At 43.3% G+C, this 72,089-nt stretch overlaps 2 long non-coding RNA genes across 2 annotated transcripts in view; one reads left to right on the plus strand and one right to left on the minus strand.

Annotated features, from left to right (window-relative positions):
- Positions 1 to 11,509: 11,509 nt before the first annotated feature.
- LOC307208334 lies at positions 11,510 to 30,998 on the minus strand. Its single transcript, XR_013835103.1, has 6 exons — positions 30,685 to 30,998; positions 24,139 to 24,257; positions 23,030 to 23,162; positions 22,257 to 22,323; positions 17,527 to 17,614; positions 11,510 to 12,502 (listed from the first exon to the last, which is right to left on the minus strand). It is a non-coding gene; the product is annotated as an uncharacterized lncRNA (long non-coding RNA).
- A 27,714-nt stretch (positions 30,999 to 58,712) lies between these two features.
- The window catches only part of LOC307208346, a 364,268-nt gene continuing 350,891 nt past the window's right edge, over positions 58,713 to 72,089 (plus strand). Inside the window, exon 1 of the long non-coding RNA XR_013835115.1 lies at positions 58,713 to 58,778. This is a non-coding gene — a long non-coding RNA (uncharacterized lncRNA). The remainder of the gene's footprint in view (positions 58,779 to 72,089) is intronic.

Below are 72,089 nucleotides of genomic sequence, written 5' to 3' on the forward strand. Positions count from 1 at the left end.
GTGGCGCGCAGACAGTTAATGGCGTGTAAGCAAGGGAACCGATCTGTCCGTGAGTTCTGGACTGAGTTCACCATGTTGATCCATAAATTAAATTGGGATTTGTCTGCGGAACCGATACAAATGCTGTTCGAAGAAGGATTATCTTCGGCAGTAAAAGATGAACTTTCCCGGGCGCCCAGGGCAGAGTCTATGGACCATTTGACTAAATCCGCGCTGGCCATAGGAGCACGCCAGGAGGCCAGAGCCCTGGAGAAGCGGGAAGGGAAAGAGGAGCGTTGGAGGGATTTCCGCATTCCAGAGATTCCAGAGCAGCCTTCCCAGCCAGCAGAGCCGATGGAAATCGGAACAGCGCGCGCGCGCGCGCAGTTTCAAACCCCAGCGAAGGGCGGAAGAAGGAGGGGAAAGGCGCCAAGAAATGTTTTCTCTGCCAACAGCCAGGTCACTTTGCCAGGGTTTGTCCGCAGAGAAAGGGATGGCAAGGAATAGCGGGAGCTGTTGGGGAGGAGGCGGAGGGAGCTAAGGAGTCAGTAAAAGCCAACGCCTGGCTGGAACCATCAGGGCACAGCAGCCAGGCCAAGGATCAGTGAATGTGCCCACGCCGGAACCGCCAAGACCAGCGCTAGTAATAGAGGTGTTGTTAGAGCTGGCAAACGGACACCCTCTACAAGTTAAGGCGCTATTAGACTCAGGCAGCTCCTGCAACTTTATGAGTAAGGAGTTTGCAGCCGCACACCAGATACAAACCATCCCTTTAAAAAATCCCCTGCAGGTGACCACGATTGATGGGAGGGCGCTGTTGGGAGGAGAAGTTAACCAGCAGACTGTCCCCATGAGAATGAGGGTGGCAAGACACACGGAACTGATAGCGTTTAATATAGCCACTTTGGGAGGAGCGCCATCATTTTGGGGATGAGCTGGCTAGCGCTGCATGATCCGCTTGTGGAATGGCATCAGAGAGTGGTTTCCTTTGGGTCAGCACATTGTATGGGACACTGCACGGAAAAGGGGGGCCAAGTAGGTACCCAGGCCACGTTAGCAAAGATAGAAGCAACGGATCAAGGTAGGGTACCACGACAATATGCAGATTTTGCCAACGTCTTCAGCGAAAGGGAAGCAAATAAACTACCCCCGCACAGACCCTTTGACTGCCAAATCAACTTACTCCCAGGAGCACAATTGCCAGTGGGCAAGGTGTATGCAATGTCAGACAGGGAGACAGGTGAGAACACAGGGGGTTTTGAGGATAAGAACGGAAAACTATATTACAAAGGGGCACTCTACATACCAGATGGGGAACTAAGAGGGCGGGTGCTCAAACAGTTGCATGACAGCCCCACGGCGGGGCACTTCGGACAGCACAAGACCATGTGGTTGGTTACCAGGGAGTTTTGGTGGCCCAAGGTGAGGGAAGACGTGCGGGAGTATGTCAGGGGATGCGACAGGTGCCAAAGAGCAAAGGGAGAGAGGTTGGCGCCAGCAGGGTTATTAGAACCCTTACCCACCCCAGAAAGGCCATGGGAGATGGTATCCATAGATTTTATGACCGATCTACCGAGATCCAAAGGGAAAACCGCGGTCATGGTGGTAGTAGATCTACTAACTTAGATGTGCCATTTTATAGCTTGTTCACATGCAGTCACAGCGGAAGAAACCGCAAGGTTGTTTGTAAAGCATATTTTCAGGTTGCATGGCGCCCCCTTGAGGGTTTTGAGCGACAGAGGGAAACAATTTACTTCCAGGTTCTGGAGGAAACTAATGAGCTTGTTGCATGTGGAGGTAAGTTTTTCCACCGCCAGGCACCCAGAAACAAATGGGCAAGCAGAAAGGGCAAACGGGATTTTGCAACAATATCTGAGGTGTTATGTAAAAGACAGAGAAACTGATTGGGTAGATAAGTTACCTCTGGCAGAATTTGCCTACAACAACGCGGAAAACGTGTCCACAGGGATGAGTCCCTTTCTGGCCAATTATGGGTGTCACCCTCGAGCCTTCCCAGGAGAAGGAGGGGAGCACTGGAGTGTACCAGCGGCGGAACGCTTTGTGGAAGAAATGGAAGCAATCCACCGGCAGCTCCAACTCAACTTGGAGAAAGCCAAAGAAGCATATAAGAAACAAGCAGACAGAAATAGGAGGGAAGGTGAAACCATAAGGGTGGGAAACCGGGTGTGGCTATCCACCCAAGGACTGCCGTTTAAGGGAGGGTGTAAGAAATTGAGACCCAAACGGTTGGGACCCTTTGAGGTCATACAACAGATGAACCCAGTAGCCTTCAAACTCAGATTGCCCAGTCACATGAAATTGCACCCCATATTTCACAGATCATTACTGTCACCGTACCGAGAGGGACGGGAGTGGGGGGAACGTGAGAGGGGGGTCACCCAAACACCTGTCATTGAAGAGAGAGAACGCAACATGGAGTGGCAGGAATCATTGATTCCAGGTGGAAGGGGAATCGGGTGGAATACTTGGTAGAATGGGAGGGGGAGGAAGAGTCAGAAAACACGTGGGTACCGGCGGAAGAAGTCCACGACGAGGTTCTGATAGAAACGTTCCATCAGCGTTTCCCAAGAAAACCGCAGCCGATGGAGCGATTTAGGAGGGAATACTTCGTGACCACTGATGAGGAAGGGGTGTTTGAAGGGTTCCCAGAATCAGGGAGTGAGGAGGGGGCATACTCCGACGAAGAAGAGGAAGACGGGGAAGGAAATGGGAGGCAGTGGCTAGAAGTGTTTGAATTCTCTGAGGACGAGGAGAGTTCCTTCCGAGGCTTTCCAGCCTCACCGCCTGTAGAAGGGGAGGCGGGAGGGGATAGAGAGGGGCCTGGAGGGGAGGTGGATGTCAGGGAACTGCCATCGGAAGAACAGGTGGTGGGAGGGCTCCAGGAGGATAGAAGAGATTCAGCAGCAGAAGAGGGAACCAGTAGGGGGGGAGCAGGAGCTTCCAGGGACAGGAAGTCGGAGGGGAGGCTCTGGGACACTTCCAGTGAGAACAGTGAGGAGGTATCAAGGCCCCCTTTAGCGACCCCCACCCCTCGCCGGAAGCTGTCACGCAGGGAATCTAGGAGACGCGTTTCCGTCAAGCAGCTTTTATGCTGGAAACGTTTCCGCAAGCGCCCACTGTCGGATTCTACCAGTGACTGACGGAGCCATGTCCAAGGGCTCCGCTCAAGGCAGAGCTTTGCTACGTTGAGCAAACTCCGAGGGACTAATCCTTTTACGCACAAGTAGCTCATTGTCCCATCACAGCTCCATTTGGTCTATGACATTTGGATGATCATCTTCATCAGTTGATAGACTCCTACCTTCAGGAGCACTGTCTCCCTCCCCCACATTAGTCAGTTTAAAGCCCTCCTGATGAGGTTTCTGAGATTTTTTGCAAAAACATTCCTCCCAACCGTTGTGAGGTGCAGCCCATCGCTTGCCAGGAGTCCATCTTCAAGAAACTGCAGTCCGTGATCTAAGAATCCAAACCGTTCCTGTTTACACCATTTGCGAAGCCAGCTGTTCACTTCCACTATTTTTCCCTCTCTCCCTGGGCCACGTCGTTCAACTGGGAGGACAGATGAGATGACAATTTGTGCATTTAATTGCTTCAATTTCCTGCCCAGAGCCTTGTAGTCTCTTTTGATCTTCTGGAGGCTATTGCTTGCAGTGTCATTAGTTCCCACATGAACCAAGAGGAAGGGGTATTTGTCAGTGGGTTTTATGATTCCTTGCAGTCGTTCAGTTACATCTTGGATCTTAGCCCCAGGGAGACAGCACACTTCCCGAGACATCTTGTCAGGCCCACAGATCACTGCTTCTGTTCCCCTCAGTAGGGAATCCCCTATCACCACTACACGCCTCCTCTTAGGTTTGGTCGGGGTTCTTCCGTGAGCTGTCCGTTCCAAGGTCGCCTGCACATTCCCTGAGGTCTGACTTTGCTGCTCGTCTTCATATACCTGATTGACTGTAGTAAGTTCTGAATGTCAAAGATGAAAGCAAACCAATTCAGACCTGATTTAAAGTCTAATCATGTTTTGCTCATTCTAGATTATTCAGTTCTAAACCGAGCTGTGCTCACTCCTTTGCTTGTACTACAGGAAAACAGATATGTCTATAGGAATAGAAATGATACTGGGGGGATCCAGATGCTCTATAGCTGGGATGGGGTACCTATGCCTCTCCAGATGTTTCTGGACTCCAGCACCCAACATGGCTTGTGGTCAGGGATTATGGGAGTTGCAGTCCAACAATATATGGAGGGCCACAAGTTCCCTATCCCTGCTCTATAGGAAGAGATAATAAGCACCTTATCCAGCTTCATAAAACATGCCTATCAATATGACTAGAAAAGAGTGCAAATTTACTTTCTCCTACTAGGACTTTTATTTTATTATGCATTTAAGTATTGTTTTTTTAAAAGACTTATTGTTCTTATTATCAGCACAAGTGAAGACAAAAAGGCAAAGCAATTATTAAAGGATCTTCAAAAGCATTACAAGAAGGAATAACTGAATTAGAGTGACGCAATTAAGGGATGTCCACATGTCCACTTGAGTTCCATTAATGAAGAATCTGATGGAAACCTAAAAGCTTTGTTTACATTTTGCCTTTACTTAAAAGCTTACGTTCAATATGAAGAACTCTGATGCACAAAACATAATGATTAAGCTTATAAAAAGTTGGGATGGGAGGAAGTAAAATCTTGTCACATCATCTAACCAATGATTGCTTTTTGTTGTTATTTGCAAATATGTCATAAACTGATGAGGAAGCAACTGACTATATGATTATTCCAGAATCCATAAGGGGAGTGAAAGAGTGGCTTATTAAAAACTCCCACAAGTTTAGTTACATACTGCTAGGATAGAGGCAGGGGTGGAGGAAGGGGGGTGCTGTGGGTGCAGGCCGCCCCAGGTGTCACCACTGGGGTGTGTGTGACAAAATGCCAGATGTCACTCACCATGGGGCATGCAGTGCACCTGAGCCACGCGTCTCTCCTGGGAAAGACTTGGTGGCTTGGGCGCACACAGGCTTCACGCTGCCCAAACTGTCCACCCATTGCCTCCCCCCCTCCCCCAGCTATAGGGCGGCTGAGTAGGGGGAGGCAGGCAGACTCCAGAGGCCCTGTGGTGCGCCCTGCCCCTAAGGACAGCTCGTCCCGCCCTCACCCCATCCCAAGGAGTGGCTCGCCCTGCTCCTGGGTGCGCTGCCCCAGGCGCCCGAGTGGCTTCCTCCGCCGCTGGATAGAGGGAGACTGTAGACATTCCCCTGATGTCGTTGGACTTTAATTCCCATCAGCTACAGTCACAATGGGCAATTTTCAAGATTGATGGTGGGTGTTGTAGTTCAGCCACATCTGGAGGGTGACAGGATCCCCACCTAGGTGCTAGTTGAATGAAACCAAATTACTGAGAACAGTTCACAAAGCTATCATCATGCATGAAGTCAGGGAATCTTCCTTCAGCAAAGGCAGTGAAGGACCAACCTGGGGGTGCTCAAGGGTAACTAACCTCTTTAGGCCTATGGGCACACTTGGAGTTTTGAAAGCGTGTTGTGGTGGATGCCCCTCCCCACACAGAAAGACAAGAAGAGAGAAAGTGCACACACACACACACTTCACTTTTCAGAGTCAGTAGAACTTTACTCAGTGAGTGTCCATTGGGGCTGGTAGGGTGGGAGGCAGGGAGATCAATGACAAGCTGCAAATAAGACAGCAGGAAGATTGGGGCTGGCTGATGGCAGACGGGGATAGGTAGGGAATGGGGAAGTGCCCCATTCTCCTAATGGAGTAGCCTCCAGTGACTTTGCTGCAAAAAGCCCAAATTTAACTGCCTAATTCTTCAAAGCTATTACAACTAAATGTTCTAAGGAATTTGCATTTAATTTTGAAGTGTCAAAAGGAACCTCTGAAGTGGAACAGATAGAGAGTCATAAAATGTTCCAAAGTCATCCATAGATAGGAAAGTTCTAAGAGGCCCAAAGTATTCCCACACTTACATCTTTCTCTGTTTTGGAGAAATGTGATGAGACAGACATCCTGCTGCAGAAGAAATATTTGCAAAGGGAGATAATGGAGAGACAGTGAAGATTCACCTTTAGCTGACTGACTTCTTAAACAGACTGAACCTTGGCATAAGCACCTTAATTCAAACATTTGTCACCAAAGATGCACTTCGAAAGGAATGACCACTGCAGAATATCTAGCAATTGGAACCGAAGAGAATGCAAGTCAGAGCTTATTGTCAAGTTGATGCTGTATCATACATTGTAGACTGGAAATATATGAGTTCATCCTGAGAAATGTAAGAAGGCATTGTTTTCTTCTCAATCATGCCTTCAGCACATGCAACACTGTTTCTGTTCCACTACAGATCATCTTCCACCCAAAACTACATTATCCACTGTGGTGAAGTTTCATTACATTGTCATTATGTTATTCTACTCCATGCAAAGGAAACACAAGGCAATGGTAGATGGTGCATCATATGCAGAGTGAAAATAACAGCAATTAATACTGAATGTATTCACTAGATTATTTTCCATTCCGAATAGTGGGATGAATAAGCAAACACCACCAATTTATGATCTCGTTTTTGGTTTAATCCCTACTCACTCTCCACTTCCTCCTTTACTGCTATATGCTGGGGAACAATGATTTATTTCCCATGAAACACCCTGGCCATCTGGGGGGAAAGCAAGCTCAGAAGCAGTAAATCAATGTATATTTTTCACTATGGCTGCCATCTATATTGTATCACACATGTGGCAATGAAGCCTCTCAAATTGACTTATTGAGCTGCTGCAGGGGTAGCCAATAAGGTGCCCTCCAGATGTTGTGGACTCCAACTCCCATCAGACTTAGCCAGCATGGCCACTGGACAGAGATGATGGGAGTCAACATCTGGAAGCAGGGGCACAACGTACTGGGGTCCCAATGCTTTTGCCCCCCATTGTTTATCTGGGGAGGACCACCTCTATGTTCAAAAAGATCAGGTCCAAATACAGAGATGAGCATGGTGCAGCTTCAGTGGTGAGCTTATCCTTCTCCTGCTGTGGAAGCAGCCCCTGGCAGGGGGTGGTGGCAGGAGGAGGAGGAACCGCCAGCCACTGAACCCATGCTGCCACCATGTTCTCCTCTGCCCCCTGGCTCCTCCCAATGTCCTGATATGGCATTGACCCTCCCCCCCCATCTGCCTCACAGGTTGGCATTTCTGTCTGGAAGGAACCAAGCGTCATGAATTGGCTGGATGCAGAGAGTGGTGGGAGGCCCAAGCTGGGGGACTCCCACAGGAAGCCACAGGGGAAGAAGGCTCAGAGCCAGGAGATTGGTGGTGCATGGTCAGAAGGAGAAGAGGGAGCAGACCTGGAGGAGAAGGAGTTGGAAGCTGAAAAGACAACAGAGTTTAGTGAGCAGGAAGCTCCACCTCCCCTCCACCCCGATTTCCCAGAACATAGAGAGAAATGAAGATGGTGCAGCAATGAGAGACAAGACGACAGAGCCTTAGACTGCTGGGAAAGGAACCAGGAGGAGATACTTGGAGCAAAACCTACTGGGAAGAGTTGCTATGATCACTAGGGGTGTTCTGTTCAGGTTTCTTTGAATAAAGAGCTAATTTCACGGACACTGGTTGCTTTATTGCTTTATTGCTGACCTATGCCTGACTCTAGCTCCTGACATCAAGGTGGCTGTCCCTAAGCAGGGATCAGTACATCTGTTAATTTCATTTCTTTAGGTTTATCATTTTTCCAATTTTAAATTCAGTGCTCCACATTTCCACAGCAATTTCCCAGGTCCAATTAATTTAATTAATCAGCATTTTAGTGCAAATTTCTCCTAATAAACACATTTTATACACAGTTTTATGTAATATACACATTTCCCAAAAGCAATTTCCCCTAATAACATGAATTCCTGTATGCCTTTTTCACTAAAATATGCATTTTATCCACTTTCTCCCCTTAATATGTGCATTTACGTACATATTGTTTGGCTGCAGAAGGAGAGCTATGTGTCAGTCCACATTTGGTCTGAGAAGTACAGATAATGTAGATTCATATTAAAATTCTCCTTTCTATTCCTAAGATATTGAGATGTCATGGAATGCAACAATCCTGATAATCAAGAGGCAGTAAAATGAGATGATTTGATGAATTTCAGATATAAGATCTAAATAATGAGCCAGCTGGCTGCAGGCCTCTAGCTGTGCTTGCATTCAGAAATGAGCCTAGAATATTACCCAAAGTCTATGAGACCATGGAAGAGAAAATAACTTCAGTAGTGGGTGGAGGTAAGGATAGCTTCACCATGTCCCTCCAGAGGGCTCAGCTTCTTACCCAGCCCCAAAGCTCTACCCTCTTCACTAGTGGAGGAAGAGGAGTGTGGGGGGAGCGCACCGCCCCTGGCAGCACGATCCTGGTGGGGTGCCATCGCGGCTGCCCCCCTGCCCATGCTGGGCACCACGCCACCAGGACACATGCCACACCCCTTCAGGCGGCGAGCCACACCCCCGAGACACGCACCAGCCCTGCCTCCGCCTGCTCTCTGCCACCCCCCACCAGAGCATGAAGCTCTGCCACTGACCCTCTTCACTAGTGAACTGCACCCCAGGTCCTAGCTTCCTCCATACTGGCTTCCATGGTATGGCCATTGGTTCTTGGCCTGGTAGTCAGCTGCCATCTGCTCACATAGGCAAGACCAGTGAGGAGTGAAAGGGGCAAGTGTTTGCCTAAGAAATAGCAACCTTTCCTCCTGTTGGTGTAAATCTTGTGGAAATTATAACAGGCATAAACTGGAAATTTAAATAAGGTTTCAATAAGCATGCTCACTTGACCTATTTGAACTCTCCTATCTGATGATTCTGAAATGTTTTAAAATTCCATTAAAAAAAAATCAATAGGATTTGCTTGGGAGAAAATATGTCAAATAGACTAATATGAGCATAAAATATACAATCATTTATTTTTCAGACATTTAGCATGTGGGGTAAAGTTCACCACATCACTGTGATGCAGATTACCTCTTCAGTGGTCTCCCTTATGTTCCCAATGGCTACTCCACAAAACCATTAGATCAGGGAAATGCATTTGCTAAGGCAAGAAGTGTGTGTACAGGTATTCATGTGTGTGCATGAGAGAAAGCGTTATAGTTATAAAAACATGATATTTAAAGCTGGGGAGGAACATCAGATGTACACTAATCACTTTCACTTCGGATCTCTCAAAAGGAAGGATCTGCTGCAACAAGCTTTGAGAGTTTTTCCCTTGAAACACATCACAAGTCACTTGCACATCTTCCTTTGGCAATTTCACCAGATTTGGGTCATGTTTATGCATCCTTTCAAGTGTCTCGAGTAAAAAATTTTTGCTGCTGCTATTTTTCTTTGCTGCCTTAATTTGTTTACCTGTTACTAAACTCACTATTGATTTAAATTAACTTTGCCAAGGCTCATTAGCTCAGTTAACTTGCATGCACTTTAAACACACTCGCATATGTACAGAGGCTGATGTGCACACAGAAACACCTGAGTTGTTTCCCCACCTCTTTGAGTAAACAAAATACCAGCAGCTCTTTACTCTGCAGGGAAGGGGGGGGGAGCCCTCTTGTGAAATAAAAGGCAAGATATCGGGAAATGGGATTTGGAGTGTTTTGAAAACCAGAAGAAGAGTTTCAGTTTATAGAGACAGAGATAGAAAGAGATATGAAAACCTACCTGTGAAGGACTCTACATCTGAAGTGCATAATAACCTTGTGCAATGTCTGACCCCATATGATGCAAGAAGCCTCTGATTTGACGAGGATAATGGTGGCTTCATTTTCCAATCTTGCCCGATCAAATGGCTAGTGCCTTCATCTTACACGTGGAAAGGCTTGTTGCTATGTAAACTGCTGATATGTAAACTATTTTTATATATGCAAATTGTTTTATAATTTGTTAATTGCATGGTGAAATTGTTCTGAGGTGGTTTGTTGGAAGGTGGTTTGTTGTTGAAATGAAATACAATAAAGCAAAACAAAGCAACAAAAAGCTTCTGTAACAGAAGCTTGTGCAGATTACCAGGTGACTGAAGAACATTATAGGGCATGTGGAGATGCACTTTCAATTGCCAGGACTTACTACATCCATATTCCAATGGACACACCTGGGGCAGCATGGGGTAGTGTAGAATCAATCTGTATTAAGCTTTTTTTCCAAATGGAACTACAATACAATATGATACGATACGATACAATATGATAATCTTTATTGTCATTGTCCCATACAGAACAACAAAATCACTAGACTGTGAGAAGGCATTTTTTATAGACATAAAATATGCAAACAGTGTGCAGCCTAAGTCACATACCCTTCAACATTTCTCCAATGAAAATAGGAATGTCCTCTTCAACAACAACAACAACAACAACAACAACAACAACAACAACAACTTTACTATTTATATCTGGCCCATCTGGCTGGACTGCCCCAGTCACTCTGGGTGGCTTCCAACTTATATAAAACATAATAAAACATTAAGCATTAAAAAAAAAATCCCTATACAGGGCTGTCTTCAGATCGCTCAGCATTGGAGTCAAATAACTCCATACCCTCCCAAATTTCTTCCATGAAAATAAGAAAAAGTGGAGCATTCCAGGATCAAATCAGAAACCAAGATGGCTTCTGTAAATCCGGGGCTGTTCCTGGAAAATAGAGACAGTTGGAGGGTCTGAAATGAGAGCCCTTTGCCTAAATTGGGCTCTTAGCCTATTTTTCCTTACATAGACTTTTGACTTGAGCATGACAATAGCATGCCCGATTCATATTCTTCTGTTATGATTCTTCTGCAGACTGCTGTTGCCATTAAGGTGATGCTTCTGGCCGAATCTCCCCGCTTCAGTTGTGCCAGTTTTCCTGTATAGCAGGAGTGGGGGTATTTTTTTAGTCCAAAGGCCACACTGGTTTGTGGGAAACCATGCATGTGAAGCCAGATGCAAAAGTGGGCAGAGAATTGGAGGCGACTCTTTCCTTAGTCTACATTCCAGACAGTCAGAGGTTTCTAACACCAACCCACCCACACACACTCCTTTCATTCCTCATCTTGGTAAGCAAAATGCATTATCACAGTTCAAGAACACACATTCCTGTCAGGCAAATGCATTTGATGACGGCACAGAGCAGAGGTGATAAGAAGAAGCAGCCTGGGAGGTGGGACTGTTGCCCAGAGAGAATTCTGAGGGCCAGGTAGAAAGGTTTGGAGGGTCACATGTAGTCACCCGGCTTGAGTTTCTCTACGCTTGTTGTACAAAGACGCCCCACCGTATCATTTTCATTAAGAAGAAAACACATTAGAGCCCCAACTTCATCATACATTTAAAACCGTATTATACCACTATAAACATCCATAGTTTCCCCCAAAGAATTCTGGGAACTGTTTTGAATTAAGGGTGCTGAGAGTTGCTAGGAGACCCCTGTTTCCCTCACAGATCTACCATTCCCAGAGTGGTTTAACAATCAATTCCTCGGGGAACTGAAGTTATGTGAGAAGAATAGGGGGTCTTCTAACAACTCTCAACATCTTTTACAAAACACAGCTGCCAGGATTCTTTGTGGGATGCCACAACTGTTAAAAGTGGTGTGATACTGCTTTAGATTTATAGTGCAGATGGGGCCCAGGTCTTTCCTAAATGATGCCCTCAGTTTTAGTTGCCAAACCTAGCAAATGTTAAATGCTGGAGGTACAGTGATGGGGAGGAACAATGTCTGCGTCATAAATGAAAAGCAGCGAAGGAAGTGTCACAACTTCATTTTACAAACATAACGCATTGTCATGGCAACGTGACTCCTAGCATTCTGTTTTTTAAAAAGGGAGCACTGAAATGTGAAGAGTGATGCAAACTCCTTCCACAATGTGACAATTGTATAAAGAAGCCTACGTTGATAGTACACAGTAATTCAAACAAATACATCTTGAGATCTTTTATACCTAGACAGAGAGATTATGCATAATATTGTCTATGAACCCTGTTAGTTTGCAAATTTGTGCTATTTGTTCAAAACCTCACTAGGGATTGAGGCAGAATTATATGAGTCAGAATTTTGGACTGATCGTTATACAGTTATGGAAAACCCTTAAGTGTTTAGAGGGTTAGAGAAAGAGAACCAGACTTGCTCAGAATTTGAAATGTTACAAAAAGCAAATGTTGCCAACCTTTTGCGCACATTCAATGAGCACATTCAGAATTTTGAGAAAGTCCAACAGTCGTAAGTCACAAAATATCTGCGCCATATCACAAAATGGCTGAAGAGGGGCCATGGCATAATGACAGCCACTACTAAAAGAACAGAAAAAATACAGGACCACAAAACTGGATGCTTTCCCCATCAGCCACCCCATCAGCGGGGGAAAGGCCACTGGCACACTCACAGATAGAAGCTCTTTGCCCACCCATCCTGTTCAGAACAGGTAGGAGAGTAGGCCTCCAATCTTGGCATCTGATGAATAGTGGGTATGTTCAAGGGAGAGCATCTTCAATGCAGGACCTGAGAAGGAAAAGCAAACAGTCTCTTGTGTAATGCTGAGTTTTGAGGAGATAGTTACTGAGATATTCTACAGACACCCTAGGAGGCACCCTAGACCCATGCAGAGAGGAAGGGGGAGTTCAGGGACATAGAGGGCTAAGCTGGTCAGGGAGCCCCACCAGGGACTTGGCTGCCTTTTTGTTTGAATTTATAATTTTATTCTAACAAAATTCCCACCCAGTGCCTCAAGCAAGCTCTGAATTGGCCTGCTGGTGGGCCTGCTGGTGCCCATGAATGACAGACTGGTAACCTCTTTAAGGCTTAACACACTTACATGTTATTCCCTTGGCAATTAGGGCAGGGAACATGAGGCTTGTAGACTAGTTCAAGCCCTATTGCTGGAGGCAGAAAAAGTCTCTGGCAATATCACTGCAGCTGTAGTGTCTTGTTCACTTTGGAAACAGACATGAAACAGCAGGAAGAGGGGCCTGGAGGACCTCTTCCATTTTCAAAGCAGCAGCATTGGGAAGAACTGTCTGATGGTATGTGCTGCTGGACATAGAAGAGGCTGCCTTGGAAGGTGGTAAGCTCTTCTTCATTAGAGGTTTTCTAGCAGAGGCTGGGGTATGGTGAAACAGTAGATTTCCTGCATCGGCATGGGATGATCTCTGCATTTCCTTCCAACTCCTGTAATTCTGTCAGACTGCATATCAGGCAGTTGAGGGACAGAATAAATGCAGAAGGCTTGCTTCTTTGACTTTGCTGCTTAAAACAATTATATTTTTATAATTGATGAAGGAAAACACAACATAGGACTGAATTAAGTTAATCAATATCTTTTCTGTCCATGCTTCATCCCAGCACTACTTGATGGTGTTGGGCTGTGAATCCTAAGCCAATATATAAATATGCTTGTGCCACTTTGATCCACAAGGACAGATTGCTTGGCAAGGAATAGCACAGGGCAATGATGCTCGAAGAGAATCCCAAGCAAAGCACGCTATGATCAGGGAGCATCCTAACTGTTCAGGGAAGTTTTTAATATGTAACGCTGTACTGTTTTTAACACTTGATTGGGAGCCGCCCAGAGTGGCTGGGGAAACTCAGCCAGATGGGCGGGGTATAAATAAATTATTATTATTATTATTATTATTATTATTATTATTATTATTATTCTGCCTCAAGGTGATTCATTTGCTGCTTTCATCCCTTTCCTAACTTCTTATGTTTGTGGGCCATGTGTTATGTAAAGAGCATTGGAAACATGGTGCCCTCTTTGAAATAAATTGCTTGGCCCAAGTCTATCCATCAAATTATAAAAAAATAAAATACTGCTTTTCAACTGGGATTTGCTACTCTTCAGACATGAAGAGATGATAGGTGGATAGATGCTTGAACGAGCGTGGAAATTGAACAATTGCTGATGTGGAAGAGCATCCTCTTGGTTAGTGATGAATCGCCTCAGTCTGCACTGAAGCATCCCTATCTGTGCATACAAGACTTGCACTGAAAGATGCAGTAGAGCTTTGCCATGTTTTCAGGCCAAGTACAAACTTGCGTCTGTTATCACCTGTTTCCCAAATCTCTTCTAAAAGCAAGAGATGCCAGTGGGGTACCACTGCCTTGTTTTCTCCCTGGCCCCACAATAAATAACCTAGCAGAAATCTTCCCTACTCTTTTGTAGGGATGTGACACTTTTGTAAAAAGTGATGCAGTCCCTACGTGCCTGCTACCTCTATAACTTGTTTCACACACCTCACTATAGACTGAGCAGGACAGGACCACTTACATCTTACATCTTACAGGACCACTGTAGAACTTACATGGTTTCATCAATGAATTTTCACTGTAGTAAGTTTACATGTCTAAGGAGGTTCATATACCCCATCAGATCAGTCTATCAACTCCAACATGGACAAAGCACTAGGGTTGATGGAATATGTCTTCCTCGGGGGTACAGAAAATCTCCCCATGTGTCATCATCGCTACCCCTCAAGTCATCAATCTTTTGGACATTAGCTCTCCTCTCCTCACTGTCATCTGAGCCCAAGAGTGGCTAGATTATCATTTCACTGAATGCATACCACTGTGTGGTTGGAAAACAGCATCCACTACAGCCTTCTTCTGCAGCCTGAAACAAGGCGTGGTGTGGGCCTTCCACCCAAGATTGTTTTACTTTGATGTTGAACAAGCAGGGGTAGTACATGCAGACAATGCATTCTACTATCAGTCTTAAGTTGTTGAGGGTTTTGCCTTTGAGACCATGTTTTGAAACCCATATGCAACAAAGCTTGCTAACTGTTGTTAACCACCCTGAATGGCTCACTGGACCATTTTTAAGAAATGCCAGATCTGTGTGAAGTTTTCCTGTCCTTATGGCCTGTGTGATCCAATACCCATATGCTTGATCTGCAGACAGATCCTTTATGACAGTGAAGTAAGAGGTTCTCCAGTTCAGAGTATGGTAAATGAAGGATCAATTTCAAGATCTATAGCATCTTGTCAGTGCTACTTGCCCACTTGCTATTTAGAAAAGATCTTCCTATTAAGCATTGTGATCAAGTGTCACAGGGGTCACTCACTGGTGTGGAGAGCACAAACCAACCAGATGCTTATGACTAAGCTACCCAATGCATGGTACCACCCTCCCAGCCAGTGCTAACATTTGTAGAATGATCTCCAATGGCCTGCAGGCTCTTATCAATGTCCTTGTTCATGAAATCAACAAGACTATTAGCTGGTTTTTCTCTCGAGCCTTTATCCAGAGTGAAGATATCTTCCACCTGGCTCACTGCACACAGAATAATGCCATTCTTTGATGATGCTGGGGAACTGCTGATCTGAATTGTCTGCTTTCAACCTAACTTTAGTTGTATCTTCACGGCTGTCAAAGAAGATGTAGTCAATTTTACCCTTCTGACAAAGACCATCAAATTCCTGATCCAGGGATTTCATGACTTTTTCATTGTATCCAATGAAATTATATTCAGAGTAGACCAGTTAAAACCAGTGAACCTCAATTAATCACTACCCTTAATTTGAATGAGTCTACTGGCAAATAGAAGGGGAAGAAATGGAGGCAGTGAGAGATTTTACTTTCTTGGGCTCCATGATCACTGCAGATGATGACAGCAGCCACGAAATTAAAAGACTCCTGCTTCTTGGGAGAAGGGCAATGACAGGCCTAGACAGCATCTTGAGAAGTAGAGACATCACCTTGCCAACAAAGGTCCGTATAGTTAAAGCTATGGTTTTCCCAGTAGTGATGTATGGAAGTGAGAGCTGGACCATCAAGAAGGCTGATCGCCGAAGAATTGATGCTTTTGAATTATGGTGCTGGAGGAGACTCTTGAGAGTCCCATGGACTGCAAGAAGATCAAACCTCTCCATTCTGAAGGAAATCAGCCCTGAGTGCTCACTGGAAGGACAGATTGTGAAGCTGAGGCTCCAGTACTTTGGCCACCTCATGAGAAGAGAAGACTCCCTGGAGAAGACCCTGATGTTGGGAAAGATGGAGGGCACAAGGAGAAGGGGGCGACAGAGGACGAGATGGTTGGATAGTGTTTTCGAGGTTACCAGCATGAGTCTGACCAAGCTGCGGGGGGCAGTGGAGGACAGGAGTGCCTGGCGTTCTCTGGTCCATGGGGTCACGAAGAGTCGGACACGACTAAACGACTAAACAACAAAACTTTGTGGGTGCGATGGTGGTGTTATTCACATTTTTTACATAACACCACACAAATCAATAACCGATTGAGTAGTACCCTGTTCAAAACTAGAGTGTATTTTTGGCCACTGTCACATATATTTCTTTAATTTTACTTTCAGAGAAATAGTCCAAAGATTGAGATTTCATGTCCATTAGTTGAAGAAGAGCTATTTACATTTGTGAAGAGCTCACATCTGTGTATATTTATTGTATGCAGCTGCTATGCTCCTGTTGCTTGTCAGTTTATTGGTGTGCAACATAAAACCGTGCCTATCGGTAGTGTCTGTGTGACTCATTCCTTTCAATATCCCAAACATCAGAGTGAGCTTCTCTGTCAGTTCAGTTTGCCATAATTTGGCATCCAATTATTCAGGACTTTCCAATAATGTGCCACCATTAATGAGGCTACTTTGAGAATGACTAAAACTATGTATATGTACATTAGAAGCTTGAAATGCAGTAAGGTTGTTTCCCTCTGCTACTTTCCAAGTCACTTTTTATTTCACTTTTATGTCGCTCTGGAATTCACTGACCCTAAAGCCCTGCCAGGCTCTTTTCTTGTTTGTTCTTAGGTGCCTGGCCAAGGTACTACTGTTCAATTGTGCATTTTACTTTACCAACAGCTGACCATGTTCTACCTCAGTAAAGACAATAAGAAGAGTCCCATGGCTGGATCAGGCCAATGACCCATGTAATCCAGCATCCCATTCTCACAGTGAACACCCAGACCATGGTTGCTATCTTGGACTTGCACCTACTCAGTCCTGGTGAGTTGACTTACTGAGAACAAAATTAACCTTTTAAGTTACATGCTGAATGATCTCAGCTGTTGCACTTCCAATTGGCTTACCGTAATTAATTAATTAGTAAAGGAAGCTAGAGAGACTATCTATTGTCTGCTGAATGCCTGGGATTAGTGCCTTGCTGATTTAGTTTTTAGGAGAAAATCTACTTTGTACCTTTACACACACACACACACACACACACCAGAAAGATATATTTTTTTTAAAAAAAATAAAAATATATTTTTATTAAAGATTTCTTTGTGTACAAAAACACATGCGTTGTCTCTTTTTTCAAGATGTGTTTTCTACAATTCAGTTTCATTTGGTGTGAAACATTAGTATTACATACAATGTTAGGTTGGGAAGAAAAGAGGGGGGGAAAGGGGGAATGGTGAGTGGGGTCAGGTGGTTATGTTTCTATTTTTCTACTTAGCAGGGGGGGCGGGGTTGTGTCAGAGGTTGGGGGTGGCCTAGGGTGCATTTTAAGGAATCCACTTCTTTTTTTAAAAAAAATCCGTCATGTGCACAGTAAGCAGCCCTCCCATACTTACAGAAAAGTCTGGGTTTTAAGGAAACATGGATCCATGAAAAGGCTCCAGAATGCAGACCATTGTCAAATGAAAAGCACCCCCTTCCCACCTGGAAAACAAGAAAAAGTGACAAAAGGAACCTGTACCCCACCCATTACAATTGCAGACAGATTTTCCTTCCATTTTGATGTTTGGGGGTACATTTTCTTTTACTCAATAATTGGTGCAGAACGGTCAAAAACTGCACGCCCAAAAATGGCAGAGCTCTAATTGTTTTATTCCAGTACATTTCCGAGCACAATTCAAAGTGTTGGTGCTGACCTTTAAAGCCCTAAACGGCCTCGGTCCAGTATACCTGAAGGAGCATCTCCACCCCCATCATTCAGCCTGGACACTGAGGTCCAGCACCGAGGGCCTTCTGGTGGTTCCTCACTGCAAGAAGCAAAGCTACAGGGAACCAGGCAGAGGGCCTTCTCAGTAATGGCACCCGCCCTGTGGAACGCCCTCCTACCAGATGTCAAAGAGAACAACTACCAGACTTTTAGAAGACATCTGAAGGCAGCCCTGTTTAGGGAAGCTTTTAATGTTTGATGTATTACAGTATTTTAATATTTTGTTGGAAGCCACCCAGAGTGGCTGGGGAAGCCCAGCCAGATGGACGGGGTATAAATAATAATTTATTATTATTATTATTATTATTATTATTATTATTATTATTGCAGTGCTCTACAACAGTGGTGAAGATCCTTCAGTCCATGGAGGTAATTAAGTATCCCCATTTGCCCCACAAGTCTGTTTTGGCCTTGCCATAGTTAACTGAGGTATGCCTGATGTCATATACGAGGTCAGTTGTGAGGCAGGCCAGGATGTGGATGGGCCAAAGTGGTGTGGTTTGTACTTTCAAGTCCTGAAAATCAGCTGTGCCTTTGCCCTCACTGTTTAATTTCACACTGAATGTGCAAAACCGAGTCACCAGATGCCATTGGGTGAATGACAGGTGGGAGGCCCACACTGCCCATCTGTCAGACTTGGTCCATGGCAGGTGGGGTGGGGAAGATAAGGATGCAGACAACTATATGGAATCTTTCTCCTGCTCTGCGATTTAGGCTTTCATCCTACTCTCATTCTGATACAGAAACCTACATTGAAAATTACAAAACACAACTGCAAGCATAGCCACCTTTGTAAGTTGAGTCAATCAGATCAGGGCTCACAACAAAAGCCTGGCTTTAGGAGACCTGTCAGAGCAGAACACATTTAACAGTTTCCGATGGGAAAATGCATAGAAGAAAATGACAGGTTTGCTTTTCTGTTGTCTGCTAGCAAGAAATGTGAACTTTTCAAGTGTGGCTGTGCCTCAGATAAATACAAGGGCAGCAAAAAGATTGCTGTGGAATCAGAGTGACCAGTCTGCATCCCTACAATTTCAGTGGTGGTTTGCTGACACTTGAGAGTGCCTTCACAAAATCTGGCAAGAAGGCGAAATACAGTGACCCCCACATTGCTCCTGTGAAAGATTGCCACATCAAGCACACCACTCAAGGCACTTCCAACTGTGGAAATAACCTTTCGTAGACCCCTAATGGGGAAGCTGTCAATGTAATGTGCTCATTATTGCATGGAGCTGCTCCTCATGTTGATCAGAGCAGCTGCTTAGAATACCTTGAACAGCAAACTCTGGGGAATGTATATGAATGCCAGACAGGATGTGATGAGGTGGCATAGGTCACTTTAATTGGTGTTGGCTCTGGATGACATGAAGGTACCCTTTTTACACTTAAAGCCACCCCTAACCTGAGTTTCATTCATTGGGTACATGTCAAGATTGATAGCATGGCACACTATAGCTTTTTTACCAAATAAATAAACAAGATCCTAGAAACATCATTGTTTCACCCCTGATCTTTCTGCAATATAATTTGTAGTCTAGGAACTAAAAACACACAGAAAATACATAGTTGTGACTATAGATAGAACTGTACACATGTATTTACGGTGGTGGCTCCTCTTTTAGGGAGACTGGGACACTTTCCCACCAAACCCAGTCTGCTCTCAGCCAGAACCTATGCTTGCCTTCTCACAACTTGTCATAGTGGTGTCATTGGCAGTCAGCTCCCTTCTCCTTATTATCAGCGCTGCCCTTGTTGAACTCAACTGAGAGAAGAATGGGGACAAATCTTAAATGAGTTGGCTGTGCCTGTAATTAGCTCTGGCTTTACCTACACTTCACCTCCTTGCCTTCCACCCTATTGGTTTCAATAGCCACTGGTGACCAGGCACCACTGCATACCTGGAGAGAGATTTTGAATTGGGACCATGAAATCAATTGGCATTATGGGGTAATATCCCGTTTGGACTACTGCAATGCACTCTATGTGGGGCTACCTTTGAAGGTGACCCGGAAACTACAACTAATCCAGAATGTGGCAGCTAGACTGGTGACTGGGAGTGGCTGCCAAGACTATAAAACACCGGTCCTGAAAGACCTACATTGGCTCCCAGTACATTTCTGAGCGCAATTCAAAGTGTTGGTGCTGACCTTTAAAGCCCTAAACGGCCTTGGTCCAGTATACCTGAAGGAGCGTCTCCACCCCCATCATTCAGCCTGGATACTGAGGTCCAGTGCAAAGGGCCTTCTGGCGGTTCCCTCACTGTGAGAAGCGAAGTTACAGGGAACCAGGCAGAGGGCCTTCTTGGTAGTAGCGCTCGCCCTGTGGAACACCCTGCCATCAGATGTCAAGGAAATAAACAACTATCTGATTTTTAGAAGACATCTGAAGTTTTTAATGTTTGATGTTTTATCATGTTTTTAATATTCTGTTGGGAGCAGCCCAGAGTGGCCGGGGAAACCCAGCCAGATGGGTGGGGTATTATTATTATTAATAATAATAATAATAATAATAATAATAATAATAAACAGGAACTTAAGGATTTGACCCCAAATCACCTTCTCCCAATCTCAGCAAAATGAGTTTTTGTACAAACTCTAATTATAATGTCATATTGTCTCACACATGTGCACACGTGTGCGCCCCCCCCTGCCCCCCAAATATATATATCAATGTGGTCAGTGTCTTCTTTCTGAAGATTCCCAAAGTGGCAGATTTACAGGATTTAAGACTGGTTTTCACAAGAGATATTATGAGCAAGGTCACTGCAGGTCATGAAATTTTCATCAAGATAATGGCAGAGGTGCCAATAATACAAACATGTTTGCTTTGTTGAATGACATCAGTGGGCAAAAGCCTGATCTTTATTGAAATGGTATAAAATGCTGAGCAAGGGCTTCATTGTGACTTGCAGCCACTTAGTAGCCTTATCCTCCATGAATTTGTCTGGTTGGTTCCACATCTTGTGGAAACCAATCTTATTGTTTGACAATGTGTGAAGAAGTCCTTTGTTTTGTCACTCCTGAACCTCCCACCATTAAACTTGTTTGGATGACACCCAGGTTCTACTGTTATGAGAGACAGATACACATTTTTCTCTACACTGTCTCCCTATGATGGTTTCTACCACAGTGAGGGGACCACTAGAAAGCCTTTGGTGCTGGATCTCAGTGTTTGGGTTGAATGATGGGGGTGGAGATGCTCCTTCAGGTACACAGGTATCCCACCCCCAGGAGGAAGCATTGCCTGTGACAGCCACCTAGTGTTCCCAAGTGATAAGACCAGTGCTAGATGTGTAAGTTTTCTGGAGGTGGCTCTACTACTGAGTCAAGGCAGACAAGGAGGAGCTACAATGCAAGAAGGAGCAAAAGAATCTTGCTTGGTCAGATCATTGGTCCATTTAGCTCAGCACTGTCTCCCCTGCCTGGCAGCATCTCTCCAGGTTTTCAGACATGGGTCTTTCCTAGCATACCTGGAGATGATGGGATTGAGCCTGGGACCTTTGGCGAGCAGTTTGTGCTCTGCCACTGAACTGCAGGCATTCCCCAAGGAATCACACCCAACCTGGATGAATGCTTTCACTCTTATATGTGATCATGAGAAGAAAACAGAGATGCAAACTCCATATGCCTTAGTCAGTAGAACTTTAGAACAGGAGTAGCCAACATGGTGAGATGGGCCTTAAGTCCCATCCTCACTTTTCATAGACTATGCTGGCTGGGGATGATGAAACAATAATCCAACTAAATTGGAGAGCACGGCATTGGCTTCCCTTGCTTTGGAATACATCAAATGAATTTTGTCAGTCTCTTTTAAAAGAATAAAGAGGGAGAAAGGCTACATCCTTAAAAGGTTTTACTCCCACAAAATCTATTTTTTCCTAAAAGCCACGTCACAAAATTTTCCTAGCTATGTTTGAAAAGAACAGGTGGGGGGAGGGGTGCAGATGTAGTTCATAAGGAAAGAAATCTACTTGTAAGAGAACTGACAGGAACAGACCTTTTTGGCAACAACTTTATTCAAGACTGCTCTGGCTGTCACTCATTTAAAGAACTAATTAATGCATTACAACATTACGACATCCCCCCCAAAAGCAAGATAAAAAGTCTTCCCCTCCCAATAATATTTGCTGTGTTTCTGTGGTGATGTTCAAAATTAATTACAGTATGGTGACATTTAAATAGGTATATTGAAATAATTAATCTGTTAACTTGCCTGCTTATGGCTTATGAATGGGTCAAAGGAAAGAAGTGATTTCATGTTTTCTGACTGGCATTCTCTTTTCTTTTCATTTGCATCTTAATCCCACCATTAAGGTGTTTTTTTAAAAGAATAATAATACAAAAATGTTTAATTTAAAACCTTCAAAGTGTGTTTTTTCCTCCACCCTTTTATCCTTCACAACACTTCCTTAGTTGTTTTGAATAGCCTAGAAAAATAAAATAAAAAAGAAGAGACAAGCACATACCATTTAGATAACATGTTTAACTGAAGTGAGCAAATTAATCTTTCCCCCTAATTTATCCAGGTCGGTTCACCAGTGAGAGATCTGTACCACAAAAAAACTGGTTGCAAGATCTAGCTAGGTCATGCCACCAATTTTATGGTGTATAAAACCTTGCACTAAATAAACCTTCTGGATAAATTTGGGAACGAGCCCTAGTTCAGTAGTAAAGTGCAGGTAGGAACATAGGAGTTCTGGTTCAAAGCCAAAACCCACAGAGAAAGTGGCAGGACAGGTTAGAGGCCTCAGGACCATGGATAGCTCTCCAGTTCAAAAGGATTAGGTGACCTGTGTTCAACACTACTGCATGCCACTGCAACTCAGAGTGGAGAATAGTGGGTAAAATGGCCAAGGTAAATAGCATTGTCATGATTCCTGAATCCACAGCAGCTAAGAAAACAGACCAAACTCAGGGCTCTGAACTGACTGCTGGAGATCAAAAGACTACTGCACATGAGGCTGTCAAAGAGGAGCCCTCATAAGAACTTGACCACCAAGACATTCAGTGCCAGAACCCAAACCCTCACAACCCTTCTCCTGGGCTGCGATATGCCTCACACTGTACATTACCAGTCCAGTAGTGCAGGAAGTGCCTAGGAAAGAGTCTGTGAAATGGAAGAGATGTGCTTACCTTCAGGCCAGAGGTCTGGGCTGCTTAAGCTCCAGAGTTATCCATGTGGGGATGGAGAATACCTGCTTTGCATGCAGAAAAAGTCCCTACTTCAATCCCTAGCATGTCCGGTAGACTCGAGAAGGACCTGGTCCTGAAGTTACGGAGAGCTGCTGCAAGTCAGTGTGGACAATACTGAGCTACATGGCTTGAATCAATATAAGGCAGCTTCTTGTGTTCTTAATCAGATCCAATGTTTAATAATATTAAAGGAAAAATAGATGTCAGCAGTGAGAAAAGTATTTGGGGTTTTTTTTATAATTCAATGAAAAGCTGTTAAAGGACATCAGTTTCCCATCAGCGTATGATCCTTACTAAGCAGAGAGCCATCAAGTATCAAATATAGCAAATGGTTAAGGATTGCAAAACTGTGTTCCATCTTTTGTTTCTCCCTGCAATTGCCCAATTATTTGACTGATACTTGACTCCAACTCATTTCATCTCTCCCTGTAATCAAAGAAGCACACTGATAGGGGAAAAATATCATTAAGACCCCAATTAATCAGGGAGGCATTGATTTTTGGACAAACAGAAAGTGTTTAGAAATGCAAGCCTATTATCTAGTTCTACACTAGAGCAAAATGGGTCTGTGCTATACAGAAACCTCACTGTGAAGTCTGTCTGTATTAAATTAATCCAACAGTTGCTCTTGATATATTTTCCTGGCAACTGCTATTATTATTATTATTATTATTATTATTATTATTATTATACATATCTTAGTCACCGTTCTAAAAAATGACCCAAGGGTGGACACAAACACACACACACACACACCCAAACACCCCCACACACAATTTACTTCATAAAATTAATAATAAAAAATAATAACACTATGGGAATTAGTGTTTTGGTTTGTTACTATGTTATGTATTTTTGCATTTTTATATTGTAAACTGCTTTGTGAGCCTGTAAAATATTATCCATCACTTGATTGTAAAAAAACACACAAACGTATCTCAAAGTAGATCACAAAAAGATAAAGCAATAAAATGGAGAAAGAATTCACAACTATACTTTACAACATATCAGTGTTGAAATACTAAAACAGATTAAGATGACCTTCTTACAGCTTGCTTGCCCAGATGCTTAGAAAGAATGTTTTTAGCAGTCACCAGAAAGGGTAATGAAGGTGCCTCAATAGGCAGGGAGTTCCAAAGTACAGGCACTGCGACACTCGATCAAATTCCTACAAATGCAGAAGTTTATAGAAATACAAAATTTAAAACCAAACAATGGGCTGTATACAAAGCTAGTCTTACTCAGAGCAGACCCATTGAAAATCATAGGCATGACTAACTTGGACACATTAATTTAAATGGGTCTGGTCTCAGTATAACTTAGTGGGATACAACCCAATAAAAAAACAGTGAAGCCATATAATAAAAGCACTTACCCCATAAAGAAAAGCAACAGAATCAAGACCAGACGAATCTACAGTTGACCAAAAACAAAGACCGCTGATCAGCGACAAGACACCATCACATACTGTCACATGCCAGAGTGAAGAGGAAAGTTTGGGGGCCAAAAATACTCTGTATAGCCCATGCTGGGGCAAGCATTCTATATATCCATTGCTGAATTCCCAAGTCATCAGGCCAATGGGTTAATTTATGTGGTTAGAGTTTAGTCTAGTAACTGAACTGCTCACTGTGCCAGCATGCTCCCCACCCAGCATGCTCCCCACCTGGAATGGCTTTTTCACATAAAGTTTGGTTCATATCTCTGCCTAGTCTGTAAAATCAGATTTCTTCCTTTTGCATAGAAAGAATAGAGATGATGTTGTGGCTCTTGACTGACACAACAAAGGAGGTATATGTTGTCAACGGCAGTGCTGACTGTTGCCTATTGGAACTAGTAGGGTGCAAGGCAGGGAGGCCAATGGTAGGTGGATCAAAAGCAAATGACAGGCGGAGCCACCCTCTGAGTTGACTGCAAATAAGATGGCAGGCAAGTGGTGGCTGGCTGAGAGCACACTGGGGGTGGTTAGGCAGTCCCCATTTGACCTAATGGATCAGCCTCCATGGCTTTACTGCATCCCCCCCTTCCTTCCTTTGTTTTTCTTATAACCTGTGGAGCTGTAAAGCTGTGATATCCTACAGGGTCTGCCATAGATGTACTTCTTAAATGAAACTGCATGCTGCTGTCTTGCTTATGCAGTGTTGCAGAGCTTACTTCATTATCACGCCCCGACAGCCAGAGGAAGGAAGCAGAGCACCGCAAAAGGACTGTCAATTGCCAATCTCAGTTCAAGTTCAGTATAATGCCTCTGCCTGTTTTGAATGCATCTCTACGCACGGACATCACCACTTGCAGTTTACAGGTGATGCTTTCCATACTGCCTCTTTGAGCAGCAAGCGGAGGGTGGGGGGGAGAGGCAGTGAGCCGGAACTCCCTGCTTTAGCTGAATAGCTTGCCAAATTGTTTGGCTGCTTGAGCTCAATAATATATTTTGAGACACTTGGCTGTGTGCAGCTCCATAGATCTGGTTGGCTTCTTGCACACTCCTCTACGGTTCATGCTTCGCTTCTCGGGCGGGGAAAATAAATAAATATTAAGTGATAAGCAGCTATAAACACCGCCATCTGTTTGGAAGAATACACACACTCTATTGCAACCTTTTCTAACCTGGTGTCCTCCTGATGTTTAGACTAGGACTTCCATTATCTAACAGCTACTCATCTTGATCATTATGTTCTACCACCGCTGCCTGAGGCAGTATGTTTCTGATGATCAATTGCTGAAAACTGCAGGAAAGACTAATGCTGTTGCATTCAGCTCCTCCTTCTGCGCTCCCCATGGGCATCTGGTTACCAACTGTGAGAACAGGATCCAAGGATAGATGGGCCAGTAGCCTGACCCAGCAGGCTCTTCTTAGGTACTTAACCCTGACTATTGGCCATGGTGGCTGGGGTTCATATAGTGAAATGAAATAGGATCGGACAAATTCATGGAGGATAATAATGGCTTCTAGCCATAATGGTTATGGTCTACTTTCCCTATTGAAAACAGGGCCAGGAGCTGGGAATTACAAGTCTGGTGTTTGCTGTTGCACACATATAATAGGCATCTGGTTGGCTACAATGAGAACAAGATGCTGGACTAGGTGGATTCTTGACTGATTCAGCAGAGCTTTTCTTAATGTTCTAAGGTTGTAGAAGGCTGCTCCTATTCACCTACGACAGCTACAACTCGCAGAGTGTACCTCTAACCAGGGAACTCTGGGAATTTTAGCTCTGGGAAGGGAATAGAGATCTCCTACCAACTCTCAGCACCCTTAACAGACTACAATTTCTAGGATTCTTTGGAGGAAGCTGTGACTGTTTAAAGTAGTACGATACTGCTTTAAATGTCTAGTGCAGATGGGGCCTAGGATAGGTTGAGTAATTTAACTGAGTCTTCTCTGAGGGAAACTTAGCTGAAAACCTTGAACTGTAGCACTGCTGTTAGGAAGCGAGGATACACTGCATGATTTTGCTGCAGGTCCCACTTGTCATCCCTTATCCTAGAGTCTGGCTGCTTTGCATTTTTTTTGTTAAGCATTATTTAGCAAATTTATTAGGAAACAAGTCTGCAAATTCAGCATTTATTAGTGAAGGAAAATTAAAATGCTAAGCTGTTATACCAGGAGGGAAAGCCTCTTCATGTGGGAACCATGCAAAGATAAGTACCAGTACAGGAAGGGACAAAATCAAATAAAATGGTGAGTGTGACAGTAATATTACAATGATATTGTACTACTACCAGAATTGGTTGCTGGAATATTATTCTCAGCAGTTTAATAAAAGAGAAATGGGATTGATTCAACAAGGTGTACCCTAAATGCTACTGTAATATTTTCTACAGTACTTTCTTTCACAGATATCATTTTACTCATATAAAAAGACATCATATGAAAACAGGCTTCATTTTTTAATGAAAAGAACTCTGGAAAAAAAAAAACCCTCCAATGGCTTCCATTTTCCTATTGGCCAGAGGTACTTTGGCATTTTTCAGCTTTTTCCCTTTTCAGTTTACCTGTCGCCAAAAAGAATGGATAATGGAAAAAGTATGTCAAGGCTACCTGTACCTTTGCATATTTCATACGTCTCCTACTTGCAGAATTTTGTAGACAAGCCTCAAAAATCCAACCAGTGAAGGAAAAGAATCAGATTTCATTTGGTTCTTAAAATGGACAATGGTTCCCTGTACAGTATATATTGATTGGGTCTAGGGTCAGCCTGCTCATGAGATGGGATGAAGCAGCCACTTCAGGGGTAGAGACCCCCCCCCCCCAAAGAGGCAACCATGAGGGCACCACACCACCACCTCTGCCACTGGCAGAGAAGCAGCACCAGGATCAGTACTGATTTATGCCAACATCTCGCGGGATTTTGCTGAAATTTTGTGAGATTGCATGGAGCCTGGGAGATCTTGCAAGATTTCAGTGAGATCTCACGAGCCCTAATTAGCTCTGCAAGCCAAACATTAGAGCAATGGTTCCTAAGCAGGGCCTTGCTTCAATATCTTACAGGCTGTGGTGGGGTGGGATGCCGTAGCAGGGAAATCCCACGCAGTGCTGGCCTGAAGGAGAGCACCAAGATCTCCCTCCTCCCCAAGCTGGGCATGCTTAAAAAGTCTTGCTGGACTACTCAGCCATCCGTTTCTGCAATCTCCATCCATTCTGCCACCTGAACTGAAGCCACATGCTTTGCCTTGCTGAATGGTACATTATATGGTACACAAAAGCACAGAATCAACAGAGTGGCAGAAAGATGTGGTTTTGTTAGGGCTGGATTAAGACCTTTCGAGGCCCTAAGTACTTAAAAGGTTTTGATGGCCCCAAACAATAATAATAAACAGTAAAATAAAATTGTGCTTTTCAAAATGAAGTAAAACCTACAGTAAAATTGCAAATAATGTTTATCTTTGCATGTTTTCACTTTATTTATATCTGAAAAAACTCTCCTACTTTTTCTAATTGCAAGGTATTTGATCAGAACTAATCTTACATAATATATCTGCTTCTATACTTAGTAGAGTTGATGCATCCAGCCTCCCTTGTTGCACAGTTGTTCTGCTGGAATTTTAATATACTTCAGCTGCGCAAATGAACACCCAGTTGATCAATTTGTGACCATTAAAGTTAAAAATCTGGTAACAGAAAATTCTGTGGTGCCCTTGATGTCCTAAGAATGTGCTTATTTTGCTTAATGATTAATCCAGCCCTGGGTTTTGTGGAGGCCTTGATCTTGATTCAGAATAAGGGGTGCAATTGTTAACATCTTTACAAGAGGGGGCGGTCCCTGCCTGTATGAAGGAGGCAGTGGTAAAACCACTCCTTAAGAAACCTTCCCTGGATTCAGAAAACATAACTACCAGCCAGTTGCTTATCCCACTTTCCTGGGCAAGGTTCTGGAGTGAGTGGTCGCAGACCAGATCCGAGCACTTTTGGAAGAAACTGATTTCCTGGAACAGGGTTTGGCCTGGTTTTGGCACAGAAACTGCCCTGTATGATGATCTTTGTCAAGAGAGAGACAAGGGAAATATGTCCCTGTTAATTGCTCTCAACCTCTTAGCGGCTTTCAATACCATCAACCATGGTATCCTTCTTGAGTGACTCTGAACTGGGGCTGGGTGGCACCGCTTTGCGGTGGTTCCAGTCCTACTTGGATGGTCGTTCCCAGAGGGTGTTACTTGGGGAATGCTTTTCAGCCCTGTGGAACCTTCAATGTGGGGTTCTGCAGGGCTCAATCCTACCCACTATGTTGTTTAACATCTACATGAAACCACTGGGTGGGGTTATCTGGAGGTTTGGAGTACATTGTCAGCAGTATGCTAATGACACTCAGCTCTAGTGCTCCTTTACATCTGCAGGTGAGACAGTGGAAGTGCTGGACCAGGGTCTTGCCTCAGTAATGGACTGGATGAGAGCCAACAAACTGAAGCTCAATCCAGATTAGACTGGGGTGGTTCCCTAGACCAGATGGCTGGGAGATCACCTGCTCTTGATAGGGACTCTAACGTTTCCTCCACAAACATCTCAGTTGCACTGGGCGTGGTACAAAGTGCTAACAGATGAAATAATGAATGATGCATTCATTCATCTCTTAAGACTGACGGCTCTTGAAATAAAAAGGATGGAGAAATTATACTGATTTGTATAGTGTATATTATTATAGAGACTGGTCATTCACAATCATGTCTGAACAAATTGACCAACAAAATGCCTACTTTCAATTTTGTAAACAACTAGATAAAAAAGAAAGACTAGCTCATGTTATGACACATATACTTGGAAGCAATTTATCCCTATCTTTTTTTTAAAAAAAAAGCAGGTGATTTTATTTGTTTTATTTATTTATTTATTTTGTTTCCTTTTTTATATGTTTTTTGTTTTTTTGCTTTCTCGGTTTTTGCTTTCTTGATTTTTGGATTTGTAATCAAAAAATCAAGAAATCAAAAATCAAAAATCAAGAATATATATATATAAATTAAGGAATGTTAGAAGGATGTTGGAATGAAGTAATGTGGTTTTAGCAGAAATGATATAAAGGATTAAGTAAAAATGGATTGTTAATTGGTGAAAGAACAGAACGTTAAATTATAGTATATTAAGATAAATCATTAGGATAGAAAGAAAGATGGAAAGGATTTGCTGAAATATCTAATTGAATTAGAATACAAAAAAGGGAGGTGTGAGGAGGTCAAGGAAATAAGCAAAGGAAAGAAAGTTATGTAAAGGATTGATTTTTTTAATTATCTGCATCTTTTTTTCTTTTCTTTTTTCCCTTTGTTTTTTTCTGTTTAAATATGTTCTTTATTTTTTCTTTTTGTAACCTTTAAAATCTTAATAAAAATCTATTGAATATATATATATATATATATATATATATATATATATATATATAGAAATTGAAAGAATTGAAAATTGAAGATAAGAAAAATCAAAAGATTGAAAAATAAATTTGAAATACAATAAATAAATAAATAAGCAAGCAAGCAAGCAAGCAAGTGAAGTGGCTTATTTAAGAAAAGAATATTGTGAAGCAGAGGGAATGCATAGATCAGATGGGGCCCTAGCGAGGCCATAGATACCATAGAATGGTAGAGTTGGAAGGGACCCTGAGGATAATCTAGTCCAACACCCTGCAGTGCAGGAATACACAGCTGTCCCATATGAGGATCAAACTTGCAACCTTTGTGTCCTATAAAGAGAGGCAGCTTTCATCCTCTTCTATGGAAAGTGGGAAAGGGGATACAAATTCTATACATTTTCAGGAGATGGAGAACTTTGCATATGATAGGAGGCAGCAGAGAGTTTCAGTGGGTTTTTCTTTCTTTTATGTAAAGCAGACATTTGAAATGTTAACAAAGATTTACCAGCACAAGTAGATGCCAATGAACCCTCCTCTTAAAAAAAAAAAAATCTGTAAAAAAGTCACGTTCAGATATATATTTAAATACCAATTTTTGAATGTTTTCCCTTTTAAAATACAGATTTCTAAATACATGTTAAACAGTTCTAAACATTTTTCTCTAAAACACAAACAAACATACATTATTATTTTTTTGCATTTTTCAAGGAAAATTGCATAGAAAAGTTAAGGAAGGGTGAAAGCTCATGGATGACTAACCTGATCCATGCATTGGTCCAGAAGGTCAGATCAGGCTGGAATCTGCCAAGACGAACATCCTCAAGCATATCTGTGTACAAATGCATTTGTGCAAATATTTCATTCATTTTAGTGTAAGCAACATCCAGTGTACGTCAGATGACAAATGATATTTATTTAGCCAAAGCAACATGTGGTTTCAGTTGCCCAGCCTTAAAAAGCATGGGAATTCATATGGGAATGATGCAGCGACATTGTACAGCAAGCCCCAATCTGCAATTTTAATGTATAGTAATGGAGCACAGTGACATTGGGGTTCGTTTATCCAGTAAAACACTCTGGACTGACATCAGGAATCATCAAATATAATGATAAAAAGCTCTTTCAAAGGCTAAAATGATTCAGCTGACAAACTGGCAATTACTCCCACAGACTCTCCAAGCCTGTCTTTAAATAAAACATTTGTTAAAACATTCCACTCTGTGCCTTGTGTCACCTGCAGAAAGATTAATTCTATGGTACATTCTCTCTGCAAGGAATTTTCAGGCAGTGTTTGGTGTTGTGAAAACGCACACACAGAATTTTAGAAGATCTCCACTTGTGATGCCTAATTAGCATTCCTTTACAAACCAGTGATCTCATTATCTAGTTTGAGTCATCCTTTTTAAAAAACTTTCTCTTTGTATTTTTCTTTCTTTAACTAATTTGTAATTAAGATGTGATTAAATTAATCCCATATTTAAAAATGCGGATTTGGGCTTTATTATTCAGTGCAAACACTTATCTTCTATTGGTCTTCTAAAGTTATTTCCCTGGACCGGAATTCTGTAACCATTTATATCTGGGGCTCTCAAATTAACAACTGATTTAAGAAGGGGAGAAGAGGATACAGCTCTATGCCCACACTCAGCAAACACAGGAAGTATGCAGTGCCCAATTGGTGGGTGGTAAAAGTATGGTGAACTCATTCTCCAAGTGCTGGCCCTTGTGTGGAGAAGAAGAAGAAGAAGAAGAAGAAGAAGAAGAAGAAGAAGAAGAAGAAGAAGAAGAGTTTGGATTTGATATCCCGCCTTTCACTCCCTTTAAGGAGTCTCAAGGTGGCTCACATTCTCCTTTCCCTTCCTCCCCCACAACAGTGAGGTGAGTGGGGCTGAGAGACTTCTGTGAGGTGAGTGGGGCTGAGATACTTCAAAGAAGTGGGACTGGCCCAAGGTCACCCAGCAGCTGCACGTGGAGGAGTGGAGACGCGAACCCAGTTCTCTAGATTACGAGACTACCGCTCTTAACCACTACATGGTTGAAAAGATACACTACAATATGACAGCACCCCCCACCATCTCCAGAACAGGGGTGGTGAATTTCAGGCCGGGGGGGGGTCAAATCTATGGGATGTTAGCATCCCAAATGCATATGTAAAGTGTTAATTGCAAGAGTTGTAGAACTCTGTGATGCCATAAGACTGAGACAGTTATTTGCAGTTGGTACAGTTATGGCAATTAGTAGTCTTAATGGTTAGAGCAGCAAGCATGTTAAGTTATGCTGCTGTCTGCCTCGGAGTATCAGTCAGCCTGTAAATGTTAGTCATATATGTTAGGGTTGCCATATTTTGAAGAGCAAAAGAGAGGGGACGCTGTGACGGCCATTCAAAGCAAATAAATGCAATTTGTCTCGAATTTTATCCTGAAAAAGAGGATGTGTCCTGAAAAAACAGCACACGTGGCCACGCAAATTAGCAATTTAAGAAACATCTGCCTGCATTGTATATTTAATCTGCAACTGCAAGCACAATAAGTAAAAGTTGTTTGTTTGTTTGTTTAAAAAAACTTTAAAAGAAGTGTTTTGCACAGTTTTATAGGATGGGGAAAGAGAACTAATTAAAGGGTCATATGAGTGAGGGCTGACTTCTGCATACTCTGCAGATGGGAACTAGGATTTAATTCCTACAAAATCTGGAATTCCCCACATCAGTGGTGTAGCATTCTAAAAATCTCTAAAGCAGTATACAATATAAAAACAAACAATATCATTAAAACCAATACAACAGCAACTTAAGAGCACATAAAAACGAAACAGAATTTCAAGAGATTCAAACACATAAAACGGGGGACAAAAGTTATGGGTCGGGGAACATCTGGGCAAAAAGATAAAGCTTTACAAGGCTCAGCAAAAATAGAAGTCTTAAACACTTGGGGCAGAGACTGTTCCCAGGCCGTAATGGAATGTCTCTTTTCCAGTTGTAGACTAAGACTGGATGTCCTAGACCAGTAGCACTCCATCTACTGCTGTCCCATCAGTGTGAGCAAATATGGCCAATAGTCAGAGATGATGGGAATTGTAGCCCAAGCACATATCAAGGGCCACATGTTAACTATTCTTGAGCTTCTCAGCGGAAAATGACTATGCATTTTTATTTTTGCTGAGGAGACACACATTCATGCAACTTGCATCCACTTTGTGGATCCAAGGCCAACCCATCTCCCGACCCCTCTCTGAATTCTCATCATCATCATCATCACTTTTAATTTGTATACAGCCTTTCTATCTTACAATACTCAAGGCAGTTTACAAGCTGAAGAAACAAAGAATGTACACCTTATAACAATATAATGCAATACAAAAATGTGATAATAAAACAGCTTTAAAATAAGCAATCTACATCAAATAATGTAACATTCAACAATCATTAGAATAGTATAGAATAATAATATCAGCATATAAAAATTAAACAGAAACCCACTCTTAACAATTACAATAAATAATTTCAAAAACTACAATCAATAAAACAACAACAAGCCACAGTGCACAACATAATACAATACAAATTGAGAAGCAGAGACTTGAGGGTGGGGCAAGGCAGGTGGAAGAAGGCCTTGCCTGATGAAGTCTCTCCCTTCTAAAATGGAATTACTGTGATCTGAAGTTCTTGGTCCCCTTTGCACATATGGAACTCTAACCAGGCTTGTGGTGTATGTGTGTAGGGGATGCTCTACCTAAGTGCAATTCTATACATGGACCAGTCCCCAACACTGATGATAAAAAAGCAACCTCTATTCACTTAGAGATCCAAATGCACATTCAGGTTGCTGCATAGACACTGGAGTCATCAGACCTTGCTATATATCACAGTGCAGCCTGTCCCAAGGCGTACCCCCTTGGTACATCTGGGAGATATGCAAGACTTCTAATCTTTTTTTGTTTTTTGTTTTTCAGGGCAGGGACATTTCCTTGCCTTAGGACACAAACAACTTTTAAACACTAAACAAATTAAATCTGCTGAGGGAATTTAAATAATTCATGGGATGGCAGGGGACAGCATCAAAGAAAGGGAACATCTTCAGGAGAGAGAAAGAGGATCTTCGTTTAAAAACCCATTATGACAGTAGAAAAGGGTGCTTTTGCTGAGGTCTACAATTTAGAAGAAACACTTTGCTACCTGATGGTACCAGAAATAAAAGTGCAGTGGGGCGGAGGCAGTGCAAAGCAGAAAGCTTTTCAAGAGTTTCTGGAATTTTGTCACTGCCTAGAGCAGGGGTGAGAAATGTTTAGCTCATTGGTCATTGTAGCAGTCAACCTCCTGTCAGCTCCAGCTAGCATGGCCAGTTGCAAAGGATAATGGAAGCTAGAGCAACAAACAGTTGGAGGGTCCCATTCCTGGCCTAGCCTTTAGATGCCTGCATTTTGCAGGAGAAAACCAAGGTTGCAAGGAATCCTGTTACTGATGATGGTGTGTTGATCATCATAGAATTGTAGGATTTTAAGGCACCATAATGACCATCTGGTCCAACCCTCTGCAATGCAGGATTTTTATTTATTTTTTTTTTTTTTGCCCAGTGTGGGTTGAAACCCATGAGATAAAGACACACTGGAAGAGTGGCAGATGCAGCTGATGGACTATATGCAACTGGCCGAGATGACTGGTAGAATTCGAGACCTGGGAGAAGAGAGGGTTGAAGAAGACTGGAAGAAATTCAAGATTTATCTACAAAAGTATTGTAACTTGGTCGAATGCTAAGAAGGATGCTAGATCATAAATAATTGCCTACCATTGAATTAGATTTGAATTTGACGATAAGTGAGATTGAGGGAAACATAAAATTTTTGGAGATTAGATTAAATTAACTGAACAAGATTTAAGAATATAAATAAGATGATAAATTGCTGGAAAAAATTTACAATGATGTAAGTGGGAGTGGGAGACGTGAGGGAGTCCAAAGAAGTTCTGAAAAATGTGTTATGATACATGTTATATTGTTTATTATTTTTGCATTTTGTATTCAAAAAAAAAATCTCAATAAATATTTATTAAAAAAAAGAAAGAAACCCATGAGATAAAGAGTCTCAAGTTCTACGCACTGAGCCATGATATCAGTGCTCACAGAGGCGGATTTAGGGGAGCGTGACCGGTTCAGTTGCACCAGACCTTGGGGGGTGCCACAACTATGATTTAGAGTGGAGCATAAGCAGCAGGAAAGGGGGAGGACACCAAATTTTGGCATCACACAGGATGCCGCTGAAATTTGAGGCACCAACGTTTATCACCACACATTCTCTCTTCATGTTCACTTGACTATCTTAAGACTGGCTTATATACAATTTTCACCAGCAGCACCAACACTGCGTCTCAAATCTTTCACCAGAAGATGCAAGCAGCAGCAGCAGGCCTTGTCCAATAATTCCCTTCTTGTAACATTTCCAACATCTGGTTGTTTCCAAATACCCTGGTATTTTTTTCCTGTTATCTGTTTAAATTGGATATTTTAATTATCATTCTTACTGCTGCCTAGTTCTGTTTGTGTTTATGATTGAATTGTTAACTTCTTTATATTATTTATTGCACTTCTTTTGTGTATTCTGTACCTTTTGTGAACAGTGTACCGCTGTCTTCTTTTTCTTCTTCTGTATATTTCTTGCTGTTTTATTTCTTTCAGCCTCATTCTGAGGTTGTGCCAAGAGCAGAGCTGGGTGAGAAATTCAACTCAGTTCACATTTAAAGGCAAACACATCTACTTCACATTTTCCAACACAATACATGAGAGTACAGTGTGCATGTAAATGTATATATCAGAGAAAATAACATATATAAATGCATTACATCAAGGGAAATTGCTTTTCAAAAATGTACATATTAAAAGAAAAGTATGTGTATATTGGGATAAACTTGCATCTAAATGCTGGTGAATTTTCATGGGTACATTTTTGAAAAATAAATAAATTGCAATCTGACAAGGAAATGTGGAGAACTAAATTCAAGACTGGGGAAAGAAACGAATATGAGAAACTGAGACAAACTGAAATGAATAGATTCTGCCAACTCTAGCCAGGAGCCAGAGAGTTTGGGGCTTGTTGCCAATGCTGCAGCATAATGAGCCTGACCAATTGTCAATTTAGTCAGGCCAGAAGTGATGCAGGGCAGGAGACAGAGCTGTGTAATTGGGAATATGATAGAAATGTGCAAAATGATGCATCGCGTGGAGAAAGTAGATAGAGAGTTGTTGTTTTTTTCTTCCTCTCACATAAGTCTAGAACCTAGGGCCATCCATTGATGTTGAACGGCGGAAAACTCAAGAGAAGAGGCAGAAGAGAATGCTTCATCATACCATGCAGAGTCAAATGAAGCTACTACAAGATATAGTAGTGACCAGCACCAACTTGGATAGCTTTAGAAATGGTATAGACAACTTCATGAAGGCTGTCAGAGGCCACGGTAGCTGTGCATTACCTTCAGCTTTTGTACCTCAGTCCTTATGATTTGCAATAGCTTGAATAGTTCAGGAAGTTGTTTTAGGTTGCAGTGGCAGGACAAGCAGGGGGAAAGGAGAGACGGCAGGGAGGAGAGATAATAATAATAATAATAATAATAATAATAATAATAATAATAATAATGTTATTTATGTACATGGACTTTAATATATGGAATTCCTTCATCAGGAAGCTTATAATCCAAAACAGACACAGAGGAAGTGGGGAAATAAGAGGCATGAGTAGGCAGGGAAAGGGGAAGTGATTGTTTTGCTTTGGGTTAGTTACACTAACAGCACAGTCCACACACAAGATATGAGAAGGATGAGAGAGTTTGGCTTACATGGATCTAAAGCCCTTTACCTCAGCTGAGCTGGAGATGCACCAGGCTAAGTCACCCTGGCTCAGTCAGCAGCCCATAAGACCATGTAACTTATGCTAGTGTGAGTCCAAAAAGGGGCATTCCAGGAGTGTTGTGAGGATGTGGCAGAGGTGGGACAGGGCAGTGAGAGACATACCTATTCCAGACCAATTTCACCTGGTAGTGGTTTTGAAAGTCAAATGAATTGTGTATTCCCATTTGCTAAGTGTGAAAATTGCATTTGAACACAGTTGTAGTAATGAAAGAAAAGGAAGAAAGAGAATCTGGATTCCTTGTTCCCATGTCCAGTGCAGCAGGAAATATTAACTTCAGATAAACTGGGCAAATCAGAGCCCTTTCCCCAATGTTGAATTTATTCCTGGGAAATTAAGGCTGCTTCTGTTGTTTAAGCTTCAGGAAGAAAGGAGTAGGGACCCCTCTAACTATTACCCTTTGATGCTGGTTGCATCAGGCCACCTATGTATAGCACAGACCACAGTACAAAAGCATGAAGGTCACTGGCTGTGTGAGCGAATTGGATTTGACAGAAGCTCTGTGTCTGCCTCGGGGCACCAATAACTAGAGCAGCTCAACATTAAACTGACATCAGCAATATCATTCATAATGGACTTTTTGCTGATCATTTACACGACTTGCTCATTTGCCTTATACTTTGTAATTTCTTTGGTTTCTCGTTTTGGGTCCTCATCTGAGATCACACAAAAATCAGAACCACTCAAAATGACAAGTGTCTTACCAAAATGCATAGCAATATTCCTTTAAGGAAGAAAGGCAAGAGGAGGAATTTTAAGGCAAACATTTGAAACCAAATTGTGTTCTAACCATCTTGAATCTCTCATTAAGCAGTTAATAATTACATTTGCAGATATGCAAATGTGTCCTTTGAATATTCAAATATATGATGCTTTGGGAATGCAATAAAGCCTTTTGTTGATTTTCTTTTTTTCCTGGGTGCATTTGTTTCACATGAGAACACAGGAAGCTGCCTTATTCCAGGTCAAACCATCTATTTAGTGCAGATTATCTACACCAGTAGATAAGGGACGCAGGTGGCGCTGTGGGTAAAAGCCTCAGTGCCTAGGGCTTGCCGATCGAAAGGTCGGCGGTTCGAATCCCTGCGGCGGGGTGCGCTCCCGTCGTTCGGTCCCAGCGCCTGCCAACCTAGCAGTTCGAAAGCACCCCCGGGTGCAAGTAGATAAATAGGGACCGCTTACAAGCGGGAAGGTAAACGGCGTTTCCGTGTGCGGCTCTGGCTCTGGCTTTGGCTCTGGCCAGAGCAGCGATGTCACGCTGGCCACGTGACCCGGAAGTGTCTCCGGACAGCACTGGCCCCCGGCCTCTTGAGTGAGATGGGCGCACCAACCCCAGAGTCTGGCAAGACTGGCCCTTACGGGCAGGGGTACCTTTACCTTTACCTATCTACACCAGTAGTATCCAGCCTTTCTTGACCCAGTACTCACCTTTAACTCAAACATACATTTGGGAACCCATATCTCTCTCCACCCCCACCCCCACCCCATGGACCTATATGTGGGTAGTGCTGTTTTTCAACCCACCTGGTACTGGGTCCCAGCCAGACTGGCCTACCCATGAGGCAAGGGATGCATCACTCACTGCTGCTGCCACAGTGGCAGCAACAGCTGTGGCACATTCCTTGGAGGCCAGATCTTCTCCCCTTTGATATCACCTCTACAGTGGCCTCTTAATGAATAGGAGGTGTTGCTGGTCTACTCTCAGCCTTGTTATGATGGAGTAGGGACACCTTATTTACCCAGGAGCCAAAATGTATTGGTCTAGCCCTAGTTTCAACCTTCCAGATGAAAACCAATTATCTTCTTCATTGACTGGCAGTGACTCTCCAGCAGAAAGGTCTTCCATATCACCATATCAAGAAACCATATCATTTTTTCTTTCATTTTTATGGCAGAGATTGAACCTGTGACCTTCTGCATGTCAAACAGCTGTTTTATTAAAGAGTTATGGATCCTTCTTGTGGAGGAATCCTTAAGTTTGCATGCTCTCCTTCTCTACTTATGGGTGTATGTGAACCAAGATTTAACAAATAGTTCCCACTCATGCCCACTGCAAAATGTCATGAAAGGACAGTACGTGTTGGGCCTACTTGCATACAAATGTAAGTGTCAAGACTTAAAATTTAATGCATGCTAAATGTCCTATATTTGGCAGAGGGTGCGGGAAGTTGGATCAGTATGGCTTCATTTGGCATTCTATAGTTATGATTCTGAGGATTGAGATTTATACTTGGGGTGCAAGTGGGACTGGATATGTGAGGAGTTCCTAGCACAGCAGCAAATTTGATGGGATATATTCACATGGGAGGAATAATTTATGAAATATATTTTTGAATCTGCCCTACTGGATCTGAACAATGTCTTCTGCAGCAACATTCTTGCTAATAGGATGCTGTGCATTCCATTTTTAATGCAACTGTTCTCATGCTTTATTCTTTTCACTAAAAGTCTACTGGATTCATCACTAATATACATGTTCTCAACCAGCTGTGGCACTGCGAAGCCTAGTTAAGGCATGTAAAGTCCCGTGCCCTATATGGCAATTGCATCTTTCATTTGTGAAGGTCAATGCACCAGCTATTATAAAACATGGAATAGCCATGTTTGTTTCCAACTCTGGCCAGGATCTGAAAAACTCCTTGCAGCCATTTAGGAACTTCTCTACTTGCACAGAAGGATTGCTGACTCCTTCATCCATCTGTAGCCCCTAGTGTCCCATCATATTCCGCTCTGGAGGGCGTCAGACCTTCAGAAGAAAAGTGCTGTAGCTCAGCTGAACAGCACATACTTGGCATGCAAAAGGGGTTCCACCCTCCTTCCCTGGCATCTCCAGTTTAAAATGCCAGGTAGGATGTGTCGTGAATGAACTCTGCCTGAAACCTTTGTGAGCCACTGCTAGTCAGAGTAGACAATCCTGTGTCAGGTGGACAAATAATCCAATGTGTCATAAAGCAGCTACTTCTGTTCCTAAGAGGGACCTTGCCTAAGTACACATTTGAAGGGGTCACAGTTGTGCTGTAGAATATATGTGCTGCATGCAGAAACTTCCATACTTACTCTCCAGATAGGGCTGTCAGTCAGTGTAGACATTACTGAATTAGACCAGTGGTCTGATTCAGTATATGGCAGCTTCCTATGTTCATAGGAGAAGTTTACAGAAGAGTACAAGAGGTTATATATTTAGAGGGAAGGAACAGCTGAATAGCATTATGCTAATATAGAACACTGTTGTGAAACCTATTATAAAGTCCCGAAAGCAATGCGTTCAGAACATTGGTTTCTGGACTTTATTTATAACAGATTGTATCTAACCTACGTTTTAGTCAAGAGTAGACCCACTGAAATTAATAAACCTAACTTAATCATTTCTATCAATTTCAGTGGGTTTGTGCTGCAAAGGACTAACACGGGGAATCAACCAAATCTCTCTTATGCTGAACAAACTGGGGCTTCAAGCAAGCTCCATGTACATATTATCTCTATAATACGATTAATTTGCTTAAAAAGAAGCAGCACGATGGGCTCTGATTAACAGAATGGCCCCTCTTGCACAAACTGGAATGTCTGCCAAAAGGACGCTTGTCTCATAGTCTTACAATATCGGTACCGAGCATCCCGAGAAACAAATGTATTCCACACGGAAGACAAAGAGATAGCATTTCACCTACTTCAAGATAATGGCAGTCAAAATCTGAAGAGGAGAGATAGAATCGTGTCAGGGAACTGTTTTCATAAATGTGACTGTTTATACCTGCAGGGCCTACAATTTCTCCTTGTATTCAGCATCCATATTATCTCTCTTTCTCTCAAAGTTTGCAGAGTGTGTCTTTTGGACTCATCATTAGCACACGGTGAAGGCCCATCCTGTTTTACCACCTCAGGTGAAAGAGGGAGGTTTCCCCAGTCCCTTGCTAAAACCTCACTTAGTGCGAGGCAGCAGCTCCATGAGATCTCGTGAGATTTTGCCGGAAGCAGCCATCACTTTTCACTTCCCCGGCAGCAGCAGCGCCTGGCATGGCACGAATGGGGGTGTTGCATGTGCAGACCCAGAGACCTCCCGCCTAAATAAAGACACATTTGACTCAAATTTTAGTTTTGCTTTTTTGGCAGAATTTAGGCCACAACTTTATTGATTACAGAAAGTGAGTGGTTGCATAGGCTCTGGTTCGACTAGCTCCCTGCTTTGCAGGTAGTGCTGACCCAGGGCACCAGCATAGGTCAGCCAAGGGTGAACACTTGAGTAGGCAAAAAGCCACTATGTTCACCACCCAGATGCCCCCTTGGACTCAGGCACGGGCACAGCCCCCTCTCGGGGGTTGACCAAACCAGTTGAGTCTCTGAATTCCTTTAACGGAATACCCTTCACATAGGGATAGCGAGAGCATTCTCCCATCCCTATCACCTGAACCAGTGCCTATCCACAACCTTACAAGTTGTGACAATTTGCTACGTGGCAGGCGAAACCCAAATGGCAACAGCCAATCAGCCAAGTGGGGGAAATTCCTGTCATGCCGCTGTCCAGCGACAGACAACACACAACGGCATAGCAAGATCAATCGCAAAAAATGCCCTAAAAGTAGGGAGAGGTAGGCGGGTGTTCTGAATGCACAAGCCGAAAGAGGAAGCTCTGGGTCACATGCATGGGTATCTATAGGTCCCTCAATCCGTTTGGACTGCATCCCATTGGCCAGATTAAACCCAACATCAAAGGACCTACCAGTTGGGTGTTGTGGCTGTCCAATTTCACCCACCAACAACACAGGAGGTTGGTCTCCAGATCTCACAGCAACATGTGCCCTCTTTTAGGGAGAACACAATCTGCCACTGTGTCTTCAATTCTCCAAAGGAGTACAGACCCTGGTTGAGAGTCATGCCCCCTAGATTATAATGAATGGCTTGGCAGGGATTGGGTTGGCCAATAACAATACACAGAATCATAGAATCATAGAAATATAGAGTTGGAAGGGACTATGGAGATCATCTAATGCAAATTAATTATTTTAATTAATGGAATTTCTGCAATATATTAATTATAATTGTAAATTTTTTATCTGTAATATCTTATTTCATTTGCATTTTGGTTTTACAGTAATACCTGTGAACTGTTAAGAGAATTTTCTTTTTAACATATAAAAACATTGAACATTTTAGTGTATAAAGTATCTTTTTTAAAAAAAGCCAGTAAGTAAAATACTTGAATATGGTGAGATACCTGAAGGAGTGCCTTTCACGCTATTGTAAGTGTGGGCAACCTGGACCTCAGATGTTGCAGAACTCTGACTCCCATCACCTTGACCAGTGGCCAGAAATGATGGGAGCTGTAATTCAGATCAAGGAACAGAGTTTGTGACAATGGCCAGGCCAGTAGGACAGGACGGCCCCTGCAACACAATTCTTCCATCAGCCCCTGACTTGATGGCAGCTAGAATCCGCAATAAAGTTTAGATGTCTTTTTAAAAACACATCTGTGGTCCCAGGCCTCTGCTTGATACATCATAGTTCTAACTCTGCCCAATTTCTTCAGCTGCATCATCTTCCTGTTAATGTTTTAATATGCAATTGCTATACACTTCTCTGAGACTTGATGTGAGAGGCAGTATAGAAATGTTTAAAACAAAATTGTAATAATATACTCTAGCATACAAGATTAGTGTAGATTTGCCATGCACAGGTTGCTAACATTTCTTTAAAAGCTACTAGAGGCTACAGGGCATCTTCCCACAGAAGCTGTTTATGTGTATTAGCCTCTGTAAATAAACATCCCAGTGAATGGCAGTAGTTGTTTAAATGTTCTCAAAGTGTACAGAAAGTTCAAGAGCATCCCCCCCTCCACACACAATATTATCTTAGGCAGCTGTTTTCCAACATTATAATCAGCCTAAAATGAACAAAGAAGAGAGGGTAGATAAATTAAAGTCCCTGAATACACATGCAGACAGCAGACACAATCCAAATTGTTATGATTTTCCATTGCAAATCATTCACATTAGAGCGGAGTACATGGAATGCAGTGTCTCAGCAATGCAGACATTGTCAAGATGTAGAGAGCACCCATTGTATGGCGTCTCCTGGTGATGCTAGATTGTGCCAAAAAATGTCTTGGCCTCAAATGGAGCTAATGTTGGTGCATTTGGTTGCCTCTGAGTCATCTTGTCAGCAAAACACAGAAACATGTGCCTTGTGTGGTAAAGTTTTTTTGTGAGGAGTTCCACTTGGTTGGGCTGTGAAAAGACTGCTAGTTGGACTGCTAGCCTGGCCATAGCAGGCCAAGTATCTAAGGTTTCATTTTGAACTCCCCAAGTCACTCTTGGATGCACATTGCAGCTGATTCCTAAAGTTTTCTGTCCTGACTGGCTTTAAACATTACTAATGAGCTGAAATTAATCTACGGTATTTCCCACAAATAAGTTTGAAATGTAGGTGAACTTGCACTCCTGCCTTCACTCTGAGATGACTTGATATTTACAAAACTGCCTTCCATCCTCTAGGTGCCATCTATTTCACCTGTTTCATAGTCCTCATGGCAGCACCAATGATCAGATTTCTAAGAGTCCATACTTACAGCTGCAACCTTTTTTTCCTTTTTCTTTTCAACACCCAAGGTTGGTTAACTTGAAGTTAGCAAAGCATGTTGCAATAATCAAGCTGAATTGGCTCTCAAGTTATCATCACCAAGATAGGGGTAAGGGCCTACCTTGACATCTGTGTGCCAAGTGCCATTTTGAATCAAAACATGCCTTTAGCATAAGTTTGCCCGTTTTTGGCATGGGTTCAGCTGTTTCTCATAATATCACTGCCAAACTCAGCATGGCGGGTCCTTAGGTAGAGGCAACAGTCTCTATTTATATTTGAGACCTGGGCAACATTTTATTTTAAGTCGGCAGACCAAGATGATTTTCACATGGCTTCACCTGCTTTTGGGAATAGCTTCTGCTGACTCTTGAGATATTGTCGCCAAACTTGGCACAGACATTCCTAAGGTGGGGGCGGCACTCTTTATTAGTGTTTGAGTGCCTGCTGTCATTTTGAATCAAGATGGTGGACCCAAACATGACTTTGGATTGATTTATCCAATTCAGGACGCTGACAGATCCAAACTCACAAATTGCACTATCCATTTTAAAATCACATCAAAAATAAAATAAAATAAAACACCCAGGCAGTGCTGAGCAGTCCCAGCTGGTACTTTTAATAAATAACTGCTGTGTCTGTGGCTTCAATGCAACAATTCTTTGAGCATCTCCTGGTGGGGGAAAAATGAGCAGTAACCAGGAAAGGAACAGATCCCATGTATTTTGAAATATTGGGAAATTGTATACTCATAGCAAAACAAGCCCTTGTGCATTGCCACCCTTTCAAAGTGACAATATAAGAAGATTTTCCTGCACAGCAATGCACTCCACATAGCGAAAGCATCGTTGATCATTGCTGTTCGAGGAACGTTTTCTGTGTATACCCAAATAAGAAACAAAAAAGCAGGCAAACAGTCAAGGCACATGCTGTCATCACTAGAATCATGCCTAACAAGAGAAGCTGTAATAGAGGGGTGACCTTGCTGTGTCGCTTGAACATGAAGAGTGTACTGGAAGCAGATGAGGTAGCCTCTGGCTCCTGATGCAGAGATTACTTCTTCAGATGATGAGTTCCCTTCGGAAAAAAAAATTAATTATCTTTTCAGTGACATATAAAATTACCTTTTATTGCCCAACCTAATCTTGAGAGCCAACTGTTCGGTCTGCCACATGTAACAAGTTATTGTCACACACGGCACAGTCAGGTTTCGAAAATAGCATGTGGTATCTCAATTGCAGGTGGGACGCAGGTGGCGCTGTGGGTTAAAGCCTCAGTGCCTAGGACTTGCCGATCGAAAGGTCGGCGGTTCGAATCCCTGCGGCGGGGTGCGCTCCCGCTGCTTGGTCCCAGCGCCTGCCAACCTAGCAGTTCGAAAGCACCTCTGGGTGCAAGTAGATAAATAGGGACCGCTTACCAGCGGGAAGGTAAACGGCGTTTCCGTGTGCGGCTCTGGCTCTGGCTCTGGCTCTGGCCAGAGCAGCGACGTCACGCTGGCCACGTGACCCGGAAGTGTCTCCGGACAGCGCTGGCCCCTGGCCTCTTAAGTGAGATGGGCGCACAACCCCAGAGTCTGTCAAGACTGGCCCGTACGGGCAGGGGTACCTTTACCTTTACCTTTATCTCAATTGCAACACGCAAGAGGGGACTTACCAGGCTGCGGCACTGAAAAGGAGCAAACGGTTCATCTTAGCGGGCCAAGAAGTAAAAATTCTTTGCTCTGAGCCAACTGCATTTTATGGAATATAGCATGTTAGATAAATGGAGATGAACAAAACGTGCTGCCAAGCCTGGCAAGCTCCTCTGGATGCAAAGCAAGCACTGACCAAGCAACTGGCATTGACAACACAGACAAAAAAAGGACAAGAGCAGCTCAGTCTTTACTAAGGCACTGAATTGCTCAGGCAATGAATAGCTCATAAAGTTTGAGGCTTTGTAGGATGACGGAATGGTCCCTTTTTGTCCCCTGATAACTCAGTCGAGAGCTGCAGCTCTGCATTCTGGCAACAGGTGGCACCTAAGCACAGACAGCAGGCTATAAACTCCCATGTGCTCTATGGTCATAGGTGTTGGCCTTGAGATGACTGACTGGACCTCTGTTCAAGGGCTTCATGACATGTGGGTCTCTTGAAATGCTAATCACACCCACTAAATATGGCCTCAGTTTGTATCATCATCATCATCATTAAAAAATTGTATACCACATTTCATCTGTAGATCCCAGGGTGATTCACAACATAAAATTACAATATATAAAAAACACAAAATACATAATAAAAATAAGAAGAATGAAGACAACACAATAATCCCCCCTTTCACAACCAGGGCTTTTTTTTTATAGAAAAAGAGGTGCTGGGACATGTTGACCTTTTTTTAGGGGGGGAGCACCCCACCGCGGGTTTCTGCATCGCCCCCTCCATGGCTGCCACCCACAGCCTCTGTCATGTCACCCACAGCCACCTACAGAGATGTTGGAATGCACAAAAGAGGTGCCGGAACTCAGTTCCAGTGAGTTCCGGCTGAAAAATGCCTTGCTCAAAACACATTTAAAAGGCACATGTAAATCAGCCAAAGGCCAGGTTAAACAGGAACATTTTCACCTTGTGCCCAAATGTGTATAATGAAGGCACCAGGCGAACCTGCTTGGGGATAGCATTCCACAAATAGGGAGCCACCACAGAAAAGTCACATTCTTCTATTGACACCTTCCAGACCTCTCGTGGAGGAGGCACATATAGAAGGGCCTCAGATGATGATCTCTGGTGTTGCAGGCCTGGGCCTGGGCTTAAGAGGGCTGATCAAACAACCTCCCTCCCTTCCTTTCCTTCAGGAAACATTTGTGAGATCCTATCCTTTTCACGTGAATGGTAAACACTTATTAAATATCCCCATATTTTCTCATAACAACCCAGTTCCTTCTCACAATGAGTATGGGATACCTAAATGCCAACCATTTCAGACCAGCAGATGAGGCTTTGTTGTTGGTGCTGCCACTGGTGGCTGTCTGGTTGGCACTGACTCATGGCAGCACCTTTTCAGAGCTGGTTCCCTGGTTGTGGAATGCTCTCCCTAGTGAGATGTGCCTGTCTCCATCACTATTAACTTTCAGGAGGAACTTGAAAACATTGCTGATTACCGAGGCATTTGGTCACAGAAGAATAATGTTTGAGATCATTGTATGGAAGTATATTTTTAATTATAATTGCTTTCACAATGTTTTGATGTCTTTTAGAATGGTTTTCCCTTCTTCTTCTTCTTTTGAAATTGTATATCTGTTTGCTGCTCTGGGCTCTGGTGAGAAAGGGTGGAATATAAATTCAAACAACAGACCTAACACATTTTTACCACTGGAGGAAGGAGCCCACACTCACACATCTGTTCAAAACCATTTCTACCTCCATCTCTGTGCTGTTTATGTCATGCTGTGCTTTAGATGCTGATGGACAGTGACAGTATAAGATTAATATACTAGAACTGATTTGCAACCCAAATGCTAACCACATGGTCCTGCAAAAATACTCTCCCCCCCCCCACGCATCTTCTCATTCTCTCACTGTGAGCCATTTATAATGCAGTTGGTTAAAAAAACAAAACCAAACCCAAACCAACTCATTTATTGACTTAGGGGCAGCAGGCCTCTGTAATAGTGCTGATGGGCTGTTTGTGCTCTGTGCTATGACCGTGAGAGTCAACATCTTAATATAATCTGAAAGGCAAAGAAGAAATAGGCATGTCTTAAAAAACGAAAGGGAATTCAACAATAGGGGGAGAATAACAGTGGGCTGAGATCATTCTAAGATTGGCAGCTCCTGGCTGAGTCACTGTTTACATTAAAGGGGTGCGGGTAGCAGAGGACCCTGGCATACTTCCATTTTGTGAGGTAGATGGTTACCAGAGGGGTGGGGGTGGGGGTCTGAGTTGGCTAAAACTGGTGGGCATCCAGAGATGTGGTTTGTAGATTTCATTAAGCCAGGGGTGGGAAACCTCTGGTCATAGAGCCAAATTTGAACCCCTCTACCCAAGTATTGGGACGCGGGTGGCACTGTGGGTTAAAGCACAGAGCCTAGGACTTGCTGACCAGAAGGTTGGCGGTTCGAATCCCTGCGACTAGGTGAGCTCCCATTGCTTGGTCCCTGCTCCTCCCAACCTAGCAGTTGAAAAGCACAAAAGTGCAAGTAGATAAATAGGTACCGCTCCGGAAGGAAGGTAAATTGCTTTTCCGTGCGCTGCTCTGGTTCACCAGAAGCGGCTTAGTCATGCTGGCCACATGACCCGGAAGCTGTACGCCAGCTCCCTCAGCCAATAAAGCGAGATGAGCGCCGCAACCCCAGAGTCGGTCATGACTGGACCTAATGGTCAGGGGTCCCTTTACCTTTACCCAACTATTGGAAATCTCTCTAGCTACACTCATTTGTGCCATGCAGGAGTGGTTCCATCTGGATTGAAGGTGCTTCCTGCTTATCTGGATGACTTTTGCTGACCTCTAACTTTTCCATGGCAAGAACATACCCTACTGTACAAAGCTGTCACATTGGTTGCTCCACCCACTTTTGCCTCTGGCAACACCCATGATTGGTAAGCACTGTCCTCCCCAGAAAGTTGCCCATCAGGTTTATGTGGTGCGTGACCTGAAAAGGGTTCTATAATCTCTGAATTAAGGGATCCTTTCCTATCTTTTTGGACTGCAAGAAGAACAAACCTATCCATTCTGTTTTTTATATATATATATATAAATTTTTATTAAGCGATTTTTTTTAATACAATAGAAAGAAAAAAAACAGCATATGCAAATAACAAACAGAAAAGAAAAACAAACATAATATTTGGCATCGTGTAATAACCAACTTTTCTTCATTTTTGGACTTCCTCACATCTCCCGCTCCTGCATTCCATATTAGTAAAACTTTAACCAGCAATTTGTCACCTTGTTTCCATTCTTATTATACACATTTTCAATAGTTTGTCCCTAACTTTGAATATTTTATCTAAATCTTAAATACCTAATTTTAACATAGTATTTATTCAAAATTTATTATTCTCATAGAATTCACTCATTCTCATAATCTTTTCAACTAACTTTATGGTGCCCTGTTGTTTTCGAATCTCTCATCCTTCTTAACATTCATATAGTTTACAGTGTCTTTGTAAATAGTCCTTAAATTTCTTCCAATCCTCCTCCACTACTTCTCCCAGGTCTCAGATTCTGCTAGTCATTTCTGCCCAAACCTATCCATTCTGAAGGAAATTAGCCCTGAGTGCTCACTGGAAGGACAGATCCTGAAGCTGAGGCTCCAATACTTTGGCCACCTCATGAGAAGAGAAGACTTCCTGGAAAAGACCCTGATGTTGGGAAAGATGGAGGGCACAAGGAGAAGGGGACGACAGAGGACGAGATGATTGGACAGTGTTCTCAAAGCTATTAACATGAGTTTGGCCAAACTGCAGGAAGCAGTGGAAGACACGAGTGCCTGGCGTGCTCTGGTCCATGGGGTCACGAAGAGTCGGACACGACTAAATGACTAAACAACAACAATTCCTATCTTTTACCCCCAATACTTTGAGCCGCTACACTAAATAGCTGCAAATCAGTGGAGGGAGACGGCCACTTTCTGTGGGGAGTTGGGAAAGACCAAGGGGTGCTGAACTTTATTTTCAGCCAGATGGCTGCTTTTTATTCTGGGCAATCTTTTGGGTGTCACATTCCAGTGATGGGCAGAATCAGATGTGAAAGGGGGCAGAGCACTGAATGTGACTCTTACCTTTACACATAGGCTACATCCCAGCCAGGCAAAGGTCAGTGTGTACTCATCTACTGATGCTCTATCAAGGTCACCCAAAGGCATTTTGATCATTTGAGGGCACATTCCAGCCAGGCAAAAACACTTGAAGAGAATGTGGAGCAGAGTCACTTGGTGTGACTTGGGGAAGAGGACTTGAGGGCTACATCTAGCCCCCAGGATGTAGGTTTCCCACCTTTCTCATCGTTGTCATTTCCCCCTACAAATTTCACCTTCAGCAACTTTTCTTGTAACCAGGGGCCTTTTCAGTTACACCTCATAAATCCGGAGTGGGGTGGGGAATCAAACCTGGACACCTCACCTTCTTCTTTTTGTATGTCAAACAGTCTGAGTTTGACCCATTGGAGTTTAAAGTTGGAGACCCATGTTGGCACACAAGTATTAATGAGACTACTTATGTATATGAGAGAAAAGAAGTGAGGGTTTTTTAGGGTTTTTTAAATAGTTCCATCTGTCTTCAGTTTGCGACATTATAAATCAGCTCTCACATTTACCCCCAAGCAACAGGGATGCTAATTTCACACTCTTTGGTAAAAGCTTTCATTCTCATCACTGAAGTGCAGCAAATGAAGGATAAAATAAAAAGAGAATTTAACAAAAACAATCACTGTAACACAAGACGCAGGCGGGTAAGCCAAGGCTAATGGGCAGCATCTGAGGTTTAAGAATTCATAGGCCTTGCTGACATCTGAACTTGTTGGCACATAATGCTTATGGCGATGCTAATGGGGGTGGATAATCTTTTTCTCCTTGAGGGCTGCATTCTCTTCTCAGCAGTCTTCCAGGGGTCAAAATTTGACAGAACAATGGATTTGACTCTTACCTTTGTCCTGTAAGCTGCACGCACGTTCTCTCCATCCTGCATGTAGGCAAATAAGGTGGTATTATCACATTTCAAGCATTCAGGAAGGGTGCAGAGCAAGATCAATGTGTGGGGTGGCCTGGGGGGACAAACGGAATGTCTAAAGAAAAGGAGGCATAAAAATGTTAGAAATCAAATTAATATACGTAAACCTGTTTGTTATATCTTCTTGGCTCCAAATAAGATGGCTAAATACTTGGGACAGATCTACAGTCATGGTTTTTAACATTAAGATATGTAGATGGACACATGATGTCCTACTTTTGATGTTCATAATGCGCTATTACCTTGTCTTTTTATCGTTTCATTTTTAATCATTTTATGCTGCTACATTGGTGAAAGACTGCTTGTATGTAGTGTTTTACCTTTTTTTAAAAAAACTGTATTCCAACTCTGACCCCCTACTCCAATGGTGTTTGAGGTACAAATAACAAAAGACATGGAGGGAGGAAGAATTAAAATGTGGCACCAGAAGGAGGAGCAGAGCAACCACCGACCAGCAGCGAGTAGAGATTCAGTGTTTGGAAAATGGTGTGGCCGAGTTTAACTTTCATTTGTCAGGGGGAAACCCAATATAAAAAACGTTTTAATTTTCAAGTATGCCCTGTGACGTTTTCGAATGACATGTCTAATATTGTTCTAATAGGGGAAAATAACTTTAGATGGGTCAGTGTAGATCCAGCCTTGGCCTGGACAAACTGAAGCAAGGTAATTGTGGTATAAAGATACACAGAGTGATAAGCATTTCCAGACACCTCTGGCAACATCTTTGCAGAGGAACCTTCCATCCATGGCACAACGGGAGCCACATTTCTGTGGTTTTACAGCACAGCACCATTATGACCTTTAAAGGCATCATAATAATCTTTAGGGAAGCAGGTGGCGCTGTGGGTTAAACCACAGAGCCTAGGACTTGCCGATCAGAAGGTCGGCGGTTCAAATCCCCACAACAGGATGAGCTCCCATTGCTCGGTCCCTGCTCCTGTCCACCTAGCAGTTCAAAAACACGTCAAAGTGCAAGTAGATAAATAGGCACCGCTCTGGCGGGAAGGTAAACGGCGTTTCTGTGCGCTGCTCTGGTTCACCAGAAGCGGCTTAGTCATGCTGGCCACATGACCTGGAAGCTGTATGCCGGCTCCCTCAGCCAATAAAACGAGATGAGCGCCGCAACCCCAGAGTTGGTCGTGACTGGACCTAATGGTCCCTTTACCTTTACCTTTACCTTTAATAATCTTTAAAGGCCTGGCATCATAGCAGCAGGGCCTATTGCACCAGTCCTATAACAACAACAACAACTTCTGAATGTTCAAAATACTTTGTATGTATTATTTCGGTAATCCTTACAAATACTCCTGCAAGGCAGGGTGTCATAATTATCCCCTAACTGCAGGTGTGTGCTGTGAATGAGAGAGACTTTCATATTCACAACTCGTGCTTCGTGACTACATTTGGCTAGGTCAGGTTTAAGTTTCCTTTTGGGTAACTTACTTCATAGAGCCATGTGACCTTTTAAAGTCTTTTTAAAACCAGAGACAAACTGTATCTGCATTTCAGCTTTTTGGATAGTCTCGATAAGCCAGTCTGTTAAATGTGACAAGGAAATATTTAACACTTGGGGGGGGGGGCAATAAAATTGATGCACAATTCTTCTTAGGAATGAACTAAGTACATTGTAATCACAGTAATTAGAAGAATGCCTAATTAAAATGTTTGCTGGATAATGAAGACATTTGCCGTCGCGGCCTAATAACATGTAAAATCTCCCTTGTAGTCTCCATAAAATTGTGCCATAGGGAAACTGATTGGAATTTAGCCATACAGTGCTTGGGTAACTGAGGCAAAATCTAACCACCCAGAAAAGGTTGTAGTTAGCATGCGTCCTGAGCATAGTGTTCTAATGTTTGCATTTCCTCACTCCTAGCAGCTTAAAATCTACATGGCCTTAAAAAGCAGGGGAGGTCACATACATGCAACTTTAATCATCCATGTGAGTGCAGTCACACTTCCTGGAATTGGCACAATAGGGGGTTGATATGAACCTGCACGTGCATACTTGCCACAATGCCCATGCTCCACTTCCACTGTCAGAGCCATGATGTTTCTAAATAATGCAAGTTTCTTGGAATCACAAGTGCACTCAGGTCCTGCTTTGAGGCTTCCGAAAGGCATCTGGTTGGGCACGGCCAGAACAGGATGCTGGACCAAACCCTCCAAGTGTCCCTGTTTTTCCAGGGATGTCCCTGATTTAGAGAAGCCTTCCCTGTTTCTAATTTGATCCCAGAATGTCCTACTTTTCCTTAGGATGTCCCTATTTTCATTGGAGAAATGTTGGAGGGTATGGAGTTATCCAACCCCGGAGCTGTCTGAAGGCAATCCTCTATAGGGAAGTTTTAAAAAATGTTTAATTATGTTTTTATACATGTTGGGAGCTGCCCAGAGTGGCTGGGGCAACCCATCCAAATGTACAAGGTATAAATAGTAAAATTATCATTATGGAATGGGACGTCCTTATTTTCATTGGAGAAATGTTGGAGGGTATTCTGGACTAAATGAGCCATTGGCAAGATCCAGTAGGGCTCTTCTTTTGTTCTGTTATTAAGTGCAGGTGTGAAGGGGTAGCACAAGGGTAGGAAACCTCTGAGGGGGTGAAGTCATCCAGGCCTTTGTATCTCTTTCTGGGACTCTGCCCAAGAAACACTCAACCACAGCACCTCGGCTGGAACGCAGCCTTTAACTCTAATAATGCCTCCTGCTACTGTGGATGGAGGATAGAGAAAGTGGTTGTATATGTAGATTGCAGCCTTGAGTATATGGGTGAAATCTACATCTATTGCTCCACTCAGTTTTGCCTCTGTCACGTGACATACCTGGAAGGTTGCACAGTTGCGTGTTAAGATCCCAAGATCTCCCCCAATAAATAAAGAAACAATTGACACAGAATTTAGTTTAAGGTTATTGGCATAATTTTGCCACAACTTTATTGATTACAGATCGTGAGTGGTCTGCTTAGGCATTGGTTGCAGGCTAGCTGCACCTGACCTTAGCAGGGCAGCACTGATGACTAGACACCAGCAGAGGTCAGTACAGGTAAACATTGTGGGGGAGCATTGGACTAGGCGCTATCTCAAACTCACCCCAAATGCTTCCAGGGGCTCTGGTGTGGCCCTAACCCCAGGAAGGGGATCAGACAAAAGCAAGGTGAGCCCCTGGATTCCTTTAATGGAATACCCTTTCGCGCATTGGAGGGGCAGATATGACAACCTCCCCTTAACTCCACATTGAACCAATGCCTAACCACCAAACCTTACAAAGTTGTGACGATTTGCTATGCAGCAGGCGAAACCCAAGTGGCACCAGCCAATCCACCAAATGGGAAAATTCCTACTGGGCCCATGTCCCCAAAACAGACAACCCACAGTGGCATAACAAAGTCATAATGGACCCTAAATATAGGGAGGGTGAGTGGGTGATCCAAAGCATGAGGCGAAAAGAGGAAGCTCAATGCAATGTGCAGTGGTATATATAGGTCCCTCGGTTAATGCCTGAATGATCCCAATGGCCAGAATTACCCCAGCAACTGAGGGACCACCAATCGGGTTGTTGTGGCTATCCAATTGCTCCCACGCACACAAGCAGTGAGGTCAGTCCTGATGATCTCACTGCCACACGTGCTCTCTGGGAGGAGGACATGATCTTTCAGGCTGAAGATGCTTCCATACCCTTTGGGTGATAGGACTGCACCCACTGGCTCCTCCCTTCCCATGACAACTGGCCATGGCCCCCAACAGCTGTACATTTACTGTCAGTGAGAAAGGGGTATATGTGCAGTGGTGGCTGGTGCTCTTTGGGACTGGTATAGTGGAAGGCAGGATGAACAACAGTAGGTGGAGCCACAGCCAATGAGAGGCAGGGGCAACTCTTTCTTGCCTTGTTCCCTTCCTCCTTCCTGCTGAGTTCTACAAGGGCACCACTGAGACAAAGGTGGGGGCTTGCTGAGGTTGATGAGACAGCTGACAAGCAGTGACTTCCACTGGATTGGTTGTAAGTGAGAAGGAAAGCAGGCAGGAGCTGACTAAGGGTGGATTCAGGTTGGAGGGACAGTGCCCCATTTGCCCTAAAGCTCCTTCACTCCAATCTGGAAAGTTGATAGCCCAATCACAGATCTAGGTCCAAATAGCTGCTTGTTAACTCTGATGACCTTGGCTCAGGTTCTGTCTTTCAGCCTACTAAGGTTACTGCAAGAAGGAGCACCATACACATCACCCTAAACTCCTAGGAGAAAGGAAAGGATGCGTATGTGATGAACAAATAGTTTTAATTTGCAATATATAATAACGACAATAAATATTGGCACATCTAGTTGCCTGCTTTCACATCCACTTACCATTCCACCACAAGCAAGTCTAAGTTAATGTGTATTTCTGCCATATTTCCTTGCTAGAGGAACTGAATGCTTTATACCACACCCATAAAAGAGATATGAATCATGCCACTCACACAGAAAAGGAAATCCTCTTTTCATTCTAATCCCCTTGATAGCCATTGTGACCTACTCTTTCTTGGTATTTCACCCCTTGAAATGGCCCTCCCTGCCCGCTTCTCCATATCAGCCGCAATTTGCAAGTGTTAACTAGAGGGAAATGGGGGTTGTACAAAGGGGCAAAGCAAGCTCTGGTTCTACAAAAATTAAATGGCAACCACGGGATGATGGTGATGAAAGTGGCAAAATGCAGTATTATATATGCATGCAAGTGTGTACTGAGGTGTTTTTGTACCATCCACCAGAGTCTTAAGTACTGTTTATAAAGATTTAAAAAAACAAAAAAACAAAAACTCCTATCACCACAAGGGTCACTAATAGCCATGATGACTATGTTGTGCCTCCATTGTTGGAGGTAATTTGCCACTGAATACCACTTGCAGGGAAGAGTGCTGTTTCATTCATGTCCTGCTTTTGAGCTTCCCACTGGAATCTGTCTGGCCACTGTGAGAACAGGATGCTGGACTATTTAACATGATCCAGCAGACTCTTCTTATGTTCTTATATGGAACTAGGGATGGATGAATCTGCCACTTTTTGTTTCACTCCGTTTCTCATTTTTCCACTCTTCAGTTTTCCCCATTTCCACAATTTTTCTAAAAATAATAATAATAAAGACCTTATAAAAAATTGTCATCATTTTAGTTTATATTTCTCATAGCATACATATCTTGCCTAATAAAATGCAGTTCTGTGTGTTATTTTCATAAATACATGCAAGCTTGTGTGCACTTTCTCTTAATATACACATTCTCCTACATGTTATTTCGTCACAAAACTGTTTCACGAAATTCAAGAGGAATGCATGATTCAAAGGAGAGCTGCAGTTCTGTTTGTCTGTTGTTTCATGAAGTGTAAACTGGGCTGAACCCCTCCCCACCATCCCTAGAAATGCCCACGTTCAGAAGCAATGTGCCAACAAACACCAATGTCAATGAAACTAGTGGAAAAAACCCTCTTGCCTTCACATCCTATTTGTGAGTTTCCTGAAGGCTTCTGGTTGACTACTATGCAAAGCCAGATTATATGGACTTCTGTTCTATTCTAGGGCTGCCATATGCCTCGATATTCCCGGTGAAATTGATGCCTGGGGGAAAACGTGGCACAACAATTTTGGTCAACAACTTTTGGGGTGTCCTGGTTTGTATTTTTTGAAATATGGCAACCCTACTATTCCAGAGGGGCTCAACATACATTGCCATGCCTTGGCCACTGGTGATTACCACTTCATGTTATCTTGTGTTTCCCTATAAGCTCTTTTTGTTAGTGGAAGGCTTGTTCCATGCATGCAGACTTCAGGTTTGTGTACAAAACGGCTTCTCTGGCTCACCGAACTTTGTATAATATTAAACAGAACTTTAGCTCTGTTTAATTAACATAGCAATTATTAGATTTTTTGCAAGTCAATGGACTAACATAATTTGCAAGGGAGGCATAATGGGTGCAGCCAACCAAACAAGGCTCCTGTGCATCTTCCATTGTGCCTGACACAAGCTTCATTGAGCCCCACTTGGCAGATTGCACCCACTGTTAAAAAAACAACAACAACAACAACTTCCCTTCTAAGTAATTCCATTTGATAGGAGGCAAACATGATTTGTGCATGTGTGTTTAAAAAATCCAGTGTACTAGACTCCCTTTCTGTAATTATGAGACCATTGTTAGTATGACTGATTGAATTTGAATAGCACTCCCCAGGGAAATGCACTGTGCTATCAACTTGAAATGATTATGATTATTTGGCCTTTAGCAGTCATGGGATAAATTCAGCAGCAGGGCAGGATGGCAGTGTGCCTACAGCTACACCTAATGAAATCAAGCACATCTGCATCTCTGACAGCAGGAAATGCTGTAGAATGAGCTAATTTAACAACACATTGGAGAGTCTATTGCTAAGCCCTGAACTCTCCACAAGCAAAAGAATGAAGCAACTGAGTTCAGGGAAGGGTAAAGTGGATGGTACCATTTCAAATTGCAAGAAGGGATCATTTTAAAAAAAATCCTTGTATAAAAATGCACCTTGAAAATAGAAAGAAAGAAAAAAGCTAGAATAGTAGTAGGCAGACGGGGATGGAACCTCGCTGCCTATGCATTAGGCTTTGATTTTTACTGGCAAGGGGTTTACATAAGACATCATCCAGCAGTGTTATCCCCACTGCCTCCAGTCTGAAGTCAGAGGGTAGTGAGGGATCTGAAAACCAACTTCTACAAGGAATGGGTGAAGAGCTGGATAGGTCTAGTCTGCAGATGGTTAAAAGGGGCTGCCATGAACTGTGGGGAACTGTATGGGGAACCCTCAGGTTTGGTCCTGAGGTTGCTTGTGCAAGCAAACTATCACCAGCACATCACACATTGCTTGCAGGATTTGCACTAACTGTCAATCTGCTACTGGGCCAAATTCAAGTTATTGGTACTAACATACAAAGGCCCTATAGGCGTTACTTGAGAGACTACTGTATTTCCAGTAGGCTTCTCCAGAAAGTAGGGTGAATGGGATGTTAGGGGAGGGGAAGTACCTCTGGTGGGGGACACATCATGCTCCTTCTGGGTTAGTTTGTCCACTTTTGGCCCCCACCTTGCACTCAGCTCTCACCTGTGGCATCTAGACACTGTCAGCATGCAACAGCAGCCTCACCCCAGGGACGGCCTCAACTGGCCAGCTAAACCAGGTGAGGGTAGCCAATGGGTCTCAAACCCTCAGTGAGTTAGGGACTTCACCTGCATGCAAAGAAAGGCTCCAGTAGATTGCAAGGACAGGACCAATAGTGGGTCCAATGGTCAAGAAGGCAATTTCTGTATGTGGTGTAGAGGAACATGAGGGGCAGATGGGGTTTGTTGACATGGAAAGCTAGCCCCTCCAGGAGATGAAAAAGCTTTGACTCTGCACCTCTGCTAAATTGCAGGATATCTTTGGGAGAAGAAATGGTTAAGGAATAAACCCTATGGAGTTGAGTCTCTAAAACGGTTGGATGGCTAGGGAGGCAAACTAAATCTTAAGTGCTTAACCTGCTGCTTGTACAACTACAAGAAACTCAACCCACTTGCCACCAATTAAATAAAGCTATTTAAAAGCAAAGCTATTCTTTGCTGCTGGAGTTGTGTTGTGAGTGAAATATCAGCTTTCAGTTGGGTTCGAGATTTTTCATGCTTGGGTTCTGGGGAAAAAGCCCAGGCTCTGGCAGATTGATCGGACAAGACCAATAGTGAGTCCAGTGGTCAAGAGGGCAGTTTCTGCACATGAGGGGCAGATGGGGCCCATCTAGAAGAAGGGAATCTCCAAACTCTCTGCTCCCTTGCAGGTTATCTTTGGGAGAGGAAAAAGCCAAGGAGTAAACCCATCAGAAATTCAAAGTGGAGTCCCTAAGGTGGTTGGCTAGCACCTTGTATGCCTCCTTCCAGCAACTCCTGCAGCCAAGCTGGTGCCAAACATATTGCTCTGCTTTCCTTTGGACCACAGCAGTGAGTCCAATAGAGTGGTTTTGTCATCTGGGCAGCTCAGGACCTCCATGCATACTGCCCAGCTTGCGCCCCAGGGAGGTCACTGCTAACACAATGGTTTGTGCTGCTAACACAATGGTTTGACCCCTGGAGGCTCACTCCATTGTCTCTCAAAACAGATGAATGCCAACAACATTTCATTTCTCCAAGAAGTTCCAAAATCCCACCTGCCTACTCCACAGTAACTGGAAGCAGGGTTTTTACTGTGGCTGTTCCTGTAACTGCAGAACAACATTCCTGTTGAGGTAAAACAGGCCCTTACTATTTGCACTTTCCAGAAACAATTGAAGGCATTTCTGTTCTGATAAGCCAGGCTTCCTCAAATTCAGCCCTCCAGAAGTTTTGAGACTACAATTCCCATCATCCCTGACCACTGGTCCTGCTAGCTAGGGGTCATTGGAGTTGTAGGCCAAAAATATCTGGAGGGCCGAGGTTGAGGAAGCTTGTGATAAGCTTTCCCAACTGGATGAGTAGGCCTCTGCAATGAGTGTCTACTTTATATGGTTTTAAAATGTCTGTGATGTTTTCTTATATTGTTTTAAACTGTTTAAATTTACCGTATTTTTTGCTCTATAGGACTCACTTTTTCCCTCCTAAAAAGTAAGGGGAAAATGTGTGTGCATCTTATGGAGCGAATGCAGGCTGCACAGCTATCCCACAAGCCAGAAAAGTAAGAGGGATTGCTGCTTTCACTGTGCAGCGATCCCTCTTGCTCTTCTGGCTTCTGAGATTCAGAATATTTTTTTCTTGTTTTCCTCCTCCAAAAACTAGGTGCGTCTTGTAGTCTGGTGCGTCTTATAGAGCGAAAAATGCGGTAATTAATGTTCCCAGACTAGTTTAACAATCAATCCCTGTCGTCTGACAACTTTGGGGATTGCAACTCTCGTTAGGGTTCTCCTACCTCTCAGCACCTTAAAAAAACACACAACAGTCCCCATGATTCTTTGAGGGAAGCCATGACTGCTGTATGTGTTGAATTTGCAGTGTCCCAAGATTGATTGCGTTCTTCTGGGCCCATAACCAAAAATGTTGAATTTGCAGTGTCCCAAGCACAGCGGAATGATGAGGAGTACGTGCCACATACTCTATATTACTTTATTTACACTTCAAAGCTGGTAGATTACAGAAAAACATCTTGCCTCTGCCGGAGCAGAGAAAGCATTCTCTCTCCTCTGAAGCACGGAGAGAAACACTCTGTGAGAACAGTGAAAAACAGGAAACCAGTGTACGTCACATCCAGTCTCCCTTTCCCGTGGGAAAACCCAACAGCACAGACTGTGGAATGTAAACACCTGTCTCGTGACAAGCACTTCGCTGCACAGTGAAGAGAGCAGAAACCAACAGTATGAAACTGTTTTGAATATATAGTGAAGATGGGGCTTTAGTTAAAAATATATTTTTTAAGTCATTAAGTTAAATTTCCATTCTGGTCATCAGTTGTCATGGCTAACAACCTCCTCACTTGGCATTTGTCTAACCTTTCATTTTAGACACAGCTGGTTGCTATCACTATCGGCTGGCGTAGGCTTCGTTATGCATTGTGTGGAAGAGTACTTGCTTTTGTCTGTTCTGAACTGTACCCCAATCAATTTGGATAACCCATAATCAATGGCTCTGTCCTACATCCACTGTTAGAGGTAGCATGCTTCTGAATGCTCGTTACTGGGAATCAGAAGTGGAAGAAGTGCTGTTGCATTTAAGTTGCACTTGCAGGCTTCACACAGGCATGTGGAGAGCCACTGTGGGAACGAGATGAACCTTTGGCCTGATCCAGCAGGGCTCTTTTATGTTTTTATGTAGTAAATTTTGTTGTTATGAAAGAGGGAGAAAATTCTGTCACTGTAACCACCTTTTATACCACAACCATGCATAATTTTATCTCTCATGTCTTTTCTCAGTTGATTTCCCCTACCCCCAGAAATTCTTCTTTCTAAACTCAATCATCTTCCTTGCTTGGGGCTTTTGATACCCACTTTATGTGAACATAAGGGAGCATAATGTGAACATAATTAAATTTCTCATGCTATTGTATACTATTCCAATTGAAGAAGAAATGCCAGCTCCCCCACCCCACCCTCTCTCTCTGATGTGAGGCCATGGACCATCAAAGCTAGACAAGGAGATGTGCACTGTGGAGAATTTCCCCATAAACCCAGACACAGCCATCTTCTTGAAGAATAATTCAAAGCCTCCTGATACAGTTAAAGTTTTGTGAACGAGTTGTGGTGGCAGGTTTTTAGTGGTGCTATAAAAGCGCTTTTGTAAATCAATTTTAAGGAGAAGAGAAGAATGGACTCCCATCTATCCCTCCTCAACTACCTTAGTAATTGATTTTTTAAAAAAGTTCTTTTTCTATGTACCAGAGAAAAATGTGGGGGGGGGGATGAAGGTAAGCTTCTGACATATTCCCCAGGGATGTATCATAGTACTAAATCCAGTATCTGATCCAATATGCTTAGATCTACAAATGCCATGACTTCAAATGCAAATTCATTTGCCGAGTCACTTCACTTTAAGTTACAGTTATCATGGGGAAGTGCAGAACTGCATCTGACCAAATTCTTCCCTCTTTATGCTTGCTCTTTTTCCTCTGCTGTTGCTCTTAGACAGTGAGCATCTTGGGGGCAAGGACCTAATTTTGCATCTGAAACTTTGGAAGGCACCCATGTGCTTTGACAGTGAAACATGAATGCATAACAACAAAAGCTCCTTTGTGAACTTTTTTCTTCTCTACTTTGCAAATGTACTCCTAACCATTTGTCTTAACAGAAAGGTTGGGGAATGTTTTGCAGCCTTCTGAGGCCACATGACAATGGTGAGTAGGCCAGAGGCAAAAGTCGGCTAAGCAGTAGATGTGATTCATATCTCTCTTCAATTGGCTACAGTCCAGATGTGGAAGAGTCAGAGGTTTTGCCTGGCATAAAAACTTCATCAGTGTTGGTACTGCTAGCACCCACTGCATTCCAGACAGTGCCCTCCAGATGTGGTTAGATCACAGCTCCCATCACTCTAGGCCACTGGCCAAGCAAGCTGAGGCTGATTGGAGTTGCATCTTGGCTACTCCTGTCCAATTCATACTGGAATTTGTGAATTTCATTTTCATGAGCATCACTATCCAAACATAGACACAACATGGTCTTCCTGGTGGTGGCTTCCTGGAGCTGCCCTCCAAGCTGCCTCTAGACCCATTTCATCAACAGGCCAAGATGGACTGCTTTGCATAGGCTTTCTGGCATGGAGGATGCATCCAGAATATCACTTCTTCTGCCTTATTGACACTGGCTTTGCTTGCTGTTTGATGTGGTCCAATTGATGGTTTAGTATTATTATGCCCTATGTGGCTTCATTGTTCTTTTAAGTTTCATGTAACTTGCCTTGTGACGGCATGGTAAAGGGTAGACCATGAATCCATATGGGTTGCAGCCAGTGGATTAGTCCTACTTAAAGAGGTTATGAGAGCAGCTTGGGATCGAACAGATCACAGTTCGGCTCAGCCCCAGCCTTGGAATGCCCCATTTAAGGGCCTTCCTCTTGGTTTTGCCAGTGGGAGTACCATTAGTGGACAGAAGGGGGAATTCTGCACCAGTGTCACTCCATCGGTGGCAGGAGGCCAGCTGAGCTGGTGGAAGGAAATGAAGGGATGCCTTCACTTAATCTACCCTATCCCCTCACAGCCTGATGTAAAAGGTGTGGCTGGATACCTGTCTAACTGAGGTCCATTAATTTCAATAGGTCTGCTCTGAGTAGGGTTGGCAACATGCCATTCAACAGAACTTGCCCACTGCTCTTTGATGGCTCAGATTACAATGCCAACAAAGTTTCCCACAAATGCAAGTCTGCCCTGGAAAATAAAAGCCTTGCCTATTCTCTGTCTACTACATAACACATTCAGAGTGGATTGCCTAAGATAACATGTAAGTTGCGGGCATGAAATTTTACAAGCCCCTCGTTCTTTTCTTTTTGAGAATATGCTGCATGTTCTCCAACACTGATCTGCTTAAAAAGGATTTTGCATTTTAGTGCTTCTTTTATCTACACGTCCCAGGAAGCGGCTGTAAAGCTGTTTATAAATGTGTTTAAGTTTATAGCACAAAAGTATAACTTATAGGAAGATTGCTTCCCTCCCTCCCCCCCCCCTTTTCCTTAAGAGCCTATTTATTCTCAAGTGGGAGGTGGAAGAATCAGCTTAGATATTTCTGAACTAAAAAATAAATAAATATCCAAGCACAAATAGCATTCCAGTTATCTTATGTGAAACAGAATTTTTAAAGGGAAGGTTTTTTAGAAATGTTCAAGTGCTGTCAGCTGACAGGGGATTTATATACATCAAATCAGGAATGGAGTGCAGAGATGGTTTTGTAATGCAGTCCGGTCATTTATGGTAGTCCCAAGGCTGGCTGCAGTACAGCATCTGCAGAAGGTCCCAGATTCGACCCCTGGCATATTTAGGTTGGGCTGGGAGAGACTGCAAGTAAGAGAGACATGAAAACATGAATGGTATTGAGGAAGTGGATACAGAAGTGTTTTCTTCCCCATAATGCTGCAAGTAGAGAACATCCAATGAAGTTGAAATTTAGAAGGTTCAGGACAGATTCTTTAAAAAGTAGCTTTCATACAGCTTATAGACAAACTATGGAATTCAATCCCACATGATGTAGTGATGGCCACCAACATGGATGAGTTTAAAAGACTGATGTGTGAAGGATAAGGCTATCAGTGGCTGCTAGTCATGATGGCTATGTTCTACCTCCACGGTCAAGACAGTTGTAGGAATTCCAAGTCTGGAGAGAGCTGTTCAAAATCCATATTGGCAAGCAACTGCTTAGCCATTGTCCCCAAAAAGGCTTTGAACTCTGTGGTTCCTCATGCTAGAAAGGAGTTTAGGATACTCTTGCTTCCAAATTAAATGTCATAGTACATTATTCCCTTCCATGAAATCCCTGATCATACATTTACTCTATATAAAATAGTGAGACTGATATGGACTTAATAACATAAGGAGAACCCTGCTGGATTAGGTGAAAAGTCAGTCTAGTCCATCAACCCATATCCTGCAGTGGCTAACCAGGTGCCTTCAGGAAGTACACAAGCAGGATATGAAGAGAGCACCCACCCCTGCTTTGCTTCCCAGCAAAGTGGTATGAAATGGCCCAGTCTCGTACTTTGGAGGCTGCATCCATCCATCATGGCTAGCAGCCATCTATGCATTTTTGTGGATATTACTTGGCTGGAGAAAGGCATTGTGACTTTCAAGGATGGATGTGCTTCAGTTTGCATATTGTTTAAGAAAGCTTTGTCTCTAACTTTGGGGAAGGACCATAGGTCAGTGCTATAGCATTTGCCTTGCATGCAGACGTTTCTAAGTTCAGTCCCTGGCACCTCTAGACAGGGCTGGGAAGGACTCCTTCCTGAAACCCTGGAAAGCTGCTGCTAAGTCAGTGTAGACAATATTAGGCTACATGGACCAAAGATCTTACTCAGTATAAGGCAGCTTCCTATGTTCCTAAATGCAAACCGAATCAATTTTCTCCCTCATCCAAATGTAGTTCTCTGCTCACCTCCATTGCCTTTCTCCTTTGACCTTTTGTCATTCCTGAGCTGCAGCTTCTGGAAGGCAAGCAAACAAAAAGAGGGGTGTGGAGGGAATAACCTGGGAACTGAATCAATCAACACCACTGGAAATAAGTCTCTGTATGGTTGGCTTCAAAAGTATAGACACAAATGCTGACGAGCAACAACAGTGTGAAATTTTTTCCAGCCCCTTTATCTAAGCATGAAGCGACTGTGCTTAAGGAGCATTACGATAAGGTGGAAATAAAATAGGCAGGGTGGTAAATAAAGACGAGAGACACAAATAAGAAGGCAATAAATATGCAAATGGCATTCTTTGAAGGCTGGTGGAAAATCTCCTTGTGCAGAGGTACCACACAGGGAAACTGGCTAGATGTTACACATTCCATTGATGACTTTCTCCCTGCCATTTCATCAAGCAATGGGGCTAAAGTCTACTGTATAGTAGTGATACACAAACACCTTGATACTTTGTTTACTGAGACCACCATACTGCCGAATAAATGCACAAAATGCTAAACTCCTTTGTTGGCTTGTTTCCTCTGGGAGGGGAGAGGGGAGAGAAAGCAACATTCAAAACAACCATACAGATTTCCCAGGAAAATTAACACATTTGGGGCTCTTGGAAAAACAATATTCCCATCCTGTGCCATTGTGATCAGAAAGGCATAATCAGCTCAGCTATGGCTATTTAAATGACAAAGAACTCACAGTGGCAATGAAGGCTTGGATTACGTTCCATTGGTCTCAGCTCTCTTCTTATTGGCAATGCCATCCACGAGATGAAATAAAAATGTTCCAGGTTTAATTCAATCAGGCTGCCCTTAAAAGAAATCAACTAGATCTTGGATGTTTTATGTATTTGAAATGACATACCTTTTGGCTGGCCATGCTCAAAAAGACATGCAGGTTATGGCACCTGAAGGCTGTACCAAGTCTACACCAGGGTTTGAGAAAATGATCCAATGCAAAGGGAGGAACAGGGCTCACATGTTTCCCATCCTAGGTTCCTTCAACTACAGCTCCCATCATCTCTGCCCATTGAAAGTCTAATAATATCTGGAAGGCCACAAATTTCCTACCACTAAACTGTTGACTGGGTATACGATACATTCAGTTTCCTCACTTCATATATATGGGATGTGGCTAATTTGTGGCCCTCCAGACATTGCAGAACGACAATTTGCCCCAGCCAGTGTGGTCAATGGCCAGCGGTAGTAAGAGTTGTAGTTTCTCAATATCTGGAGGGTCATAGGTTATCTCTGTCATATCTTCCAGCTACATCTGAAAGTAGTTCCCATAATTGCCAGGTGGACCAAAAATGAATTAATTTGAGGTTTTGAACTATTTCTATTTCATATTCATTTGCTCTTCCACTACTGCCACACAGCAGGAGATTCAGACTCTTAGCTTTCATTAAATTAACAAAAATAAAAGTCTATCAGACATGCATAAAGTTAGAAGGCAATGGAGGCAAAGTTCTAAGGTTTGTTCAGTGCAAACAGAGGTGTCACGATTGCTAAGGTCACTTACTAACTTATTCACTGCCACTAAGCAATCAGAAAGAAGGAATATGAGACAATTTTTGTATCTTCCCTGCTGAAGAGATTCACTCTCTTCCAACAGAAGCAGCTTGCAGTGAGAAGTGCAGATACAGGAGCAAAGTAAATGATGCCTTGTGCCCTTAACAGCTGCATAGCTGGCACAAATAAAACAGGGCAAGCCTTTTCTAGTATGGAAATGAAATTATAAAGCTTCACCTTTTCACATTTTGTCTGCCAGACATCTTATCAGGGTTTAGGCCCAGTTTTGGTACCAATGACCGCTCCCCACTTAAAACGGGGGGCGCCTTTTGCGTGGACACGTGCAGCCCTGGATCTGGAGTGGCCCCATCAGCATAGGCTTTGCCTTCCCTCAGGTGGGATACCTGGAGGTCCCCGCCTACCCCAGTGAGTTGTCCAATCCCACCTGGGGGAAGCGTTGCCAGGGAAACCAGGCCAGGTAAGGGGAGGGATTACCTGCCCACACAATAGAGGGTGGATCTTAATTGTTAATCCTCACTTGGCTCCAAAGCTTCTCCCACCCTACCCACCCTCAGTTAATGTCTTCTTTTGCAGGTTAACTTTTCTTCATAGGTTTTGCAGGTTAACCTGTCTCCACAGGTATGCGGGCGCTGCTACGATAAGGTCGCTGTTAAAGGGCCGGAAAGGAATTTCCCTGCATTGGCAGGTTTCGCCTTTCCCGTAGCAAAACGTCACAACTTTGGCGGTATCAGGCCTTGGGCGGAATCCTTTAGTCCATCTTCCTCTTTGCAGCGGCGATACCAGGGTTCCCCGTTAAAGGGGTTTTTGAAGGGAGGCTTTGGCCGTACGCCGAAAGGTCGTCATTGCTCTCCCCTGCGGCGGCGTAACGGGGGCGGCTATCTCTGCTTGAACATATGTTCTCCAGAGCCGGCCCATCCCCCCCCACACACACACTGGATAACCCTGATGCTCCCTAGGTCCCCAGCTGGGGACTAGGGAGGGAGAACGCCCAATGCCTGAGCCAAGGTCTACCCACATTTGAAATTTAATAAAGTTGTGGCCAATTTAACCCCATAGCACGTTGTCTAGAGTCGTTATTCCACATGACGGGGGGGACCACTCGGGATCTGAGGACTCCGCCTGTCCACGCAAAACTGCTTTGGTATGATGTATGTATGATGACCTCTATGAGGAGAGAGATGATGTGTTCCTCTTGGGGGTGTCTTGTCTGTATGAGGTACATGTGGGGGGCTCAGGAAAGGGCCTTTTCAGTGGTGGCTCCTTAAATATGAAATTCCCTCCCTACTGAGGTATGTTTATCATCATCTCTCCATAATTTTAGGTGGCTAGTTAAGACCCTAAAAAGTTACGCTTGGTTAGCAAGTGTTCTTCAGTGATTTAAATGATTGTGCTGTTTTATGTATTTTAAAAATCTATTAGCTGCTTGTAAATTCTCCTGTGGTTTGTACAAAGGGAGCATATACATTACATTAAAAATAAAAAATAAATGTAGACATGGTGATGGGTATTTAAAATTGCCTTCTCCTACCTGTGCAGTTCCATGATGCAGCTGGTAGTACTCTTAAATTGCACCACTAGGTCCTATCAGTTGAAGTGCTGGCATTCCAGACTGGTGTACACCTGCGCTGTGGAAGATTCACTACACATGAGGCCCATCCAGTACAGCAAAATTGGGCCTGCTTCTACATATTTAAGTGTACAAGCACTCTCATACAGAAACACATAAGAACATGCTGTACTACAATATTCAGGTTACTGAGGTCTAGTGATATATTGCACAGATTGGCCACAGTTGAAGCCTTAGGCCACGAGTGCTGTCTGCCAGCCTGGCACTGGGAATCTGAATTTTATAAATAGAAATCAGCTCTTTCTCAGCCTCCCTCCCCCTCCCTTTCCTTTCCCCCTAGAAATTAAAGCTGCTTCCAGTACATTGCATTTCTGTAGCCTCTGAGCTGCTAAAATTTAACCGCACAGCTCCAGCTGTACAAGAAGGAAATGGCTCTAGGGGACAATAGACATTGACTTGTCCGTGGCATTTGACATTCACAATCATGTTATTCTGCCAGATTCATGACAGTAGAACATAGCTTAATTGAAGGACTGTTCAGTGTCCGTTTTCAGTTCCAAGAGAAGAGCCATAGGATGGATACAGATGTATAATTGCGGGAAATTCACTGACTTCTATTGCAAGGCTGCATAATTAGGCCTGTGTTTGGTGTTTTATAATTACTTAAGCAGAGAAATGTAACCATTAAAATGTTGAGAGAGCAAGTCCCTTAAACGATGTTTATATTGACCTATCTTTGCAATTTCCCTCCCATATACTTGACTCAGGACCCATCTGCTCTATACATTTAAAGCAGTACTATACCAAGGGACGCGGATGGCGCTGTGGGTTAAACCACAGAGCGTAGGACTTGCCAATCAGAAGGTTGGCGGTTCGAATCCCTGTGAAGGGGTGAGCTCCCATTGCTCAGTCCTGCTCCTGCCAACCTAGCAATTCGAAAGCACGTCAAAGTGCAAGTGGATAAATAGATACCACTCCGGCAGGAAGGTAAATGGCGTTTCCATGTGCTGCTCTGGTTCACCAGAAGCGGCTTAGTCATGCTGGCCACATGACCCAGAAGCTGTACACTGGCTCCCTTGGCCAATAAAGCGAGATGAGCGCTGCAACCCCAAAGTCAGCCATGGCTGGACCTAATGGTCAGGGGTCCCTTTACCTTTACCAAGTTAAACAGTCATGGCTTCCCATCAAATACTCATTGGAACTGTAGTTTGTTAAGGGTGCTGAGTGTGGTTAGGAGATCCCTATACCACTTACAGAGCTACAGTTCCCAGAGAATTGTAGGGATTGATTGATTGATTGATTGATTGATTGATTGATTGATTCATTGTAGGCAGGGGTGGCCCAGGTGCTGCTCCCTGTCACCCCCACTCTCCCACCCTGGAGCCTCACTTACTGGGGTTGTGTGGTGTTGGCAGAGATCTTGCTGAAAGACACTGCTGCAACCACCGCCATGTGACCCCAGTGTACTTTCAACAGCAAGTCCTTTCCTTGACCTTGTGCCTTGTGTGTACTTTCAGGTGGGCCCGTGAACAGACACATAGCAAGCACAAACCTGCAGAGTATCTAATTGCACAGCCAAGCCTACACACAGTACATATTGCTAATGTACACATAAGGTCTCTTGCAGCTGAATGCACATACAGCTTGGGGAAAGGCTTCCTGCCATGTTCCCTGTACACAAATATATTGTAATGAGTTTACCCATATTTGCCATATGATCAGGATGTAAGTCATTGCCACTTAAACAGAAAAGAAGAACAACCCTGCAACGATGCACATTGTAGTCAGTGAATTATGAAGCGAACAAATTCATAAAGGGGTCAGTATGCAAAGGCAGATTGATAGAACTGGGTGAATTCAGCTTTCTGGATAAAGAGCATTATGCAGGAGACATGATCACAGCTCTAAAAATGTAAAAGGCTGCTATAAAGAAAATGGAAAACAATTGTTTTCTATTGCTATGGAGGACAACATTGGTGCTTACGTTAATAGCTCCCCCTTCCCTTCCTCCAGCAGACATTTTAACCTCCTTACTGCTCCTATATGAAACAATTACTAGACTGAAGTGAAATGTTTATTGGCGGCATTTAATTTCCATGCATTCCCAAGCATCGTTATGCTGTGTGACTTTTCAGGTGAGCTGAGATGAAACCTTATACCACTGTGATTGCTAATTAGATTGCTACAATTCTGAAGTGAGCATGCAAGTTTAAGCACCTGTGTTTGGGTTGCAGCTAAAAGTGGGTTTATATTATTATTATTAGTATCATGGAAATTCTAGGATGAATAAATAATGTCAGTGACATGGGGGTTTGCTTCTAGTGTTCTGTCTAGAGCTGGCAGCAGGTTTAAAGGGGAAATCATTTTCGATTAAAATGTTTTCTAAAAGAAATATTCTTTTGGAAAGGCACAGAAGAAATGTGAAATGCAACTAAATGCTGCAGCGTGAAATGCTCCTGTTTGGTGTTCCAGTCACTTAATTAAGGCCCCCCCCCTCTGTTTTCCATTCCTCCCCCCAAACTGCTAGCATTCTGAACCCACTGAACATGCATAGTCTTTACATTGGTCCATCTAGTTTGGCCCTACATAGATATGTCAAGGATTGAACAAGGGACCTTCCTTAGACAAAGCAGATGCCCTAGCCCTGAGCTATTTTGCCCCCTTAGTATGTTTCCCTAAATAATTTTTGACTGGTTCTCCAAACCTCAATCTCTTGTGCAGTGATTTTCAACCCAGTGTGCCATGGCACCTTAGGGTGCAATGAATGATGGTCATGGGTGCCGTAGCAACACTGGCCTCTGTCCCTCTTTCCTTCCCTCCCTCCTCTGATGCCCTCTCACATCTCTGCCTCCCAAAGACTTGCACAGCTTTTTATTGCAGCAGCCCTGGTTATAAGCTCTGCAGGCAAAGGGTGCCTCTGGCAGGCACCTCTCTTTGGGGTGGGTGAGGGGCAGCTCAGAGACCAGGGATGGCAAAAGCAGCAGCAGCTGCTGCCCAGAGGGCTCTCAAGGAGAGGAAAAGAGGCTGAGTGAGGGAACCTTCTACAAGGGAGGGTGTTTGAAAAAGTGTGAGAGGTTGCCAGCTCTGTTGACAAGGGGGGGCATGGCTGGGCTATTGAGCCCCACAGGGGTGCTGCAGAAAGAATGCAGTTAGTTAAGCGAGCCATGGACTCAAAAAGGTTGAAAGCTTCTGCTCTTGTGCATACATGGTGCAATTTTGGTTGCATGGTGGAAAGTCTGCATTGAAGAGACACAGTCCAATGATTAAAATGCACATATGTATTTCTGCATGTGAAGGGGCTGCCCTGTTCTCCCATGTGCTATGAAATGCTTTATAGCTTCTTTGGCCCAACCCATTATATTCCAGGGACTATCACAGCTTTCAGCATTTGTTTAGCTACTATGTCTATTAAGTATTGATAGACCCCTCCTCTTTTCATTTATCGAGCCTTCACTGTAGCATATGGTGGGTGGCCTATTTAGTCATGTTCTGTGTGGACTGGATTCTTTGTGGTGCTTAACTTGTGACCCTCCAGGTATTTCCAACAGCATCAATTTCCAGTGTGGTCGATAGTCAGGAATGATGGAAGTAGCAGTCCAACTAGAACTGGAGGTCCACAGGTTACATATCTCTGATAAAGCATAGAGATAAAGCTTTCCCTTTCCCTGCCTCCATGTACTCTTGGAGATGAAGTGAGGAGGAGGGAAAACTGAGCTTCACCGATGAACCATTTTTGGCACCACTACTTATCGGAACAATACATTTCTGCAATTCTCCTTTTATTCAGTTGACTCAAACCAGTTCCCTAGTAACAGTAACTAGAGTTATAATTGTCCTTCGGCTACCACAAGTGTTGATTTTGCTTAGATTTTTATTATTCAATCCTATATATGAGCTACCCTGCTGCTCAAGACATGTTTTTTTTTTAAATACATATTTATTAAAGTTTTTTGAATACAAATGCATAAATAATAAACGACATTACTTATATCATAACATAATTTCGTCACTTCTTTGGACTCCCTCACATCTCCCGCTCCCACTTACATCGTTACAAAAAAATTTTCCAAGCAAATTACCCACTTGTTTACAATCTTATCTCCGCTCATTTAAATAAAATCTAGCAATTCTCCAAAAAAATTTATATTTTCCTTAATCTCACTTATCGTCAAAATCAGATCTAATTCAGTGGTGGGCAGTTATTTATGATCTAGCATCCTTCTTAACATTCAACCAAATTACAATATTTTTGTAAATAAATCTTGAATTTCCTCCAGTCCTCAACCCTCTCTTCTCCCAGGTCTCGGATTCTACCAGTCATCTCGGCCAGTTGCATATAGTCCATCAGCTGCATCTGCCACTCTTCCAGTGTGGGTAGATCTTGAGTTTTTAGGACATGTTGTAACCATGATGTGATGGATGGGCACTGGTGGATTTTCCAGGGATGTCTCTTTCCCCCTCTAATTTCGTATTTTCTCATTGTGTATGTTTCCCCCTCCCTGACTGGGCATTCATCAGATGTGTGAGCTATTCTGCCAATATAGGGCCGGATTACTTGAAGAAGCAATTCAGTGGGTTGGGTAGAGAAGCTTGGCTAACTTCCTGGCAGGTGGGTCACTGTTGCTGACTGGGAGGAAGAAGGGCAAGGTGGGTGGTGCAGTGCTTGGGAGCAAGTATAGTATAGCAGCTCTGCCCCCACATGCCCAGCTGCTGGTGGTTACTCAAGAGATTGCCTTACAGGTCACTATTCTTTAGGTGAGTCCCTCCTTGAAGTCTCAAAAATATCAGAAGTCTACTCCACAGTATTTTGCCCCCAAGGGGCATCTAGTCCAACCCCCTGTAATTCAGGAGTCTCAACTAAAGTACCCATGACAGATGGCTATTAAACCTCTGCTTAAAAACCTCCAAGGAAGGAGAGTCCACCACTTTCTGAATGACTCCATGCCACACTTGAACAGTTCTTACCATCAGAAAGTTCTTCCTGGTCAGAATCTCCTTTTTAGTAACTTGAAGGCATTGGTTTGGATCCTATTCTCTGGAGCAAGAGAAAGCAAGCTTGCTCCATTTTCCATGTGACAGCCCTTTAGATATTTGAAGATGGCTATCACATCTCCTTTCAGTCTCCACTTTTCAAGGCTAAACATACCTAACTCCCTCAACCATTGCTCATAAGGCTTGGTTTCCAGACAGTTGACCATCTTGGTCTCCCTCCTCTGTACATGTTCCAGATTGTCAATATCCTTATTAAATTGTGGCACCCAGAACTGGACACAGTATCTCAGCTGTGGTTTGACCAAAGCAAAATAGAGGAACATGTACAGAG

This window comes from Podarcis cretensis (assembly GCF_951804945.1).
Source record: "Podarcis cretensis genome assembly, chromosome: Z".
In the NCBI taxonomy this organism is placed as follows: domain Eukaryota; kingdom Metazoa; phylum Chordata; class Lepidosauria; order Squamata; family Lacertidae; genus Podarcis; species Podarcis cretensis.